Below are 71,923 nucleotides of genomic sequence, written 5' to 3' on the forward strand. Positions count from 1 at the left end.
AGGGCTCCGCTCACAATAGACAAGGGGCAGCTGGAATGGCTAGAATTAAAATTACTATCAAGCTCTGCAGATTTCTCCATCCCTAGCTGTAGCGTGTCTATACTTGGCAGATCCTTTGTGCTCCACAGGCTGAGTCTGTCTCTGCATTGCACACTTGTCCAGTGCCAGGCACAACTGGGTCCTGATTTATTGAGTTCTCCTAGTGCCATAAGCGCTGACTCCATGGGTGCTCCAGGGCTCTGCACCCACTGGCAGCCAAGCTCCCTGCCCCCGCTCTCCGCCTCCTCCCCTGAGCGTGCTGCAGCCCCGCTTTTCCTCCCAGCGATCGCCGCCACAAAACAGGCTCTGGAAGGGTGGGGGGAGGAGCAGGAACATGGCACGCTCCAGGGAGGAGGCAGGGCCGGGGTAGGGAGGGGGTGGGACAGGGTAGAGTCAGGGCGGGCCTGGGGGCTGGTCGAGCACCCACCGGCACCAGCAGAAGCTGGCGCCCATGCCTAGTGCTACCATAATTTACACAGTAACTATCAATAGAAGGCCAGAGCATCCTCCCCTGCTCTGTGAAGGAAGAAATCATGCAAATGGATATTTTGAACCTGACTTTTTCTTTCCCTTCCTCTTAGTATCATCTATTCATTCACATACATGGCTTTTGAGCCAAAAGTACCCAAGCACCTCCCAAATGCTAACACTAACAGTCATGCACACAGCACTTGAGACAGTGCAGAAGTGCTGTCCCCATTTCATGGATGGAAGACTAAGGCCCAGAGTGGTTAGATAAGCAGAGCTGAGTGAATAATAGAATTTTTGGTCCATGGACCAAACCAAAAAAGTAAAAGAAAAACCAGTTAGATTTGAATTGAAAAATTTTTTTTGTTGAGTTGAAAAGTCAAAACTATTTTGTTTTTTCATCGATTGCTGGATTCCCAGATTAGATGGGATCATTGTGATCACCTAGTCTGACCTCCTGTCTGCCAAAGGCCAGAGAATTCCTAGAGCAGATCTACAAAAACATGCAGTCCTGATGTAAAAATTGTCAGTGATGGAGCAGCTGCAATAGTTAATTACTCTCACCCTTGAAATGTGAGCCTTATTTCTAGTCTCAGTTTGTCTAGCTTCCATTTCCAGCCATTGCATCCTTTAATACCTTTCTCTGCTAGACTGAAGAGCCCATTATTAAGTATTTTTTCCTCATTTAGGTATTTATAGGCTGTGACCAATCAGCCCTTCACATTCTTTTTGTTAAACTAAATAGATTGAGCTCCTAGAGTCTGTCACAATGAGGCAGGTTTTCTAATCTTTTAATCATTCTCATGGCTCTTCTCTGAGCTGTTATGGGGCATGGCTTCTCTCTTGCCTTCTTCCCTGCAGAAACTGCACAGACTCCAGTGATTGTGCTTTCCCTGAACCCCTTTTATTTTAAGTTCCTGCCACCATTTCTGCAACAGCCTATTTACAGCACCACTGTGCTTTTTGGCCCTCTCCCCAGGGCCTGAGGGGAACAGAAGTCTGTCTGTCTGTCTGTCTGTCTGTCTGTCTGTCTCTTTCCTGAAGCGTCCATGTAGCCCTAGCCCTAGCCCTAGCCCTAGCCCTAGCCCTAGCCCTAGCCCTAGCCCCCTCTCTCTCTTCCTTTGGGGCTTCCTTCCTGCCTTTTTATCAGCCTTGGGATGATGGGTTAATGGCTCCTAATCCCATCCAGCCCACCTGGCTGATTGTCTAGTTACTCCCACCAGCTTTCTCATGGGGAACTAATTAACATTAACATCTGAGTGATAAGATTGCAGGCTCAGCTGTTCTCACCCTATTCTCTGTTGAATGAACCTCTCCAGTTTATCAATAGCCTTCCTGAACTATGGACACCAGAACTAGACACAGGATTCCAGCAGCCCTAATGCCAGCGCCAAATAGAGAGGCAAAATAACTTCTGTACTTCTACTCAAGATTCCCATTTCTGCATCCTAGGATCGCTTTAGCCTTTTTGGCCACAGTGTTGTACTAGAAGTTCCTGTTCAGCTGATTATCCACCACAATCCCCAAATCATTTTTAGAGTTACTGCTTTCCGGGATAGAGTCCCCTATCTTGTAAATATGGACTGTGTTCTTTGTTCCTAGATATGTACATCTATCCATGTTGAAATGCATCTTGTTTGCTTGCACCCAGTTTACCAAGCGATCCAGATCGCTCTGTGTCAGGAACCTGTCCTACTCGGTATTTACCACTTCCCCAACTTTTGTGTCATCCGCAAATGTTATCCATGAAGCAGGTCATGCCCAATAAAGGCTGAACATGTGTTATACAAGCAGTGACCAACCCCATTAACCTTCACTGGTAAGCAATCCTGCAGCTAATTCACAGGCAGTAATAGACTCCAGCTCACTCTCACATAGCTTTATCAGCCCGGCCATGAAAATAGGAGAAAATCACAGCAGAATAATGTATTTTAGACACTTAAACTACCAGGTCTGTCTCTGGCTATGGACAAGAAGCAGATGTGTGGCGTGCAAAGGTGCTATATTTACACAGGTACTTTTTAGAATAGAATCACCTTCAGTATTTGCTTTCCCAGCTTTTTAAAATTCTTTAGGTGCACAACTTCCATGTAGCTTTTTTTTTTCACTTAATGAATCATAGTTACAAAACTATTGGATGAGAGAACAACCTATTACATGGAAAGCAAACTCTGAAATCAGATCTCTTTTAACGTAAGAACATAAGAACATAATTAAATATTGAACGTCACAAAAATCGTACATACCAAATCCGCGAATATATGTATTAATTAATAAAACATTTAGTGCAATCAGTGATCATTTTAACCGGTTTAATTGTACACATGGGATGTTTCTGAACTTTACAAACCCCCAGTGAGGAGTAGTCTCTTGCCATTTGTAGCAAAGGATCATGTTTTATAGCAGGAATGTTTGTTTCACCTGCATTTGTCAGCCAGGGCCTCCTTCTGCATCTGGGCTATTAGAGAGAAAAAGTCAGGCGTGTCATCTTGCAGAATTTCCTCCTAATTCTTCAGTCAAAGGCAGGGTACGCCCCCTAGGGGGCACATTCAAATTCACACGTCCTCCAAGGTTTGTGCAGATCCAGTTGTACAAATCTTCATGATGGCAGGGCTCCCCAAATCGCAGCCACTCCTATCCTCTCTGAAGGAGTATCCTAGGTCACAGAGTGGGGGGCTGGGCAAATTATTGCAGATTCTGCCTAGCGTCTAGCCTGCTTCCAGTGGCATTGAATTACCCACCAGGCTCACAGCAGGGTTTAAAAAAACCGAGGAGTCCTTATGGCACCTTAGAGTCTAACACATTTATTTGGGCATAAGCTTTCGTGGGCTAGAACCCACTTCATCAGATGTATGAAGTAAAAGATACAGGAGCAGGTATAAATACGTGAAAGGATGGGGGTTGCTTTACCAAGTGTTAGGTCAGTCTAATGAGATAAATTAATTAACAGCAGGATACCAAGGGAGGAGAAATAACTTTTGAAGTGGTAAGAGAGTGGCCCATTACAGACAAAAAGGAAAGGAGTACTTGTGGCACCTTAGAGACTAATAAATTTGTTAGTCTCTAAGGTGCCACAAGTCCTCCTTTTCTTTTTGCGGATACAGACTAACACGGCTGCTACTCTGAAACCTGCCATTACAGACAGTTGACAAGAAGGTGTGAGTAACAGTAGGGAGACATTAGTACTGGGGAAATTAAATTTAGGTTTTGTAATGACCCAACCACTCCCAGTCTTTATTCAGGCCTAATCTGATGGCATCTAGTTTGCAAATTAATTCCAGTTAGACTGACCTAACACTTGGTAAAGCAACCCCCATCCTTTCATGTATTTATACCTGCTCCTTTATCTTTTACTTCATACATCCGATGAAGTGGGCTGTATCCCACGAAAGCTTATGCCCAGATAAATTTGTTAGTCTCTAAGGTGCCACAAGGACTCCTCGGTTTTTTTGCTGATACAGACTAACACGGCTGCCACTGAACTCTGTCAGCAGGGTTTAAGTTTATGGGTTTCCTTTAGATTTTAGGGTGGTTTGGGCGAGTTGGGTTGGGTTTCTGTTTTAGAGTTATCCTTAGTCAGTAGGGCTCAGAGGTGCTTTTAGGGTTAAACATAGAGGTTACCTATGGCAATAAAGGGTTGGCAAAGACCTCCTCTGAACAGGATAGAAATCTATTCGTAGTGGGGGAACGCTGGGGAATTCACTCATTACTTTCTCACTGCTCAAGATTGAAACTTGTGCAGGGAGACTGCTGGGCCACACCCCAGCTGGGCATGAGCAAAGTAGCAAGGCAAAAGGGCAACCTGGGGAAGCTAAGCAGAGAGGGAATAATGAAGGCGAAACAGAGGGAAAGGAGAGGAAGCGAATTGGAAGGGAGAGAGAAAAGAGAAAGGCAGGTGAATGGGGAAGGGAAGGAGGGGAGAGGAGGAAAGGTCTGGAGGAAAGGGGAAGGGAAGGAGGGGAGAGGAGTAAAGAACTGGAGGAAAGGGGAAGTATAATCTAGGAGACACAAACCTGTGAGATGTGTAAAATGTGTTTGTTTCAGAGCAGCATATGCTTAATTTATTCTTAAATGCATCATAGGGTGATGCAAATAGACGCAAGATGTATGTAAATTCATGTAAATATATATGCAACTTAGTAACTGCCCTCAGGGTCCTGGCAAGTTGCCAAAGTGGCCCTTAGCGCTGCAGTGGCTGCATATGACTGTTTGTGACAACCATTCTGCAAACACCACAGTGATCCAGAGCCCTGATCTGACAGCAGCACAGCCACATGGTCCAGGCCTATTACTGGTAACAGGGGAAAGCAGGAATTATTAATCACACCCTCTCTGTGCAACCATCTCAGCTGTCCTCTGTTGTTTTTCCTTCCTATTGATTGCAGGGCCAGATCCTCTGGTAGAGTAAATGGGTAAAGCTCCATTGCCTAGAATGGTGCTGTGCCCAGTACACTAACAGGGGATCGGCCTCATGTGGTTTAATTTTATGGACTACTGCAGCTCCTCTTTCATTTTATTTCATTCTGACTGTATTTATGGAAATTTGATACACTTTTTGTTTATAAAAATATCATTAAGAGCACAAATTAAAAAACACCCCAGTACACACACACCTACACACTGTGCACCCACTGGTGCAACTGCTGCTGGAATACAGTGTCCAGTTCTGATGCCCACAATTCAAGAAGGATGTTGATAAATTGGAGAGCTTCAAAGAAGAGCCACAAGAATGATTAAAGAATTAGAAAACCTGCCTTATAGTGATAAGAAGCTCAATCTATTTAGCTTAACAAAGAGAAGGTGAAGGGGTGACTTGATTACAGTCTATAAATATCCACATGGGGAAGAAATATTTAATAATGGGCTCTTCAGCCTATCAGAGAAAGAAATAACAGGATGCAGTAGCTGGAATTTGAAGCTACACCAATTCAGACTAAAAATAAGATGTAAATTTTTAATGGTGAGGGTAAATAACCATTGCAACAAGTTGCCAAGGGTCTGGTGGATTCTTCATCACTGATATTTTTTAAATCAAGATAGGTTGTTTTTGTAAAAGATCTGCTCTAGGAATTATTTGGGGGCAGGTCTCTGGCCTGTGTTATACAGGAAGTCAGACTAGATGATCACAAGGTCCCTTCTGGCCTTGAAATCTATGAATCCTTGAGACAATCATAGAATCATAGAATCATAGAATATCAGGGTTGGAAGGGACCCCAGAAGGTCATCTAGTCCAACCCCCTGCTCAAAGCAGGACCAAGTCCCAGTTAAATCATCCTAGCCAGGGCTTTGTCAAGCCTGACCTTAAAAACCTCTAAGGAAGGAGATTCTACCACCTCCCTAGGTAACGCATTCCAGTGTTTCACCACCCTCTTAGTGAAAAAGTTTTTCCTAATATCCAATCTAAACCTTCCCCATTGCAACTTGAGACCATTACTCCTCGTTCTGTCATCTGCTACCATTGAGAACAGTCTAGAGCCATCCTCTTTGAAACCCCCTTTCAGGTAGTTGAAAGCAGCTATCAAATCCCCCCTCATTCTTCTCTTCTGCAGACTAAACAATCCCAGCTCCCTCAGCCTCTCCTCATAAGTCATGTGCTCTAGACCCCTAATCATTTTTGTTGCCCTTCGCTGTAATCTTTCCAATTTATCCACATCCTTCTTGTAGTGTGGGGCCCAAAACTGGACACAGTACTCCAGATGAGGCCTCACCAGTGTCGAATAGAGGGGAACGATCACGTCCCTCGATCTGCTCGCTATGCCCCTACTTATACATCCCAAAATGCCATTGGCCTTCTTGGCAACAAGGGCACACTGCTGACTCATATCCAGCTTCTCGTCCACTGTCACCCCTAGGTCCTTTTCCGCAGAACTGCTGCCGAGCCATTCGGTCCCTAGTCTGTAGCGGTGCATTGGATTCTTCCATCCTAAGTGCAGGACCCTGCACTTATCCTTATTGAACCTCATTAGATTTCTTTTGGCCCAATCCTCCAATTTGTCTAGGTCCTTCTGTATCCTATCCCTCCCCTCCAGCGTATCTACCACTCCTCCCAGTTTAGTATCATCCGCAATTTGCTGAGAGTGCAATCCACACCATCCTCCAGATCATTTATGAAGATATTGAACAAAACGGGCCCCAGGACCGACCCCTGGGGCACTCCACTTGACACCGGCTGCCAACTAGACATGGAGCCATTGATCACTACCCGTTGAGCCCGACAATCTAGCCAGCTTTCTACCCACCTTATAGTGCATTCATCCGGCCCATACTTCCTTAACTTGCTGACAAGAATGCTGTGGGAGACCGTGTCAAAAGCTTTGCTAAAGTCAAGAAACAATACATCCACTGCTTTCCCTTCATCCACAGAACCAGTAATCTCATCATAAAGGCGATTAGATTAGTCAGGCATGACCTTCCCTTGGTGAATCCATGCTGACTGTTCCTGATCACTTTCCTCTCCTCTAAGTGCTTCAGGATTGATTCTTTGAGGACCTGCTCCATGATTTTTCCAGGGACTGAGGTGAGGCTGACTGGCCTGTAGTTCCCAGGATCCTCCTTCTTCCCTTTTTTAAAGATGGGCACTACATTAGCCTTTTTCCAGTCATCCGGGACTTCCCCCGTTCGCCACGAGTTTTCAAAGATAATGGCCAAGGGCTCTGCAATCACAGCCGCCAATTCCTTCAGCACTCTCGGATGCAATTCGTCCGGCCCCATGGACTTGTGCACGTCCAGCTTTTCTAAATAGTCCCTAACCACCTCTATCTCTACAGAGGGCTGGCCATCTCTTCCCCATTTTGTGATGCCCAGCACAGCAGTCTGGGAGCTGACCTTGTTAGTGAAAACAGAGGCAAAAAAAGCATTGAGTACATTAGCTTTTTCCACATCCTCTGTCACTAGCTTGCCTCCCTCATTCAGTAAGGGGCCCACACTTTCCTTGGCTTTCTTCTTGTTGCCAACATACCTGAAGAAACCCTTCTTGTTACTCTTGACATCTCTTGCTAGCTGCAGCTCCAGGTGCGATTTGGCCCTCCTGATATCTTTCCTACATGCCCGAGCAATATTTTTATACTCTTCCCTGGTCATATGTCCAACCTTCCACTTCTTATAAGCTTCTTTTTTATGTTTAAGATCCGCTAGGATTTCACCATTAAGCCAAGCTGGTCGCCTGCCATATTTACTATTCTTTCGACTCATCGGGATGGTTTGTCCCTGTAACCTCAACCGGGATTCCTTGAAATACAGCCAGCTCTCCTGGACTCCCTTCCCTTTCATGTTAGTCCCCCAGGGGATCCTGGCCATCTGTTCCCTGAGGGAGTCAAAGTCTGCTTTCCTGAAGTCCAGGGTCCGTATCCTGCTGCTTACCTTTCTTCCCTGCGTCAGGATCCTGAACTCAACCAACTCATGGTCACTGCCCCCAGATTCCCATCCACTTTTGCTTCCCCCACTAATTCTACCCGGTTTGTGAGCAGCAGGTCAAGAAAAGCGCTCCCCCTAGTTGGCTCCCCTAGCACTTGCACCAGGAAATTGTCCCCTACGCTTTCCAAAAACTTCCTGGATTGTCTATGCACCGCTGTATTGCTCTCCCAGCAGATATCAGGAAAATTAAAGTCACCCATGAGAATCAGGGCATGCGATCTAGTAGCTTCCGTGAGTTGCCGGAAGAAAGCCTCATCCACCTCATCCCCCTGGTCCGGTGGTCTATAGCAGACTCCCACCATGACATCACTCTTGTTGCACACACTTCTAAACTTAATCCAGAGACACTCAGGTTTTTCCACAGTTTCGTACCGGAGCTCTGAGCAGTCATACTGCTCCCTTACATACAGTGCTACTCCCCCACCTTTTCTGCCCTGCCTGTCCTTCCTGAACAGTTTATAACCATCCATGACTGTACTCCAGTCATGTGAGTTATCCCACCAAGTCTCTGTTATTCCAATCACGTCATAATTCCTTGACATCACCAGGACCTCCAGTTCTCCCTGCTTGTTTCCAAGGCTTTGTGCATTTGTATATAAGCACTTGAGATAACCTGTTGATCGCCCCTCATTCCCAGTATGAGGCAGGAGCCCTCCCCTCACAGACATTCCTGCCTGTGCTTCCTCCCGGTATCCCGCTTTCCCACTTACCTCAGGGCTTTGGTCTCCTTCCCCCGGTGAACCTAGTTTAAAGCCCTCCTCACTAGGTTAGCCAGCCTGCTGGCAAAGATGTTCTTCCCTCTCTTCGTAAGATGGAGCCCGTCTCTGCCCAGCACTCCTCCTTCATGGAACACCATCCCATGGTCAAAGAATCCAAAGCCTTCTCTCCGACACCACCTGCGTAGCCATTCGTTGACCTCCACGATTCGACGGTCCCTACCCAGGCCTTTTCCTTCCACGGGGAGGATGGACGAGAACACCACTTGCGCCTCCAACTCCTTTATCCTTCTTCCCAGAGCCACGTAGTCCGCAGTGATCCGCTCAAGGTCATTCTGGCAGTATCATTGGTGCCCACGTGGAGAAGCAGGAAGGGGTAGCGATCCGAGGGCTTGATGAGTCTCGGCAGTCTCTCCGTCACATCACGAATCTTAGCTCCTGGCAAGCAGCAGACTTCTCGGTTTTCCCGGTCAGGGCGGCAGATAGATGACTCAGTCCCCCGGAGGAGAGAGTCCCCGACCACCACCACCCGCCTTCTCCTCTTGGGAGTGGTGGTCGTGGAACCCCCAACCTCAGGACATCGCATCTCATGCCTCCCAACCAGCGGAATCTCCTTCTGCTTTCTCCCCCCAGACATATCATCTGGTCCACTCTCCGCAATGGTACCTGTGGAGAGAACATGAAAGCGGTTAGTTACCTGTGTCTGTGTTACTGGAACCCGGACATTCCGCTTACCTCTTCTGGAGGTCACATGTTGCCAAGCTTCTTCACTGGCCTCTTGGCCCCTCTGTGCAACCTGCTCTATATCTTTGGAGCTTTGTGCCCCTAGAAGCCTATCCTGAGTTTGGTCCAGAAAATCCTCAGTCTCTTGTATACAACGCAGGGTCGTTACCTGTTGCTCCAGACCTTCAATCTTCTCTTCCAATATGGAGACCAGCTTGCACTTTGTACAGACAAAGTCGCTTCTGTCCTGTGGAAGAAAGACAAACATGGCACATCCAGTGCAGGTCACAACAGCTGAACCCCCCCTTCCATATCACCTACCTACTATGAGCTTCCTCAGAGACGTTGGCAAGATGTAAGCCTCACTGGGCTCACTCCAGGCGAACTCCCAGGCAAACTCCTGCTGTGAGCTGCTCTGCTGTCCCCGCTGCTCAGCTGGTTCGCTGCCGCTCAGCTGGTTCGCGAGGCTCTGGCTCTGGCTATTTTTAAACAGCCAGGCTTCCCTGACGCAAACACACAGACACCCTAATGCCCGCCCCCTGCAGGCTAGCAGCCAATCAGACACTCACTCAGGCTCTCTCCCTGCCCTCCCAGCAAACACACGCTCGGATACTTCCTCAGCAAGCAAACACACACACTCGGATACTTACCAGTCCCAGGCAAACTCCTGCTGTGAGCTGCTCTGCTGTCCCCGCTGCTCAGCTGGTTCGCTGCCGCTCAGCTGGTTCGCGAGGCTCTGGCTATTTTTAAACAAGATGAGGCACTAGCCCTCAATTGCATGGGAATTTCCAGAAATATCCATGCAAATGACACCAAACAAAACTAGGAAACCCAGATGAAAAGGAGCTACAAGGAGTCCCAGGCCTGGATTTCAGTTGGACATTTGCAATCGTATATGTGCATTTGGGCGTGTGTAACTTATATGTGCAAACACCTGAGGTATGTGTACCTACACAGTACAGTTAGAAGCCTAATTGCCCATACACAAGTTCCTGAGTTGCAAACGTAAGTCAGGCATTTGAGTGCACGTAGATTCAAACTGAGTGGCATGAGGCCAACTTTGAAAATCAGGCCCTTCATTTCTCTCCCACTTGCCAGAGTCTGAGCATTTATCCATCGCAAACTGAGAAAGTGCAGCAGGATGGCCAGCCAGCAGCTCTGGGCTTTGGCAATTCTTCCACAGGAGTCAGAAACAAGTCCAATAAAAGACATTACCTCACCCACCTTGTCTCAGACAGGAAGGAGTTAGCCAATGAAGATGTGTCCAGAGTTGCCCTTTGGTGTATTTACATGGTTCAGATCAGGCATGTTTAGGATGAGGCAGAGGCCATGAACTGCACACATCAGCTCTTTTCAAACTAATTTGAGTGACCCCCATTCTACTTCACTCTCCGCCTCCCGGCAGTCACTGCATTGTCCAAGGTCTCCTTGCTTTCCTTCAGCCTCTTTGCTTCCCTTCCCTCCTCTGGTAACTTGTGGGATGTTTATTACCCTTTATATGAAGCAGTTCTGCTTAACTTCTCCATCTTTTCTCACTCTCTTGGTTTTATCCCCTGCTCACTGAATCCCTCTGATCTGAAAAACACATCCCAGTCAACTTTATTGATTCCGTCATGAGAATAAAGCCAGGGCCATCCCACCAATGAGATGCCAGATGAGGACAGCACAGAGAGTCTGCCTGAAGCCCCTGTTCAGTGCTGTCAGATAAAATTCAAAAGACCAGGCCCCCTTGCTGAAAAAGAATGCCGAACCATTTTGCCACGTCCCCAGCCCTTGGCTGCGTTCTCCTGGTAACATGCCTGTGCTACGCTGCTTTACAATGAATTTTTTATCATACTTCAAATATTAAATATTTTAGAAAGTACATTTCCAGCACCGGGCTGGGCCGCCACGCTGTCATAGAATCATAGAAGATTAGGGTTGGAAGAGACCTCAGGAGGTCATCTAGTCCAAACTCCTGTTCAATGCAGGACCAACCCCAATTAAATCATCCCAGCCAGGGCTTTGTCAAGCCGGGCCTTAAAAACCTCTAAGGATTGAGATTCCACCACATCCCTAGGTAACCCCTTCCAGTGCTTCACCACCCTCCTAGTGAAATAATGTTTCCTGATATCAAACCTAGACCTCCCCCTCTGCAACTTGAGACCATTGCTCCTTGTTCTGTCATCTGCCATCTCTGAAAACAGCCACCATTGTCCCCACTTAAATTTTGGACCCCATCATTCGATGCCTTGAGTTTGTGTCACCATTTGGGGAAAAGAACTTCAAGGTCCCATCTGTGCCCCCCAGTGTCCCCACAGAGTCCCAGACCCCACCAACTCCTCTCTGTCCGGGTATATGTGAATATAAGTAAATCAGAGACATGTTGAAAGTGCAGTGTGCACAGAAATAACAAGTAACTTTATTAACTGGAGGTAGGCGGGAAAGGTGAATAAACTTTCCTATGGGTTTGACAAAACAGATCTCAGGGAAAACAAAGTGAAATAACTGCCATCACATACTGAACAATACTAAAACAGACACCCCTCCCCCAATGACCTCTTTGAACCATGGGGTTATTCACAGTTCACAGACAGCAAGTGTCCTGAACACAATCACAGTCGCCTGAAATCAGTTGTAAAAGCCCATCCCAATTCCTCCACCAACTGCTGTCAGGGTCCTTCAGGCACTGAGTAATCCCTCGAAACTGTGGTCTGGCTAACAGTTGTGAATATTAACACAGAATGAAAGAACAATAAGTGCAATTTTAATGAGCAGACACTCTTGGCAGAACAATCACTAACCAGGTGTAATACCTGTGGAGGCGCCTGCCCCAATTATCCATAACGAGTCATTACATAAATGACTGGCTAATGACTGTCCATAGGAGGGGAACAAAACCGTGTGTTGAAGCACAAGTGAGTGGGAATGTTCCCTGCTGTGTTTTCACAGCAACTGCATGGGGTGTGCTTTGTTTGGGGCCAGGCTGATGTCACCCCCTGCCTACCCACTGTTCCAAGATGTAGACACAAATTGCATCCCGGATTTCCCTGGCCCACAGCAGTCCAGCACCAATATGAATGCCCACTGGATCATGCTGTCTGTAAAGGCTTTGCAAGCCTGTCCTGTCCTGTCCTGTCCTGTCCTGTGTCCACTCTGTCTTAAAGTACTTGTCTTTAGTCTCAGAAATGTTATGAAGTGCACAGTAAGACAGAAGGTGTTGCCATGAATAGAATATGTACCCATGTCCAGCACAGCATATTTGGACACATGTAGTGGGTATGGGGAAAATTGGTGAGCATACACATTTGCGTGGACCCATGGCTAGACATCAGTGTAGACATAGCCTTAGACAGAAACCTACTCCTAGGTCTAAAAGGGAATTAGCTGCATGTGAGAGATCAGCACCAGTTCTCATGAGGCTCATGCAACCGCGGGCATTGAAGTCAGGCTGAGATGTAGAGAACAGGACTGTTCTCTGTGCCCCAGGTGCCAGACACTAGATAGTATGCAGTGTTGTTGTATGCCCCAAGGAGAAAATCTGGGATACACACCTTAACACCCTCCAAACTACCTACACCAAACAAGGAAACTCCACCAGAGAAGTAGATTGCCTCATGGAATGGACTACCCAAATACCTCAAGAAAACCTGTTTCACTACAGACATAAAATCCTCTCTGACCACACACCCCTAATTGTCACCTACCACCTCACACTGGAACCCATATGGTGTATCGTCAAGCAACTGCAACCAATACTGGAGCCCAAGATCTAGGACCTACGAGGTGGGACAGTCCAAGAGATTGGGCTGCAGCCCAAGCCCGAATGTCTACACCGCAGTTAAACAGCCCCTTAGCCTGAGTCAGCTGATAGGGGCCAGCCATGGGTGTCTAACTGCAGTGAGGCCATACCCTAAGACACTCGATAGAGTAAATCTCTCACTGTCAGGCCTCTTCTCCAGCCTGGAGATGAATGGAAAAGCTGGAGAAGAAGGCACTTGGGAACCAGCATATACATTTAGGACAGAAGACTATTCCATTATCCTACCGGTGCAATGACAGAGTGGACTGTGGCTGCCCCCAGTTCTTCCTCAGAGCTGTCTGAAAATGTGCTGGTCCCCCTAGCTTGCAAAGACATCTCAGTAATATCTGTCCCTGTCCAAAGGAAGAAGTACCCTCAGCACTGTAATCAAGTTACCTCTCAAGCTTCTTTTTGATAAGATAAACAGATTGAGCTCTTTAAATCTCTCATGCCAGGCATTTTCTCCAGCCCTCCGGTCATTTTTGAGGCTCTTCTCTTCACTCTCCCAATTTTTCAACATCCTTTTTAAAATGTTGACACCAAAACTGGATCCAGTATCCAGTATTGGTCTCACTAATTCCATCTACAGAGAGGTAAAATCACCTCCCTGCTCCTACTCACTACTTCCCTGTTTATACATCCCAGGATCGCATTAGTCTTTTTGCCGCAGCATCACACCAGGAGCTCACGTTGAGTTGTTTTTATACTATGATCTCCTAGATCCTTTTCAGAGAAACAATCCCCCATTCTGGAGGTGTGGCCTGCTTCACTTGGTCATAACTATGTAACTTTGCCTTAGACTGGAATTTCTACTTCTGGTAGGCTGGGGTAATTTCTCGAGTGGACAAATGCAAGGTCTTCTCTGCTTGTGGTCCAGCCAATATCACTCAATGATATTCTAGGGCAGTTGTGGAATTTTGGGCCACTACAATGGAATTGTACCCAGGTCTTTCCTGGCTGGTAAAATACAGTGGAGAAAATGTGAGTCAGTTGGAGAGGTATGGCACTACTTCCCTTGAGGAAGGGAGGATGTTAGTTCTTAGTGTCTGGCTCTCTAAGCAACCTCCAGACATAGATACAGGTCTAGTTTCTGCTCGCTTTCTTCCTTTCCTCGTGGTGTCAGAGCAGATACCTGGAGTAAGGGCTGAAAAGAGGGGGGAAATAGAGGGACCATTGTACCAGTGTCCTAAGATCAGCCCTCCCACCACCCCAAACATCCATAACTGGGGTGAAATGTGAGGGGGGTGGGCCTCCAGCAAACAAGATGTACTAGAGCCCGAATTTCTCTTGGTGGGCCTGGCTGGAGTCTTCATTTCTTGATCTTGGTCAGCCCCACTGCTGTCCAGGCAACAGCTTGGAGCCTCCCCTGCTTTCGTCAGTCAGCAACCTGCCAGAGGAAGAACAAGTCAAGTCAGTGACCCTGCTGGATTTTTTGGATTAGGAGCTAGCTATTGCTGACACAGCCAGGGACTGCAGCAGGCACAGGTGGAGTCGCTTGAGAGCGGCTCTGTCCTTTCCATGCTGATAGCACCTATGGGTATGTGGTGGAGTGAACCCCCATCATGGGCAAGAAAACATTAAAGGTCAGTTAGGCACATTCACTCTTTGGCTGACAAGTAACATTAGATAGCTACTCATCAGCCGCAGAGATTAGGTGATACTTGGATTTATAAAAATACCTGAGAGAGTTCAGACTGGGGGAGAAGCAACAGTGAGCGGAAAGGCTGGCTCGTTCCCATGAATGGGTGAAGCACCAGAGAGCACTGGAGGCCAGAGACCTCAGGAAGACATAGGGGCAGGACAGTGCTTGACACCGGAGCCGGGGAAAGGCAGTGGAACCCCAGGGAAGGGCTAAGCACAGGGCCCAGCAGATAGGCTGACTCTTTGGGACCTTGGACTATACTCAGACATTTGGTTACCCAGCCATTTGGACTAGTCTCTTCTCAGCCAGGGAGCTAGGTGACATGCAAAGACAGACTGCCTCCAGGTGACATGGGAGACAACCCCCCTGCAATATTACAGCCTGACAGCAGGGCAGTTCTCAATGTGAGGACTCACTGTTCAAGGGTAGCACCAGTTAATGGCATGTCTGCCCACAGGGCTCACTCATGTGAGGCAGTACAGGGACTGTTGTGTTACTCCCTGCTGTTCAAGTGTGTGCCAGGATGCTGGGAGGGAGAATGAGGTGGCTTTGGCTGTAGTATCTCCAGTAAGAAGGTAACTGAGTCCTGTGTCGGCTTCTTGCAAACAGCTGGTGCATTCCCTTTGTGCCTGGTGTTGCCCTGGCTTTCACTTTGTGCCTCAGCTCCACGACCCTGTGTTTGCTCCCTGAACAGGTATATTGTGGCTCAGTGTGGGGCAGGGCTCAGTGTGGGGAAATCTGACCCTCTTGTGCCCATGCTCTGGCTACAGGACTCCTGTGTCCTGGGCTGTTAAAGGAATCCCTTTCCCAGCACTCAGGTCTCTGTGAAGATGGGAATCAGGACCGGCTCTAGGCACCAGCAAAGCAAGCACGTGCTTGGGGCGGTACAATTCCAGCGATGGCATTCCGGCCATCCTTTTTTTTTTTCTTTTGCTTGGGCAGTTGCACTCTCGGAGCTTAGGGCGGCAAATTTTTTGCTTGGGGCGGCAAAAAATCTAGAGCCGGCCCTGATGGGAATGGTGTTACCATGTAACATACACTGCAGGGAACAAGGCCGGGAGACTCTGCTGGGGTTTCTCCGTTCCCTGGTACCACTGCACAAAGTCTGTATTGCTCACCATAAATAACAGAAGGATCTGAACCCAACTGCCCTGCTGAGCTGCTCAGGGTCTGATCTGGGAAAGCTGCCAGTCCACACTTCGCCACCAGTCCCCTGTCCCAAATGGCCTTGCCTGCAGCAATTCAACATTCAGACCAGACCGCCCTTCAGGCTCGCCCTTTCGCACAGGCCCCAGGTACCAGAGTAGGGGGCTTAATTGTTTGCACAGCTTTGGCCTCCAGCAATCCCTGAGAGCTGTCTTTCTCCCTGTTTTCCTGCCATGGCCACACTAACCCAGCCCCATGCTCTGCCCTCTGCCTGGCTATTTGTGACAGTGTGTGGACTGGGCAGTGGTATGCAAAGGCCTGGACTCTAAATTGTCCAAGGTAACGAAAGTCCAGCTCTGACTGTTATAGAAAATTGTTTAGAAAAAGATACAAAGGAAGACAGACTGGAGAATGGAAACCAGTGAACCAGAAACCAGTGAACTAAAATTGTTATGTTGGAAATTAGGCATAATCAGTGGACGAAATATTCTGCCCATCTCTCCCTCTTGGGATCCTTAAAAGATACCCTGGAGAGGTTCAAATTAGGTGGTTGGTGGAAATGAGTGAGACTGAAAGGAGCGAGCTTCACTGTCATGGCTGCCAGTCTCACAATCTTCTGAGCCCACCTTCCGAGATCCACCGAGACACTGCTGGGCTTTGTCATCCGGATCTGGAGAGATGTGCTGACAAGACTGGGCCAGAGAGAGGGACCCAGGTGACTTCGCCATCTCCACTGGCCCCAGCTAAATCCCGAACCCCACTCAGGATGTGAGACTTGGGCTCCCCCTTCTCCCTTGTGTCCTTTTCCCTCCCTGGCCTCATTTTTTCTCTTGCTCCTCTTTTTGCCTCCTGTTGAAGAAGAGTTTGACTCAGCCAGCCAAGTCTGTATATTTTACAACACTGATGTGAGCGGCTGTGATCAGCAAGGCAGTTAAAAACAAGTACTTAAACAGCCCAACAGTGGTACAAGTTTGCCAGGTCTCAGAGGGGCTGATCAGACTTTGCGCTGTGCCTGAGTTCCTCCAGAAGTGAAGCTGGAAGTGAGAGTCAGCCACCAGAGACCAAAGCTGCATTTTCTTTCTTTGCTTTTCTTTCCTTTCCCCTTTTGTGTGTTTGTCTTGGTTTACCTTCAAGAAACAGACTTAACAATCTAGCAGTTCCAGGCCACCTAAAGTAACTCACACCCCTCCCCCCGGACAGTTTTTACCATCTTTAACACCACCTCAAAGGATGTCAAACTGGGGGGAGGCGGGGGGGGGTGTAAGTGTTCCCTATAAAAACCCTAAAGGGAAAAGGAATAAGGGATATGTTAAAATGAAAGTCTTACTTTATGCTTAACATTTCAAATGCTTCAACCCTTTTTCCTGCTTTTTCTGTATCTTTAATAAAACGTTATAAAGGTGTTTAATGATGTGTTTGCCATAGGACTAAGCAGACCAAGGTCTCTGTACTGGAAACTCCCAGCCAGGTTTAACTGTTGAGTGTCGTACAGTGATAGTGTCATGTTAACACCTTTGACTAGGCCCATTTATTCCATCAAAATTAATACAACAGCAGGCACATGGGAGAGGCACAAAAGGGGTTAATAAAAAATGCAGGATTAAGCCATCAAGTCATCACTGCAAAATCCTGCTGTTAGCCACAGGGAAGGGCCCAGACAGCCTCTCCTCGGTCATTAAATGAGGGGTAATTTCATCCAGGCACCTGCTGCTGACCCATTTAAAGAGCCCCGAGGCAAGGCAGTGTGGGCTGCTGTTGCCTCAGTCTTTGGCATCTGGGGCCTGTTGGCAGGGGGAGATGCTTGTAGATATCCCAGTACCTTTCTCTCTGACAAGGGGATGCGTGTTCCCTACCTTCCCCCAAGCCCAGCTGCTGGAAGGGAATAAGCGATGGGTTCCTCCTAGAACAAGGCCCTGCCTCTGACATTCATAGGGCTCTGGGGATGGCCTGGGGGAGTCAGAAGTGCAAAGGTGTCAGGAGTCAGACAGGAGGGGGCCCCTCTGCTGCTCAGGCTGTAACCATTCCCATCTGCAGCAAGGGGCCTTGGCCAGGCAAATTCCCAATTCAAGCTCCAGTGATCTGCCCACAGATGGCAGCACAGCCCTACAGTTTGCCAGACATGGATTGCCAGAGGCTTCCTGGAGCCAGGGAAATGCAGCTCTGAGCTGACTGGGCAGGCAGGGCAGACTCCTCGTGTCAGCTCTTACATCTGTGCAAAGTGGGTGTCACACACTGCCAGCTCAGAGTGCTTCCTGCCCTCCCCTCCCCTGCCACGGCCATCTTTACGCCAGGCTGCATTCACTCTGCCCAGGTGTGAATGGTGACACTGGGTGCAGGGCCAAGGAGCCCCAGGAACTTAGCCTTCCACTTTCACATGACCCAGCACTTTCCTCTTGGATGCAGGTTTTGTTGCCACTCACAGCCAGAAGTGCCCACCCCATATGGATCCAGCACGTGCCACAGGCTCTCCCTCTGCATGCACGTGCCAGGGTCTCCTCTGCTCCATGCAGTTCAGTGGGAGCAGTAAGGCTGACAAAGCCGGGGATCCGGTTTCCATGTGACCCACCACAAGTACCACATAGAAGATGAAGGGTCCAGGGCCCCCAACCCGGACTTGCGCTCCCTTATGGCCAATTATTAAACATACTAGACATGCAATTGTGCCCCTACCTAGTGTGTAGTTATCACAGTCTGGTGTGCAAATCATATACCTTTGCACACAAATGGCCATAGTTAATTCTTCCTCCTTTCAGTGTGTCAATGTGCACAGTCGTGGCAACTGCCTGTATGAGTTAGACACACAATTGTGCTCTTAACTGGCTTGAAAATGTGTCTTTGAGGCATCGAGAAAATGGTTCTGGGGTTCTGGGCATCATGCTGGTGAGCAGGGAAATCTGTCCTATGCTGCCACCACATGGTAACAAGCTGCTGTCACCGGTCCCCTTGCCCCCCACAGCCCATCATCATGTGGGTGAAGAGAGTGCTGACAATGGGGCAATCCAAAAATGCTTCTTTGGACTCACAGAGGAAAAGCGTCTGCCTCTGCATAGGGAAAGGACCCTGGGGGCTTTGGGGCCCTGGTTGTCTGGGGACCCTGTCAATAGGGTAAGGGACACTGGCAATGGAATCCCAATGCATCGATGCCTGACGAGAATGAGCACTGCCAAGGGAAGCCCAGTGCACACACATCTGGAAAGGAACATCTCTGCAGTGTCAGCCCAGAGCGCAGACACCTAACATTGTGTGGTTGCACTGTGCAGAGCCAGTCCATAAATGAAAACAACGAGGGGTCCGGTGGTACCTTAAAAACTAACTGATTTATTTGGGCATAAGCTTTCGAGGGTAAAAACCCCACTTCTTCAGATGCATGGAGGGAAAATTATAGATACAGGCATAAATATACTGGCACATGAAGAGAAGGGAGTTACCTTACAAGTGTCAGAGTAGCAGCCATGTTAGTCTGTACTCGCAAAAAGAAAAGGAGTACTTGTGGCATCTTAGAGACTAACAAATTTATTAATAAAATAAATTATTTATTAATTAAAATAAATTTGTTAGTCTCTAAGGTGCCACAAGTACTCCTTTCCTCACCTTACAAGTGGAGAACCAGAGTTGACAAGGCCAATTCAGTCAGGCTGGATGTGGTCCACTCTCAATAATTGATGACGAGTGTCAATACCAAGAGAGGGAAAATTGCTTTTGTAGTGAGCCAGCCACTCCCAGTCCCTATTCAAGCCCAAATTAATGGTGTTAAGTTTGCAAATTAATTGAAGCTCTGCAGTTTCTCTTTGAAGTCTGTTTTGGAAGTTTTTCTGTTGAAGGATGGCTACTTTTAAATCTGTTATTGAATGTCCAGGGAGATTGAAATGTTCTCCTACTGGCTTTTGTATGTTACCATTCCTGCTGTCTGATTTGTGTCCACTTATTCTTTTATGAAGAGACTGTCCGGTTTGGCCAATGTACATGGCAGAGGGGCATTGCTGGCACATGATGGCATATATCACATTAGGAGATGTGGAGGTGAATGAGCCCCTGATGGTGTGGCTGATGTGGTTGGGTCATCTGATGGTGTTGCTAGAGTAGATATGGGGACAGAGTAGGCAACGGAGTTTGTTACAGGGATTGGTTCCTGGGTTAGTGTTTCTGTGGTGTGATATGTAGTTGCTGGTGAAAATATGCTTCAGGTTGGGGGCCTATCTGTAAGCGAGGACTGGCCTTTCTCCCAAGGTCTGTGAGAGTGAGGGATCGTTTTCCAGGATAGGTTGTAGATCATTGATGATGCGCTGGAGAAGTTTTAGCTGGGGGCTGTATATGATGGCCAGTGGTGTTCTGTTATTTTCCTTGTTGGGCCTGTCCTGTAGTAAGTGACTTCTGGGTACCTGACTCGCTCTGTCAATCTGTTTCCTCACTTCCCCAGGTGGGTATTGTAGTTTTAAGAATGCTTGATAGAGATCTTGTAGGTGTTTGTCTCTGTCTGAGGAATTGAAGCAAATGCGGTTGTATCTTAAGGCTTGGCTGTAGACAATGGATCATGTGATGTGTCCTGGATGGAAGCTGGAGGCATGTAGGTAAGTATAGCGGTCAGTAGATTTCCAGTATAGGGTGGTGTTTATGTGACCATCATTTATTAGCACTGTAGTGTCCAGGAAGTGGATCTCTTGTGTGTACTGGTCCAGTCTGAGGTTGATGGTGGGGTGGAAATTGTTGAAATCCAGGTGGAATTCTTCAAGGGCCTCTTTCCCAAGGGTCTATATCAGGAGTGGGCAAACTTTTTGGCCCGAGGGCCACATCAGGGTGCGAAACTGTACGGAAGGCTGGGTAGGGAAGGCTGTGCCTCCCCATACAGTCTGGCCCCTGCCCCCTATCTGTTCCCTCCCACTTCCCACCCCCATCAGAACCCCCAACCCATCCAACCCCCCCACTCCTTGTCCTCTCACTACCCTCTCCCGGGAACCCCTGCCCCTAACTGTCGCCCCCCGGGACTCCACTGCCTATCCAACCCTCCCTGATTCATGTCCCCTGACTGCCCTGACCCCTATGCACACCCCTGCACCCTGACAGGCGCCCCAGGACTCCCACACCTATCCAACCACCCCCTGCTTCCTGTCCCCTGACCGCCCCCCCCACAGAACCTCCGCCCCATCCAACTGCCCCCTTCTCCCTGTCACCTAAGTGTGTTCTGTACGGCTGAGTTTATGGGCCAAGTGATGCTGTTTGTTCACAATTTCAGCCTGTGCACGTCTGCGGAAGCACTCTCCGTAGAAGTCCAGTCTGTCATTTCGACTGTCAGGAGGAGTCCACGCAGAATTCTTCTTCTTGTAGTGTTGGTAGGAGGGTTCCTGTGGGTCAGTGCACTGTTCAGTGGTGTGCTGAAAATATTCCTTGAGTTGGAGATGGCGGAAGTAGGCTTCCAGATCACCGCAGAACTGTATCATGTGCGTGGGGTGGTGAGGCAGAAAGAGAGTCCCTGAGATAGGACAGACTCTTCAGCCAGGCTAAATGTGTGGTCGGATAGATTAACAATATTGTTGGGTGAGTTAAGGGTACCACTATTGTAGCCCCCTGTGGCAAGCAGGATTTTAGATAGTTTACTGTCCTTTTTCCTCTGTAGAGAAGTAAAGTGTGCATTGTAAATGGCTTGTCTTGTTTTTGTAAAGTCCAGCCACATGGAAGTTTGTGTGGAAGGCTGGTTTTGTATGAGAGTCTCCAGTTTTGAGAAGTTTCAGAGTAGCAGCCGTGTTAATCTGTATCCACAAAAAGAACAAGAGTACTTGTGGCACCTTAGAGACTAACCAATTTATTTGAGCATAAGCTTTTGTGAGCTACAGCTCACTTCATGCTCATTCTTGACCCTTAAATGAGATACTAGACTCTAGCCTCTATCCACTGCTGGTGGATGCACAGCAGGAAGCAAAAAGACCCCATGATTTTATCACAAGTATTGCAATATTTGGTGCCTTCCTTAAAGCCCCAGCTCTTGAAGTCAGTCTAGGACAGGAGAATCTCAGCTTTTATTTTTAAAATGAAGGTTTCTAGACTTCCTAGTCACAGAGAAAAGCTGGAGAATATCAGCCTAGTGTGCCTTGAAGGTGCCCAAACCAGAAGGAAAAATCCCAATAGTTACTTTTTAAAATCCTATGTTTTTAAACCAATCTCATGAATGTTGGGTACTGACTCATAACTTCTGAACACACTCTGTGTGTTCGTGACCCTAGGGTGGACAACATCTGCCACAGTCACTGTACCACCAGTATTCCACATAGAATACAAGGGTTGGAAGGGACCTCAGGAGGTCATCTAGTCTAACCCCCTGCTCAAAGCAGGACCAATCCCCAATTTTTGCCCCAGATCCCTAAACGGCCCCCTCAAGGATTGAACTCACAACCCTAAGTTTAGCAGGCCAATGCTTAAACCACTGAGCTATCCCGCCCTACAGGCTCTGAAACAGCCTGGGTAGCAAAGGGCACTGGCAGTGGGCATCAAAATAGCTGGAGGGGTTGCAGGTAGCAACTTATACCTTTCCATCTACACACACACATATTCATGCATGCATACACATGTGCACACACATGTATGGGCACATATACACATTCACATGCATACACACACACAGGCATACAGATGCACATGAACACACATACACATTCTCCCGCTGACTGTATTCCTCCTGCACTCGGCCCTGCCAACCCAAGTCAACCCCCCACAGCTCAGAACCTCCATGTTCCCCTCAGCTCTCTCCAGTCCAGCCCTTCCTCCCCAGAACCACCTCATGCCCCTCAGCTCCCTCCAATCCAACCCTTCCCCCCCAGAACCACCCCATTCCCCTCAGTTCCCTCCAGTCCAACCCTTCCCCCTCAGTTCATTCTAATCCAACTCCAGCCTACCTCAGAAACACCCCCATGATGGGGTGTCCACCCTACACAAGGCAGAGTGGGTTAATTTAGGACAATCCACCTGATAATCTGCACCTCAATCGAGAGACCGAAAGGCTAATTGTAATTAAGCCTATCTGGGCAGGGGAAGGCTGAGCTTGTAAAAAACCTAGCCTGGGACATGGCGTTGTGGGCCAGTCCAGGTTGCCTTGCCAACTGCTGGGTAAGTGGCATAGGACCTGGCCTTAGACTGTCAGGAAAGGCAAGCGGACTGCAGATCCAGTGGGACAGGGGGTGTGATGTGAACAACTGTCAGAAGGGGAAAAGAAGTACTTGTGGCACCTTAAAGACTAACAAATTTATTAGAGCATAAGCTTTCGTGAGCTACAGCTCACTTCATCGGATGCATTGGCCAAATGCATCCGATGAAGTGAGCTGTAGCTCACGAAAGCTTATGCTCTAATAAATTTGTTAGTCTCTAAGGTGCCACAAGTACTCCTTTTCTTTTTGCGAATACAGACTAACATGGCTGCTACTCTGAAACCTGTCAGAAGGGGGGCATCTGACCTGAAAGGAGCTAATTCCAAGACATGGCCACAAGGAGGCACCCCAACAGTGAGGATATCCCATGACAATCCTGCAAATGTAAGTTGCACCAATAGCATACACATGGAACACCTGCTCCATTTTTAAGTCTCATCATTAGCGATCTACCAAATTCATGGCTGTGAAAAATGTGTCATGGACCATGAAATCTGGTCTCCCCCCTTGAATCTGGTCTTTTGTGTACTTTTACCGTATACTATATAGATTTTATGGGGGAGACCAGCATTTCTCAAATTGGTGTTCCTGACCCAAAAGGGGGTGGGGGGGCATCACAAGGTTATTGTAGAGGTGCAGTATTGCCACCCTTACTTCTGCACTGTGTTCAGAGTTGGGTGTCCAGAAAGCAGCAGCTTCTGGCTGGGTGCCCAGCTCTGAAGGCAATGCCCCGCCAGCAGCAGTCAGAGGAAGGGTGGCAATACTATACCATCCATCCTTCCTTCTCTCCTGCTGCATCAGAGCTGGAGAGTGGTGGCTGCTGGCTGAGGGCCCAGATCTGAAGGCAGCAGCGCAGAAGTCAGGGTGGCAATCCCATACCATGCCATCCTGACTTCTGCGCTGCTGTTGGCAGTGGCACTGCCTTCAGAGCTGAGCTCCTGGCCAGCAGCCACTGCTGTCTGGCCACCAAGCTATGATAAATGAAGGGGGGAGGTAGCTCCCTTTTATGGACCCAGCCAGCCAGTTAGCTATAAAATCCCTCTTCGCAGCTGTTCTCTATTTGCTTTACCTGTAAAGGGTTAAAAGTCACTGCGATGCACAGGTAAAAGGAAGTGAGTGGGCACCTGGCCAAAAGAGCCAATGGGAAGGCTAGAACTTTTAAAAATTGAAACAAGATTCCCCTTTTGTTTGTCTGTTGTTGCTCTCCAGAGAAAGGGAACAGAGCAATGTTGCTGTAAGAAGCTTTGGGCCAGGTATGAAAAATCATCAGATCATACCTAGAAACTACTCATTTGAAACCCCAGATATGTAAGTAGATCAGGGAATGTCTAGGGAGACGTGATTAGGTTTATCTCTTTTTTGTTTATTTATGGCTTGTGGACTCCTCTGTGCTAACCCCAAATGCTTTTGTTTTGCTTGCAACCTTTAAACTGGACTGCAAGAATGTTATTCTTGATGCTTAATCCTTATAAGTGGTGGTTTTTTTAAATCTAGCAATAGCCTGAGTTTCCAGATGTATTTTCTTTCTTTTTGTTTTTACTAAAATTTACCTTTTTTAAGAACAGGATTGGGTTTTTGTGTCCTAAGAGGTTTGTGCACATGTTATTTAATTAGCTGGTGGCAACCTTTAATTTCCTTTGTTTTCTTTCTCAGATTCCCCGGGAGGCAGAGGGTGAAAGGCTTGAGGGTACCCCATGGGAAGGAATTCCCAAATGTGCCTTCCTGGGTTCTCAAAGGGGTTTTTGCACTTCAGTGGTGGTAGCATCTACCCATCCAAGATCAGAGAAAAGCTGTAACCTTGGGAGTTTAATACAAGACTGGAGTGGCCAGTATTAATTTTTAGAATCCTTGTGGGCCCCCACCTTCTGCACTCAAAGTGCCAGAGTGGGGAATGAGCCTTGACACAAGCTCAGAAGGCAGTTCTGCTGCCAGCAGCAGTGCAGAAGTAAGGGTGGCAATACTGCAATCCCCCTTCAATAACCTTCTGACCCCTGCACAACCTCCTTTTGGGTCAGAACCCAAAGAGTTACAACACCGTGAAATTTCTCATTTAAATATCTGAAATCATTAAATTTATTATTTTTTAAATCCTACGACTTTGACCAAAATGGACCGTGAATTTCACAGGGCCCTACTCATCATGTGAACACACAGCCTTGCTTTGCTGCAAACACACAGCCTTGCTTTGCATGGCATTCTTGGGGGTATCCCAGTGTCCTTTGCGTCACCACTAAGCAGGGTGCAGTCGGGGGTTATTTTTGCTGGGAATTTTTCTAAAAAATCCCATATTTACACGGTCTCTGCCCCCTGCCTCCTTTCTGGGTGGGTTCGTGCCATTTTCAAATTGCTGTCTGCCAGCCTGGCCCCAACAGTGCACATCCCACTATGGTGACAAGCGAGAAGATGCAGCAGCTGCTTAGGCTGTATTACAGCCGCCTAAGCCAGACAAATTCGGCATTGGACTTTGGCTGTCGCACCACTAAGCAGAGGATGCGGGAGCAGCGGGATTTTCTTCAGCAGCAGCAGCTTGTCTAGAAGTAGGAGAATACTCTGAAGCGATGGCAGCAGGGCAAGAAGGCAGCCCTATGCACTGGAAGCAGGCCCAGGATAGTTGAGGAAGGGCATTCAGCTCCTCTGTTTTCATTGCTGGAGGGCAGCAAGCCTGGATTCTGAAGTGTATGAAGGGAGTGTCATCTGGGGGCAGTCTACATTAATGGGTGGGGGTGTGAGTCCTCTGCTTATGTACATTGAGTTAGTGGGAGTATAGATATCGGTGTAGCTGTGGTCGCATGGGTAGCAGCAGCAGAATACATACCCACCAGTTTCAGGCTGTGACCATGAGTTGAGAATCACACCCCTAGCTTGTAATGTGGACATGGCCCCAGAATGAGCACAAGGGATGGGGAATCAGGACTCCTGGGTTCAGGTCCTGGCTCTGCCATTTGTTCTGCATGTGGCCTCTGGCAGGTCACTTCCCGCCCCTCTGCCCCACCACCAGGGCTATCTATAAAGAGCTTCCCACGGGTGGACTCTGGGGATTAATGAATGTTTCATTCCTGTGGCATGTTAAAACCAGCCACTCCTGCAACCCCCTCTGTGCCCTGCTGTGCTTGTTGCATCCCAAGAGACTAGCAATGCCACTCTCTTTTTTGGCAGCTTCCCTGGACAGATGTTCCATCCCCTGCGCAAGGGTGAGGCAGAGGGAATAATCTGCACTGAGAGGCTGCCTGTGGGGATTAGTGCTCCAGCCACTCTTAACAACATCTGTGGCAGCAGGAAAGCCCCAAATTCATCAGCACTGGAGCCTGGAGAACAACAGCAGCGAGGCTGGTAGGAGCTTTCCAAGGTTCTTTTACCCACCGCGGAAATCCCTGCTAAAGGGAAGCAAGGAAGGGAGAGGAGAGAAGCTTTGGTGGCTTGAGGGCCAGTGATACTATGGTCCCTTGTGCATTTTGAGCCTGTGACACAGGCCCTGGGCACTGCCCCCAGCCCTGAGAGCACCACAGATCAATGCCTCCATCTTGGCTTCTCTAATCATAGGTAGCTGAGATGGGCTCATGTCTCTTCAGGTTCAGTAAGTGTCCAACAGAGAGAGGCCAGGGAAGGGGAGGGGTTTAACCACCCCTGCAGGGCCTGGGCGGGATGAAGGATCATGTCACACCTCGACCCGTGGGGAAGTTTCAGCCTTGAAGAACTCTGTGCTCTAAGTCTCTAGGGGAGCTGTGGGGAGAAGAGAGGGGGAACTGCTGCCAGCCAGATGACTTTGGGGGCAGGGTCCTGGCAGCAGGAGGGAAAGGGGCCTGGGCAATTTGAAAAGGACTCCGTATTGCTAGCTAGTTCCTTTCGGTCAGTGGTTCTCAGCCAGGGGTACACATACCCCTGGGGGTACCCAGACGTCTTGCAGGGGGACATCAACTCATCTAGAGATTTGCCTAGTTTTACAACAGGCTACATAAAAAGCACTAGCGAAGTCAGTGCAAACTAAAATTTCTTACAGACAATGCCTGTATGACAACCATCCTTAGAGGTTTTTAAGGCCCGGCTTGACAAAGCCCTGGCTGGGATGATTTAGCTGGTGTTGGTCCTGCTTTAAGCAGGGGATTGGACTAGATCAGGGGCAGGCAAACTTTTTGGCCTGAGGGCCACATCAGGTTTCCAGAATTGTATGGAGGGCTGGTTAGGCAAGGCTGTGCCTCCCCAAACAGCCAGGTGTGGCGTGGCCCCAACCCCCATCCGACCCCCCCTGCTTCCCACCCCCTGATGCCCCCCCCCAGGACTCCTACCCCATCCAACCCCCCAGCCCCATTCCCTGTCCCCTGATGGCCCCCCCGGGACTCCTGCCCCATCCACCACTCCCTGTCCCCTGACCGCCCCCCAGACCCCCCACTCCTGACTTCCCCCTGCTGCCCCATCCAACCCCTCCTCTCAATCCTGACTGCCCCCTTGGGACCCCTGCCACCATTCAACCCCCCTCTTCCCCACCCTCTGACCGCCCCAACCCCTATCGACACCCCCGCCCCCTGACCACTCCCCTGAACTCCCCTGCCCTCGATCCAACCCCCCTCCCCCACTCCCTGTCCCCTTACCGCACTGTCTGGAGCACCGGTGGCTGGCAGTGCTACAGCCGAACCGCCCGGCCAGAGCCAGCCACGCACCGCGCAGCACAGGGCACCGGGTCAGGCTGGGCTCTGCAGCTACACTGCCCCAGGAGCTTGCAGCCCCCCCACCCAGAGCACTGTCCTGGCGGAGCAGTGAGCTGAGGTGCGGGGGACGGGGGACAGCGGGGGAGGGGACGGGGGCGAGCCGGATGTGGCCAGTGGGTCGTAGTTTGCCCCCCTCTGCACTAGATGACCTCCTGAGGTCTCTTCCAACCGTAATATTTTATGATTCTATACTGCTCTATATACTATACACTGAATTGTAAATACGATATTAATATTTCAATTCATTTGAGAAAAGAAGCAATTTTTCAGTAACAGCGTGCTGTGACACTTTTGTCTGATTTTGTAAGCAAGTAGTTTTTAAGTGAAGTGAAACTTGGGGGTACGCAAGACAAATCAGATTCCTGAAAGGGGTACAGCAGTCTGGAAAGGTTGAAAGCCACTGCCTTAGGGGGTGGGCTGGTATCACGCAAAACCAGAGAGAAGCAGAGGGTGTGAAACTGCCACCTGTTCTCGCACTCTCTGAGCTTATTTTCTGGAGCCATCCCCTCTTTCCTGCTTCATCCCCTAACGTTGGGCTCTCCTGCCTCATTCTAATAGACAGCTCTGCCCTCACGTTCCATACGCTGGCATCTGGGTTCCCTCTACCCCTTGCTCAGACTTGCCCTGCAATCCCTTTTTTCCCCCTGTTCTAACCCTTTGTTCCCTGCTCCTAGGAGTTTCCAGCCCTGGACTTGCAAAAGCCCCCCCAGCGCTGGTGATGAGAAGCGGCTCCTAATCAGCCATGGAAGGGTTACAGAAACGGGTAAGGCCCAACCTTCCCACCATCCACAGCCGCTTCACGGCTCCCATTCCCTTGGCTGCTGATTGTCAGCATCAGGACCCAGGCCAAGGAAGAGGAAATAATCTGACATCGTTGTATCCAAATAAAGTATGTAGCTCACCAGCAAATGGCTGGGCCTGATTCTCGTCTTGCTTACAGCACTTATAACTCCATTGACTCTAATGGGGTTATTCCTCATTAGCTTTGGTGGGCGTGAGAGTAGGATCTGCCCGCCTGTGTTCCCCCTCTCTGCCCATCTGGGCTTGCTCCTCCCGTGTTTTGTAAATTATTAGCCTGGCGATTCCCCACCAAATGTACGGGGGCTGTGTGAGTGAGCTTTGTGTCACAGACATGGAGGTGCTGTCCATCACAAGGGTTAATCGCCTCCCTGCACAGATGCCAAGAGGAGATGAAGATGCTATAAATAGTTTGCAAAGCCCAGCTGGTTTCAGCCCCAATTCACACACATGGCAGAGAAGCATTAGACAGAATTAATATTCAATCTCACAGGCACTTTCAACCCTGAGAGAGTGAAAAGCAAACTCCCCTCTGGCCCTGTAGCTTTAATGTCCTTGCTGGGGAGAGGACGGGGGGGGGGGGTGAACGACACTTTCTGGAAGCTCTGATTGGGTTAAATGGACAGAGAAACACAGAGACAAAGGAACCGTCAGCTAGAGAGCAAAGCTCACTCCAGATACTGCCAGAGAGGCCAAGCAGCTCCTCCCTGGGATGGGAGGTTGCAGCTTAGAGCATGGCGAGACAGGGTGGCTGACAGATCTCTGCTCTGCTGTTGCCACACTTAAGATCAGCCTGCCAGGATCGGATACATTCAGCATATTTTGAGTTTCCTGGCAGTGGCCTGTGTGACTGAGACATCATCTGAGGATGGTACCGACGGAAGCTGTGAATCATGTTGGGCCTTAATAACTTGTGATAAGGTCTGTCACCAGCTAAGTGGCACACAGAAGTGTGAGTGTTAATTCACTGGGAGGGACACAGGGAAATATTACACTGCGTAGTGGAAGAGAAGGGTTTAAATGAGGGTGACTTATCTGAACCTCTCCCCAAACTTTGGGGACTCAGAGAAAATGGGACATGGATCAAATCACCCTGGAGGTCTCCTCTCCCACTTGGGACAGGAATTGTATGGAATCTCTCTCTGTTGCTGAATAAGAAGAGACAGGTAGAAGAGTGTATTTCCCCACAGACTGAGTTCGGAGTTATTTGTGGGTAATTCGTTTCCTGTAAATCCCATGGAGAATGAATAGCTCTGTGCAGTCAGTCAGATTTAAGCGCTCAGCACCCCAGTGAATGGCGAGAAATGTCCCATTCGTGTTACTATGTAAGTGCCATTTGTCTCTGGGTTGGAGAGCTGGTGCTGCAATGGGACTGGTGTGTGAAGAGATGGGACTGGGGGTGCAGGGCGCTTGCCTGCCAGGGGAGGTGAATGAAGGTGGCATCAGGTGAGAAAGGTTTGGGCGCCCTTCCCTTTTGGATCAATGTCTAGTGGACTGGGAAAGTCCGAAGTGCATGAAGTGAGCAGATTGGGGATTATCTCCTCCCCCAGAGATTAAACCAAGAAAATCCCATTTCACTCTGATGTCAGGGCCATGGGAGTCACCGACAGCAACAGGCTGGCGGAAGAAGCTAGGAGGAGACAGTCTGGGCAGGAGGCATCAGTGAAAAGGCAGTTTTACCATGTGGGAGCTAAAAATGAAAAGTGAGGGCCCTGGTCTGCACTCTCAGCTCCTACAGCAGGAACATGGCATCTCCTTGCATCTCTAAGGAGCAGCTCTCCAGCATGGACTAAGAGACGGGTAAGAGTGAGCTTTGTCACTCAGGATTGCGTGGGAGGGGGCAGTGGGACCCTAGCAATAGACCTGGCTGATAGCAGCTTAGGGTCTGATCAATTCCTTCCACCTATGTGAGCCTTTGCTCCTGTCAGCTAGGGCACAGTATGTTTCTGTGTAGCTCGGGGCTTCACTGTCTCTCTCTGAGCTGAGCAATGTGGCCCTGGCTTCTCTTTTCTCCTTCTTCCATATCTATTTATGCTCTTTCCATCACTGTTTTCTCTTGCTCTTTCAGACCAGGCCATCTGGACTGGATGGGCTTTGTCCTTCCTCTGTATGTCATTCTCCTTCCTCACCCCTTCCTGCCCCCTCTTCCCCCCCCCACCACTGCCTCCATCAGACAGATGACCTGACATCACCCTTCCTGGTGCATGCTGGTTCCCCCTGCCCCCCCTTCCTGTGGGAAACTAGGTCTGTGACAGATCCAGGATGGGGTCCTTTTCTGGTACATGCTGCTTTCCTTTGTGTTGATGGGTGTTCCCTGGCAGGTGAGAGCTGTCCTTGCTCAGGCAGGAGGAGCATGGAGAATGCAAGTGTTCTGGCTGTCAGCTCTTTGGTCCATCCAGCATGCACCAGGATGGGTGATGTCAGGACACATGGCTGATAGATTCAGAGTAGCAGCCGTGTTAGTCTGTATTCGCAAAAAGAAAAGGAGTACTTGTGGCACCTTAGAGACTAACAAATTTATTAGAGCATAAGCTTTCGTGAGCTACAGCTCACTTCATCGGATGCATTTGGCCAATGCATCCGATGAAGTGAGCTGTAGCTCACGAAAGCTTATGCTCTAATAAATTTGTTAGTCTCTAAGGTGCCACAAGTACTCCTTTTCTTATGGCTGATAGAGGCAGCGAGAAGGGACAAGGGCTGTTACATTCCCACTTAGGGATGGAATAGCCCAGAGTACTATGCAACTTCAAAACCTGCAGTGGAAATGTTTGAAATAGACCAAAAGGTTTCACAAAATATTTGTAACAAACATCTGTTCACATTCAGAAAGTGCCCTGTGAGCTTAGGAGGGGGGAAAGGGGCTAAGTGCTGATGGGGTCTGGGTTCCCCTTCAGGATCCTCAGTCACACAGGCCAGAGGGTGAGAAAGGCACCTGCAAGTCTGACCGTGGCTTTCTTAGTTCCCTTGTTACATGAGAAAGAGCCCACGCACCAATGGGTTTGGGAGAAATCCTGAATCAGCCATCCTAGATTCCAGTCCTGGAGAGGAGACCAGGCTACAGTATAGTCCCCGGGGAGTGGCTCAGTCTAACCTGATTAAAGATAAGTGAGAGTGCAGACAATTTAATGCAACTTTTTGTGTGTGTGTACATCTTGCATGTAAACAACATTGCATACGACATGACTCAGACTGAAGGTGTGGTGGGGATGCTGGGAATGAGCCATGATTATTCTGTACCGAATAGGGCATGATTTAATAGCATGAGCTCGCCTACTGAAACCCAAACCAGTTTTTAAGCAACTTCCAGCACCAGCTGCATCAATGGTGGCATAGATTATTCACAGAATTTTGTGGCATTTCAGCTGGACACATTATAAGCTATCTATTAATGCTACAGTAATTGCACCAGAAACTCATGTCCTTGTCTGTAGATAATGTACATACCTAATTTATAAGCATTGGAGGCAATTCCTGTCTCTCTGTGTCCTATAAACAGTACCACTGAAACCCCCATGTCTCTTCTTTGCAGCAGGCCTCCAGAGGGCGGAGTCTCCTTAGGCTCTCGATGATGGAAGTGAAGTGGATCCACGTGGCACTAATCTTCTTTTTCCTGCTCTCTGTGGCCATGATGGGCTGCTTCCTGTGGCAGTACAGCCTCCCCAAGGAGGAGCCTGGTGAGTATCCAGCAATCAGCTTGCACACAGTGGGTCTCAGAACCCAGAGCCCAGTGCCATTGAAATCAAGAGGTGGTTGTCTGAATAAACTCTGCAGGGTTGAGTGCTACAGTTAGTTGGTTGGACCCTGCAGGGGAAGTAGTAGATACAGCTCTCCCTCCCGCCCTGTGCACTCAGAGCCTCTATTTCATTGCACACAACCTAATTATTTGCCCAGTGGCTTCAGTGAGATGGAAGGGTCTGACAGGTGTGAATGAGATTCCAAATGAAAAACAAAAAAAACCTGCCAGTGATGATAAGAAAGGGTTGCCTCAGGAAGTCAGGGGCTACACTTAGAAGCAAAGTCAGGGGTGTTGAGTAAGGTGGGGAATGATAAGCACTCCTAAGCCTAGCTGGATTCCCTTATACCTGCTAAAACCACGCTGGAGTAATTTACATCCTAATGAGGGAGTCAGAAGGCGCATGTTAAAGCTGTGGGTGGCTACTTTAATGTACACCTGCGTACCCCCTCCTGCTAGCAGTGTTGCCTGCCACTCTTCTCTCCTGGCCCCTTGCCATATGGGTCATGCCAGCTTAGACCCCATAGATTCACTTAGACTTCCTTACACTCAGTTATTGCAAACTCAGTGGGACAGATTCAGAGGCAGCATGTGCAGGGATGTAATTCATACACTGGTAAGTGGATGTAAGGCTAAGAGAGCCCAGAGAGTTACAGAGACACTTTGAAGAGGTCAGAAGAAGGCATTACACCAACATAGACTCCTTCTAAACTCACTTGGACTCACCTCTGAGTCTGGATCTCACTTTTTTCTTATGGGGCTGCACTTGTCAGAATCTGCCTGGGGTATCACGGTCATTGGTCCACAATGGTCTCAGCCTGAAGGTTCTGCAGTGACATTTCTCCTCTGCTACACAGCACCACTACATGGCACATACCCACCCCAAAGGGGTAAAAGAAGGGGAAATCACACACATTTTCTTTATAATGTGTAGAGCTGGGGAGTTGTGCTTCAGAAGCTCACTGGAATCAGATGGACAAATATTGGCCCCAGGTAGGAGAGTTCCCATTTTCATTAGGAAATAAGAGTTCTTCATTTGCACCAAAAATTTAAAATGAAGAAGAAAATTATTGGACCCCTGATTTCTCCCTGGCATGGCAGATGGTCAGCTGTTTCTGTGGGTGGTCCCATGTGTCCAGTGTGTTCTGGTTTGGAGCTGGTTTGTTTCCTTAGGTGTCCAGGTCACTTTCAGGCAGTATTCACAATATTTACAGGAAAAGCTTATCTCTGTTTGCTGCTTCTTTCCCTCCCTATAGAGTCACAGTGCCCGATTGATGCTCATGGGGAGACTTTGGGACACAACTTGGTCCTACTGAACTCAACAGCAAAACTCCTACTAACTTCAGTAGGACCAGGATTGAGCCCTGTGTCAACTATGCTCTCTCTGCCAGGCCGCTGTCACTAGTACACTCAGTCAAGGATTTCCCTCATGCACTCCGTACCTCGCTGGGGTAGATTTGAAAGTGCACCAACAACATGTCATGTGCTGAAATTCTGTGTGAGTTGTAGGTCTGTCAGCCCCCTCCTTTGCTTTACACAAGACCTCTTCAGGCTCTGTAAGGTCAGTGGCCTCATCCGCACTTCTGCATTCTGTGTAATCTTCTATGTAAAACATGTCAGCAAACCCATCTACTCAACCAGCCTCCTCTCTGAAACTGTTTCCAGGCCCATCTGCAATGGAGGTGAGATCAGAAGCAATTCAAATGTGTCCCCGCTATCCAGAACCTGTACCACTGGACCACCCAATCCCAATCCTGAAGGATGCGCTGGAGAAGGTCTGTGGGAATGGCATGGATGGGGGTGTATATGTCTTAACCTCAGTGACCTGTAGGTGTAGGAAAGAGAATCTATGAATGTAGGAAGGAAGAGATCTGGGTTCTTCAGTCTCCTTCAGTCTCCAGTGTCATATTAGGACAGGTTACTGTCTCAAGTGTATCCAGGACCAGCTGAACTCTAAGCCCTCCCTCCCATAGTCTTGGTTATCCTCTGGATAACACAGTAACAACAACATCCAGTTTGAGGAGCACAACTCCACACTTCCCTTCCTGGTGCCTGACTCCTTCACAGGAAAATTTGAGTGTCTCTCTGTGACTTCAGTGGGAAGCACTTGTATGTGTGGAAAGGAGAGCAGGGCTCTGGGAAAGAAGAGGCAAACTACCAGAAGCTTCTGGAGATTAGTGTGCCCCTCTGATGTAATTCTTATTCCTAATTACATGGATATATAAACAGAGGAGTTAAATAGTTAAACAGAGAAGTTACACTTCGTGTTCTTAAAATCACCATCCGGCAGGTGTGTTTCCAGTGGGGTCCTGCATGGATCGGTTCTTGGCCCTACACTATTTAACATTTTTATCAATTACCTGGAAGAAAACATAATCATCATTGATAAAGTGTGCAGATGATACAAAAATTGAGGGGAGTGGTAAATAATAAAGAGGACAGGTTACTGATTCAGAGTGATCCAGATTTCTTGGTAAACTGGTTGCAAGCAAACTGTGCAATTTAATATGGGTAAATATAAATGTATGCATCTAGGAACAAAGAATGCAGGCCATACTTATAGGATGGGGGACTCTATCCTGGGAAGAACTGAGAGTTTATATTCACTAAGATATGGGGTTTAGGAAAACATTCCCCCAATGGGATAGATTGTTATAGATTATCTATAATTGCCCATGTGATGATGGCAAATCAGGTGCCAGCTCATTCCAAGGCCAGAGGCCACACTGAACAGTTACAAATTCATAGCTGAGAAACCAGTCTGGTTTATCTGTATGTTAGTATTATCAGAATAGATATTAGATGTTAAGTTGATAAGAATGTGCTTAATGTTTAGACTTTATAAAATGCCTGCAGGATGCTGTGTGTATTGATCTCACTTACAATCTCCATAGCCCATGGTATAAAGGTATATTGAGTGTTTGCATTGTAAACCTCTGTATTTGTATAACTCACCAAACAATAAAAGAAGCATTAATTAAGGTAAAGTGCTGACCCTGCATACAAGATGGCCTATTGAAGGCAAATGAGGTACTATGTAGCATCAAAGGACAGAGACCCTGTTGATGGCATTCCTAATTCCCTCCAGGAAGGAGAGATCTACAATTTATCCCATCATTTGGGACCCTTGAATGGAGGGGTTTAAAGTCCCTGACAAGGAAAAACTGAATCTCTTTCATCCTGTCTGGACTCTGAGAGGCAAAGATTCCTAAACATAAGCAAAGGAGATCCTCATGCTGCTGGCATGGGTTAGCCCTGAAAGATATTTTGAATTGACAAAAAGAAAAGAAATACTTGTGGTACCTGAGAGACTAACAAATTTTTAAATTTTAAATTTGAATTGACAGATTACTACAATGCTGTCACCTTTTGAATCACAGTCTGAAACTCATTTGTGTCTATATGCTTGCTTGCTTTAACCCCTAAATAACTCTCTTATTTCTTTTTCCCAGTTAATACACATTTAGTTAGTTTATTACAGGATTGTCTAAAAGTGTTCTCTTTGATGTAAGAATTAAGATGCAAATTGACCTGGGGTAAGTGACTGGTCTCTTGGGACTGGAAGCAACCTGAATATTTTGTGATTTTTGGTGTAAGTGACCACTTATAGAATCATAGAATATCAGGGTTGGAAGGGACCTCAGGAGGTCATCTAGTCCAACCCCCTGCTCAAAGCAGGACCAACACCAACTAAATTATCCCAGCCAGGGCTTTGTCAAGCCTGACCCTGAAAACCTCTAAGGAAGGAGATTCCACCACCTCCCTAGGTAACAGATTCCAGTGCTTCACCACCCTCCTAGTGAAAAAGTATTTCCTAATATCCAACTGAAACCTCCCCAACTGCAACTTGAGACCATTGGTCCTCATTCTGTCATCTGCTACCACTGAGAACAGTCTAGATCCATCCTCTTTGAAACCCCCTTTCAGGTAGCTGAAAGCACCTATCAAATCCCCCCTCATTCTTCTCTTCCGCAGACTAAACAATCCCAGTTCCCTCAGCCTCTCCTCATAAGTCATGTGTTCCAGTCCCCCATCATTTTTGTAGCCCTCCGCTGGACTCTTTCCAATTTTTCCACCTCCTTCTTGTAGTGTGGGGCCCAAAACTGGACAAATTACTCCAGAGGAGGCCTCACCAATGTCGAATAGAGGAGAACGATCACATCCCTCGATCTGCTGGCAGTGCCCCTACTTATACATCCCAAAATGCCATTGGCCTTCTTGGCAACAAGGGCACACTGTTGACTCATATCCAGCTTCTCGTCCACTGTAACCCCTAGGTCCTTTTCTGCAGAACTGCTGCCTAGCCATTTGGTCCCTAGTCTGTAGCGGTGCATGGGATTCTTCCGTCCTAAGGGCAGGACTCTGCACTTGTCCTTGTTGAACCTCACATAGTCCAACTTTCCTGGCTGGCAAGATACACTGGAGTGTCCAAGGGGAATGTCTGTGACTCCATTGTAAGACTATTTTAGTACTTTGGAAGCTCACATTTGTTACTGGGTCGGTGAAATCTAATTCTAGAACATACCAGCAGTTTGGGATGTCCGCCCTGGTTTTTGACAGTCTGCTCTGAGGTTGGCACTCTTGATCATGAGCCACTCCAGACAGTGTGCCAGCCCATTACTGGAATTTTTGCACCTTCCTCTGTAGAATCTAGTATTGGCCAACATCAGAGAAAGGATATTTTACTGGAGGGCCTACTGGTCTGACTGTGCGTGGCAATTCTTATATTCCCTTGAGCTCTTTTGGACATGGCTACATGGATACCTCTCAGCATTCCTTGCAGAAACTAAATGTAGGGTTGTATTTGGCCAATGGACTTCCACAGGATGCTGATGTGCCAATCAAGGCCATATGGGGCTATCATGGGGTAAAAGTCAGGTATCCAGGGAAGCTGATCTCCCCATTGAAGTTGCACAGCTGCCAAGTGTCAGGCGTTTCATAGGGTTTTTCACCAGCTCTAGTAATGAGTATGGGGGAGGGGTTTGAGTGAGTTCAGGGGGAAGGGTTTGGACTGAGCATGGGAGAGGGGTGTGGGCTGAACACTGTCCTGTGTGATGGGTTTGGGAGTGAGCACTGTCCTGTGTGGTGGAGGCTTTTATCCATAATGATTCCAAGTCCTTTAAAAAGCCATTGTATGCAAGAGTCCATCACTGAGAATCACTTCCCTGAGGAGTGCAGTAGCTTCTAACACTGCTCAGGCATGTGCACAGTGGAGCAGAGAAAATCTGGTCAATCCAATTGATTCTGCAAGTAAAAAAGAGATTCCAGATTGAAATTTGGACAAGACACCGGGACTGATCTGCTTGATGTTGTAAAAGTGCCATGGAATCTTCTAATATCCACAAATGGTCAGGACCTTGGCTTTATGCATCTTCCACCCTAAGATATTAGTGTGAGGACTCACATTTCATAGAATCATAGAACCATAGGGTTAGAAGGGACTGCAAGGCCATCTAGTCTAACCCCCTGCCAAGTTACAGATTTATTTTATCTCAACCATCCAAGACAGATAGCTATCCAGCCTCCTTTTGAAAGCCTCCAGTGAAGGAGCTTCCATGACTTCCTGACTCCCAAGGCAGTCTGTTCCATTGTCATACTGTTCTGACAGTTAGGAAGTTTTTCCCACAGGTATTGAGTTTTATTTTTCCCAGTGGGTGCTCCACCCCTGCTCTGCCCTGAGGCTCCGCCCCTCCCCCAAGGGTCTCTGCCCTCCTGTAAGTGCCTCCCACCAGTGTCCGAACAGCTGATCAGCAGCCCCCGCCGAACTGTTGTGGCTGATGGGTGCTGAGCACCCCTTATTTTTTTCTGAGGAGGCTTGAGCCCCAGATCACCCATGGAGTCTGCACCTCTGGCTTTTCCTGAGGTTTTAATTTAAATCTGCCATGCTATATTTTGAATCCATTGCCTCTTTTTATAGCAGCCTTTTAAGTATTTGAAGACCGCTATCATATCCCCCCATAATCTCCTATTTTCCAAAGTAAACAAACCCAGTTCCTATGGTTTGCATTCCATCCCTTTGATCATCTTTGTCACTTACCTCTGGATCTTTTCCACTTTCTCTACATCCTCTCTATATGTTGGTGACCAAAATTGCATACAGTACTCCATCTGAGGCCTAACCAGCACTGAGTAGAGCGATACTATTACCTCCCATGACTTGCGTGCTATGCCTCTCTTAATACAACTTAAAATTGCATTTGCTTTTTTTTGCAACAGCATCGCATTGCTGACTCATGTTGAGGTTGTGATCCACCACAACTCCCAGATCCTTCTCAGCAGTGCAGCTTCCAAGCCAGTTATCCCCCATTTTGTATTTGTGCATTTGGTTTTTCTTCCCTAAGTGTAGCACCTTACATTTATCTTTGTTGAATTTAATTTTGTTGTCTATAGCCCAGTTCTATAATTTATCAAGATCCCTCTGAATTTTAGCTCTGTCCTCCAAAGTGTTGGCAACCCCCTCAGCTTTTTGTCATTTTCAAATTTGATCAGTATGCTCTGTATACCTACATTCAGGTCATTAACAAAGATGTTAAACAACACCGGACCCAGAACACCCGCTGTGGAACCCCATTTGAGACCTCCCTCCAATCTGATATCTCCATTAATAGTTACTCTTTGTTTGCAGTTCCTTAACCAATTATATATCAATTTAATGGTCATTCTTCTGAGCCCGCATTTCTCCAGCTGGCTTATTAGAATGTCATGTGGGACTGTGTCAAAAGCCTTGCTGAAGTCCAGGTATATTATGTCCACCGCAGTTCCCCCATCCACCAAATCAGTTACCCTGCCAATGAAGTTGATGTGGCATGATTTGTTCTTGGTAAATCCAGGCTGGCTGCTAGTGCTCACCCCTTCGTCCTCCAGGTATTTGCAAATTGAATGTTTGAGACACTGCTCTCGTAGCTTCCCAGGTATCGGAGTCAGGCTGACTGGTCTATAGTTCCTGGCTCCTCCTTTCCCCCTTTTAAAGATGGGCACTATGCTAGCCCTTTGCCGGTCTTCTGGGACCTCTCCTGTCATCCATGAGTTTGTAGATATTATTGCCAGTAGCTCCGAGATTTCTTCAGCTAATTCCTTCAGTACCCTTGGATGAATAGCATCAGACCTCGCTCACTTGAATTCATTCAAATTGGTTAGAAGATCTCTGACATGTTTTTTACTTATCCCAGTCTGCATCCCTTCCCCTTTATTGTCTATGGTATGTGAGAAGACTGCACATCTAGGTTTCGTACATTTCTTATTAAGCGCTTTGAGATGTACTGGTGAAAAGTGCTATATAATAACTAGGTATTATTATGGGAATTTTATCTTTGTTTAAATAACGAGGTTTGCAGATACTCAGATGATGGGAACCAAGTAATAATCAGTAAGCAAGGGTACAGAGTAGAGATGTAGAACAGTAGAAAAACATTAAAGAAATGATGGGACAGTCAAAAGCAAAGATTTTGTGAAAAATACAATTTTCAGAGACAGGTCATTGATTAAAAATGCTTTGTTTTAAATATTTTGACTTGTCTTAGTACAGAGCTGTTTGCTTACCAGTAGATAAAGGTAATTATCCCCGTTCACTGTGAATGCATTGTTGTATTGATTCATTCCTTTGTCCTACTCTGTACTTGCCTTCAAACTCCTCACCACTTTCTAATCTTCTCCTAGGTGGACATGCTTCTGCGCCACAAAATCCATAGCCCAGGCCTCCCTGCCATGTCTGCCATTGTTATCTACAACGACACTGTGCTCTGGACAGGCAACTTTGGGAAGAAGAATGGCTCTGACCCCTTCTCAGCGATGCCCAATGAGTACACCATTTACAGGTGGGGTTTGCAGGTTAATACAGCAGGAATTGGGTATGATTTAGCTATTGGGTTAGTGGAAAATTACTGTCACCATGCCCCAACAGACAGCAAGTGGGAGGGATGTATACACTGCATATCAATTCAATTACATAAATACATTCTGAAATCTTAAAAAAACCCTACTTCTTCCAAATGTGGGGCAATAAAAATGGAACAGCCATCACAGATCCTCCCTTTAATGTGTGACAGGTGCAGTTACAATGCAATGGTCTTGTTTGCAATGTTGTTGTAGGCATGTTGGTCCCAGGACATGAAAGAGACAAGGTAGGTGAGGAAATATCTTTTTTTGGACCAACCTCTGTTGGTGGAAGGGACAACCTTTTGAGAGCCACAGAGCTCTTCCTCAGGTCTGGAAACAGTAATCAGAGTGTCTGAGCTAAATACAGGGTGGGACAGATCGTTAAGCATAAGGGTATCCCACATGTTGTAGGAGACCATTTAAAAGAGCATCTCCTGCTGATGAAGCACTGTCCAAACCAGTGCTTCTCATTATTAAAACTTTTGTCGTTCGGGGGATTTTTTTCCCCCACCCCTGAGCAACAAAAGTTTTAACGATGAAAGTGAAGTGTAGACATAGCCTAAAATGAAGAGATTGTGGGGGAAGGTTGGAGCAAACAGCTAATCAACATAGGGCAGTGGTAGTCCAGCCTAAATTGGAGAAAGTTCTCCAAAAGGCTCCTCTCTGCAGTAAATCCACGTGAAGGGGAGGCACCACCTGGTTCCTAGTACCCCCAGATTGTGAGGGGTCTCCCCTGCACAACTCTGGGTCTAGTGGGTTTTGAGGGGAGGGGTGCCCCCAGCTGGGCCCCATTTTACCACACTACCCCCAGTGTTGCAGACTGTATAGTTAAGGCTAGACAACAACTTCTATTATCTTCCCATCTTAAACATGCTCTCAGCTTACTGCTTTACCATTTGGGATGAAACTTTCAAGGCTTGGTTTCTGCATGCAGGTGGATTTAATTTTATTTTTTAAAGTTTGGGCAACATCAGCTGTTTCTGAGTTCCATCAGAGTGAAAATAAATATCCTTTCCACTGCAGAAAAACCTAATCACCATTTTCTGTACAGCATTAGAGCAAGTTATCTAATGCTTGAAACTGTGCATAATCCATACTGAGGGTTAATGCTTTTGCTGACTTGTGGGGAAATGCAGTTCATTTAGCAAAGTAATGAGTCCTGTATTTGGGAAATGTATCCTGAGCATGCTCAGTAGATGAAGCCAGTATGGACATTCTCCTTCCCCCAGTGAAGTCAATGAAAGTTTAATTGTTCTCTTAAATGTGAGAGAATAGGTCCTAGATGGGATCCTTCAAAAGAGATGCCCTGCACATGTGCATGAAGCAGGGTTTCATATCGTCTTTGCTAAATTTAAATATTTATAACTTTAAATCTATTGAACTGATTTTCCTCAAACTTGATTTTTTGGTTGATCTCATTAAAACTTAAACGTCAAGCTAAGTCTGATGAAAATCCCTAGTAATTTTAAAGTTATGAACATTTAAAATCAGTTTGTTGAAACTTTTGCCTTTGTTTTTTGAGCCATTCAAAGCTGCAGCAATTCAGAGCACTCTGAGACTCTGAAGCACTCCAGTTTTGGATTGAGCTAAACTGAAGTAGGATGGTCCAGAAATCGCTGACTTAAAACAATGATATCATCAAAATGACTAACCTGACTTTCTCAAAATGTGGCTTGTCTGTCAGTCAGTTTAGTGAAGTTATTCACATTTCAATTAATTACATGTCTTAAAATGGGATGATCTAAACTGAAGTCAGCTTGAACCTATTTTGTCTTAAATCCTGTCCATCCTTGCCTGGCTGCTCAGTCTTACCATGAACCTATCTACCCTTACCCCTCCCTGTTTTTTGCAGTTTAAAATGCATTTCTACTCAGAATGTGAAAATAACAACCTCTTACTCAGCAGCTCTGCTCCTGTGGGCCCAGTGGTAGAAGCCCCACTGACCCTGGTGAGCACCCACAATTGCGAGTAACTCTATTGACTTCAATGTGGTTCCGTGCACAATCAGGTGCTCACCAACAAGAATAAACATTGCACATCTAGATCCTATAAGTATCAGGTAATAATATACCCACTGCAGTGACAAAAATATGTTTTTACCTCTCTGTACTCTTTTTTTAGCATCACGACACAGCTCAAGGGCTCGGGTCCCACCAGCTGTGCAAACCCATTGAAGGCAAAGGGATGGGGAGCACAAGGGTCACTGAAGGCAGAATTTTGTCTGCAGAACCAATATCCCTGAGGGTGATGCATGAGAAGGGAAGACTACAACTTAACTCACAGGGGTTATTTGCAGCACTAGAAGTTGGAAAATGCATCCTTTTACATGTAAACTGAGCATACTTGATCCTGAGTTGCTGAGATGTAATAAATAGGAGATCCACAATGCCATTTTTAGACAGTCACTTTTTCGAGTAGAACGATCCTTTAAACTGATCAGTTTAGTACTTTAGATCAATGTATGTCACTTCAAGGCCTTTGATCCCTTCCAATGGCAAACAACACATTTTGGGGAGGGCAGCAATGGAGCTGGAATGTGTGGATGGGTGGGAGAGGCATATGCTTCCTTCAGGATTTTGTAAAATGCACACATACAACACAAGGGCCAAATTTGTATATAGTCCATGCACAGGTATGAAAAGGGTTACTTAACCAGCACTATTTTGGCTTTAATGATAATCTGCCCTGTATTTAAGGGGTGTCTTTGATCTGGCAAAGAGACAGCTAACAAAGAGTAGGTTTCCGAGTAGCATTCGTGTTACTCTGTATCAGCAAAAAGAAAAGGAGGATTTGTGGCACCTTAGAGACTAACACATTTATTTGAGTTAGTCTCTAAGGTGCCACAAGTCCTCCGTTTCTTCTATCAAAGAGTAGAAATGATTAATTTTTAGCACGGGAAAAGATTGACCATGAGGTACAGGAAGGTTCTATTCTGGGACCAGTGGGGTTTCATGTATTTATTAGTGGTCTGGAAAAAAGTGAGTAGTGAGGTGGGAAACTGTCCTGATTATTCAGGTTAAACTAGCCTAGAGAAGACTGTGAGGAGCTTCACAGGGAACTAATCAAGAATCAAGCTAGGTAAATAGGCAATATGCCAGATAAAATTCAATGCTGATAAATACAAAGTTATGCACATTTAAGGGAAAATTTGAATTACTCATACACCTAGAGGCTCTAAATTAACTATCTCAACTCAAGAAGAAGACCTGGGCATAATTATGAAAAGCAGTGTTAAGATGTGTAAGATTAAAGGAAAACAGGTTGGTTTGCCATATTAGAAAATCCTTACAATTGTTTAGTTGAAAAGCCCTAGCGCCTTCATGCTTTGAAACAGAGACTTAACCTTAGGGAGATCTCCCTGCTGTTGCCATTAACATTCCCCCAAATTTGGCCCCAGGTATTAGTCTCCTAAAAATTGCAGTTTGCCCAAGCTCAGTAGAGACTTAGCATTTGGTAGCTAAACTATCCAAAGATTCTGCCTGCACTGAGCATGCTCCAGCCATTCACAGCTCCTACATGTGCCATCCCCACAGAGCAGCTGAACATAGGGGCTGCAAGGGCTGAGCTGGACTTTCCTGCAATTTGTCCTCATGGCTGCCAGGGGCTGCTATGGTGTGGTGTGGTCCCCCGGTGGAACCCAAGCAGCAAGGAGAAAGAGGAAGCCTGACTGTAGTTTAGAGTGAGGAATGGGAGAAGGAGCCAGGGAGAACAGAAGAAAAGGGGATGAGAGTAGGAGCCAGGCGGGGGGTTGGATAGGAGCAGAGGAGGGGCAGATAGGAGTCTGGGTAGGTATATAGGCATGGATGGAGGGAGATACAAGCAGAGAGGAAGTGGCAGCAGCCAGGGGAGGTAGATAGGAGCAAAGGAGGAGGGGGAGCATTGCAGAGGATCACAGGCAGTCAGGCAGGAGCAAGGGTGGGGAGCAGGGCATGTGGGGGGCAGGTACGAACAGATGGGAAAGGGGTGCAGGAGGCTGGATGGGAGCATAGATTGGAGAAGAGGGGGTAAGGGAGAAGAAGCTGAGGGGTGGAGGCAGATAGGAGTAGAGGGGAGGAGGGACAGAAGCCAGGATTGGGGGATAGATAGGAGGACATGGGGGATGGAGACAGGCTGAGGGCACAGGGACAGAAGAGTCTATAATCACTGGAGCCCACTTGTCTCCAGAACCTAGGCACTCAGCTACTATGGTGATGAGTGTGGTGTAGGATCCTGTACAGAATAGATAGGACCTTGGAACTGAACCTAGGTGTTGAGTTTCTACTTTCCTATGCTGTCAATAATTAGCTGTGAAACTCACCAGGAAGGTGTAAAAAGAAAAGGAGTACTTGTGGCACCTTAGAGACTAACAAATTTATTAGAGCATAAGCTTTCGTGAGCTAAGGTGTGTGTCCAAACTCCCTCTAGTGGCACACGTACATTGAGGAAAACAGCCAATTACTGTTAGCTCAAGTAACATATATCTGTGTGGTGGATCTAAAGGTTCCAACCCTTCTGATGATCCAAGCTGGTGGTAATGTGGTTCCCCATGACAGAAATTCTGTTTTTTCAGTTTATTTTCTAAAATCCTAGGAAATTGCATTAAGCTTGCTCTAAAGTCAAGCACTCAAAAGTTAGGAAATACCAGTTACGTTTCCATGCACAACTGTAATTTGACCCCCTTGTGCATATACATTATGATAAAGACTTTAATTATATGATCACATACTATTTCTTCCACAAGACCCCAGCCTATACATTGATATAAAGTTAAGACTGCAAAACTAAGCATTCAAAAATCAGATCTGAATGTTGAACACACAAACGTATTCTCTCCACATGTAGATACACATTATGTTACAGTTTTAATGAAATGAATACAATCTATCTTAAATATACCTGAGTATCTCAAGGGCTGTAGAAAATACTGTAAACATCTATTGTATTATTTGCAAACAATTCTATTATATTATTTCTATTGGATTATTTGATCCCATAAGTGAAAGTTGTATCATAATGCATATGGGCAACCGGGCCAGAGTTATATATGTTCAAGCTTAACTTTAATCTTTCCTGACTTTTGGTCCCTTATTGTTGCATTAATGTAGATTATAAATTTAATAAAGCAACAGATAATCAGTTACTTGAGCAATCTGATGTGCTGAGCATCCCTTAAATGCTGTCCCGTTTGGACTTGTTTAGAATAGCTGAGTTGTTCAGAGAATGTTTGGCATGACGTCGTAGCCTGAAAGGTCTTAGCCTCTAAGTTCCCTCTAAGCTTCGCAGCAGGCTATCAAGAGCTGCACAGACAGGAAGAGGAGCCTCCTCCTCAGCCTTGGGCTGCTGCCGTGAGAGAGGGCTGCGGGGAGTCCTCTCTCCCTGCCGCAGCCCTGGGGAAGCCTGCACCCCAAATCCCTCATCCCTGGCCCCATCACAGAGCCTTCACCCCCAGCCATAGTCCTCACCCCCCGCACCCAACCCTCTGCCACAGCCCTAAGCCCCACCCCGCACTCTGAACCCCTCAATCCGGGCCCCACCCCAGAGCCTTCACTCCCAGCCAGAATCCTCACCCCTGACACCCCAACCCTCTGCCCCGACCCTGAGCCTCCTCCCACACTCTGAACCCCTTGCCCACACCCCTGCCACACATCACCTCCATATTGGTGCACATAACAAAATTCATTCCACACATGGATGTAAAAAATTAGAGGGAACATTGATTGGCCCAAAGACTAGTTAATGCTGGACTAGCAGCTGGTGGTGAAGCCATGTAACCGTTTGTCCCATGACAGGATTGCCAGCATCTCCAAGATCTTCCCCACCATCATGCTCTACAAACTGTGGGAAGAAGGGAAGGTGACATCTCTGGACGATCCTTTGGAACGCTATGCCCAGAGCTTCATTATTAAAAATCCTCTGGGGCGACTCAAGGAATCTGAACAAAGATACACAGCAGATGGGCTGATCTTCCTGGAGAAGGGGTCACTGCCACTCAAGCCATCACCTGTTACACTGCGCAGGATGGCTAGCCAGCTCTCAGGTGAGAGAACCCCACTCCCAGTTCTTCAATCCTCACCAAATTCTCCAGCTTGACTCCGTGCATCAACATACCAGTTAAAACAACAAAACTCCCTGTCCCCAGTGAGAACAGGACACAGCAATGCAAAAACCTCAGTCTGTGTTTGTCAGGCAGTGCAAATAGCCCCCTCCTGGTGTGAATCAGGATTCTCCAGCTGCTCCAACAGGGGAGCCAAAAGAGAGCCTCTCTCCAGCCCAGCTACTAGCAGGTGCACTGAGTTGGTCTGTTGTCTGACTGACCTATGATGAGTAGGTCTTCCCCTGGCTAAGCCAGTAGGAGCTGTTGGATTCCTGGCTGTTTCCTGTCAGAATAATTTTTCTTTGCAATTCAGGCTCCTGCATTGAAATCAGGGATGAAATGTGAGGCAGCTTCTTCTCACCACAGTTCCTCCCCAGCCCAGAGTGCTGTCACGGTCTGTGAGGTGGAGTTTTTTTTTTTCCTTGATCTTGAATTTATTTTAAAAAAACCACAAAGTTGAAAGGGGGAGAGAAATGGCAAAGTCTTTCTCTACCAAGTGCAGAGCAGAGGGAATTCTGTTGATCAGGTTGTTCCCTTGCCTCCAGACTCCGAGGACCTTCCCCCACCTTCTCTCTCTGTGTGGTGGTTTTGCAACTCTGTCTCTGCAGTCCTCTCCGGGAGCAGTTCCAAGGCATCCTCGCCAACCACACTTCTCACTTTCTCCCCTTTGGCTGCTAGGATTTCCTCAATGTTCCTTTTCCCCTCCAAATCTGAAAACCATTCCAGGTTATCTGATATGACATGATGACAGGACACTTTTCTATCATCATGCCATTATGATACGCTAGTTTGGAAATCGTTTTTACTGACCGTGTTTTGCAGATCTGGCAGGTGTACACCAGCCGGTAGTGCATGGCCTCCACCCACCCCACGGCGCCGCCCGACCTGGGGGCTCTGCAGAGCCTGCGAGGCCAGGCGGGCTCCGGGCAGCAGGGGCGCGGCCCTGGGGCTGCCCAAGCCCTGGGACGGGATGGCAGGGCCCATCGCCACACAGACCCCAGCCGGGCCCCAAGCGGCCCCAGCCTCCGCCCGGCCCGCAGCATCCTGGGAGGCAGAGAATTGTTAAGCACTGTTTGTTTTGAAGGGATATAGCTTCTATAATTGAAATGCTAGCAGTGCGGCCTCCTGATCTGGGATAGCCTGGTGTTTGCTGTTAGGGGACGGCTCTTAATCTGCTGTTTTTCTTATAAATGAGTAACTTTGATATTAAAGTAGCTGTAGATGGCAAGGCCTGATGTAATCTGGAAATCCCTCAAAAGGTACAGCTATTAATGCCTGCTGTTAGCTGGTATCAAGTGCCCTGCTTTGACACTCCTTTAGAAGCATGCAAATTCCATTATTAACCCAGAATTAGTGGGCATTGCTATTCTGAGATCTTTTGGAAGCAGGTAATCTTGGCATCAGCAGGCAGGGGTTGTGCCTTTGCCTTCATTGCTCTTCCTGTAAAATGGGGATAATGATGCTAACACATCATTGTAAGGTGCTTAAAACTGAGGGATGAAAAGCACCTTACAGAGTAAATGCAACACACGTTATGCATGTTTTTATTGTCAGCAAGATGTGGTTGGCTGCATACACTGACCCAATGAAGTAGTTAGGGAAGGAAGATTTTAAAAGTGAATCCAATATCAAATGCAATGTTATAGTTGCACAGTTAAACCCACAAAGTCAGGAAATGCAAAAGTTAAGATTTCAATAGCAACATTAATGCTGCTGTGTTGCACATGATACATATCTTAGCGGTGGCTTTTTACAGCATAAACAGTAATATACAATGCAGCCTCACTACCCTGAACTTCTCTGATCTGCGTGCTGTAAAATCCACTCACACCTCTGAGCAGAGATAGTGCTGGAGTGAAGTGCTAGGTTGCTAAGATTTTGTCATATTGAAATGTATTTATGTATTAATTATACTATGAAATGTTGTTATAAATAATGATGACTACACTTGTCGGATCAATTAACGAAGTGTATGCGTAAAGCGATGACCTTGCTTTTTTTTGGTTATGCTTGTTCACTCCCTAATTTGCAGATTTCAGTACCTTGCTATGAACCTCCCAGTCAGTGGTGGTAATTAGGGAAGCTCTACTGTATCAGCACCTGATTCTACAAGGGATTGAGCATTGCCTGCTTGGTGCTAGGGTTGCCAACTTTCTCGTTGAAGAAAACTGAACACCCTTGCCCCGCCTCCTACCCCAACCCTTTTCCGAGGCCATGGCCCCCTTTCACTCCATTGAGCATTGGCTGGCTAAATCCAGGGTTGTGCATTCAATCCTTGAGGGGGCCATTTAGGGATCTGCGGCCAAAAAAAATTGGGGATTGGTCCTGCTTTGAGCAGGGGGTTGGACTAGATGACCTCCTGAGGTCCCTTCCAACCTTGATATTCTATGATTCTATGCAAGTCAGCTATTGTAGCAGGAGCTCCCTGACCTGCATGAGACCCCATCCACAAAGCTTCTGACTGGGTGAGACATCCAGCCCCACCGACTGGCTGGGAAGCTCTACTTAAACCAGAAAAAGGCACAGAAAGTTGTGTGATCAACTAGAGGGATCCTTGCTGGCTGTGAGTATGGTCTCTGCCTCCTTGCCTGATGCCTGAGCCCTTGTTCCTGGTCTCCTTATCCCAGGCCCCTGTCTGTTCCTGGTTCCTGCTTTCCTGCCTCACTCCACATCCCTGCTTCTAAAGCCCACCCTGACTCTGTCTCTACCTCTGACCTTTGGCTTGGCTCCTGACTCTAGCTCTGGTTCCAAGTTCCTGACTCTAACCATTAGGCATGACTGCCTCCACCCTGGTCCCTACAGCCTGCCCAACTCCCCAGGTTAGAATAGATAGGGAACCCATGCATTGATTTCACAAAGAGGGAGGGGCTTCATTACACTCTGAGCACATTTTATGGCCTTTTTTATACAGGTCAGATGAGGATTACAGGGGTCCCTTCTGGATTAACAATCTATGACTCTGGGCAAGTGCTCACTGAGCTTGATGCAAACAAGTAATTTTTCTATTGCTTTTACCCTCTCAGTCACAAGTGCCCCCAAACTATGGCCAGGCCCTAGACCTCTGAGGATTCTGCCCATGACAAGTTCCAGTTCTACACTTCCAGATCCTCAGTTTGTGTAAATTATCTCAATGAAGTCACTGCAGCTATGATGTTTTGCTGAGAATCGGCCTCAGGGGGTTGTTTAATGGAGCCCTGTTCTGAAAAGTGTGGTTAAAATGTATTTTATTTCTAGTGGGAAAAGTGAATTGTTTTCACTCTCCTACAACTCAAAGAAGTCTGGAGGAATTTAGAACAAACTGAAACAAAAAATCACTTTGGAACAGAAACAAGTTTGGAAAATTTCAGCCCCCACAAACGGATGTTCCTGACATTTATAAATATATGACAACTGGGGATGTAATGGAAACTGTTTTGCAGGAGCTACTAAGCTAATGGAACATGTTCACCTGAAAGCTCAGGCTGGGATTTATTGAGCCCTTTCAATCAGCCTTTCCTTCCAAAAGGCTCTTGCATAAGCCTGGATCCAGCTAGGGTTTTATAATTCTTCCAGACATTTTACTAAAAGGAAGCAGAGCAAGTTTGGCAGAAAAGTGTGGGTCAGCTCTTACCTTATTACCCTGAAAAGAAAAGGAGTACTTGTGGCACCTCAGAGACTAACACATTTATTAGAGCATAAAGTGAGCTGTATTTATTAGAGCATAAAGTGAGATGAAGTGAGATGTAGCTCACGAAAGCTTACGCTCTAATAAATTTGTTAGTCTCTAAGGTGCCACAAGTCCTCCTTTTCTTTTTGCGAATACAGACTAACACGGCTGCTACTATGAAACTTATTACCCTGAGTGATTCGCCTGTCCCCAGTATAGTTCTGTGCACTGTACTGTACTGAAGGATTTTTTTCCCTGAGTCAGATATTGGCAGAGATCCTGCGGGGGTGGGGGTTGCCGTCCTCTGCAGCCTGGTGCACGGTTGACTTGCAGGTTTAAACTAGTGTAAATGGTGAATTCTCTGTAATTTGAAGTCTTTAAATCATGATTTGAGGACTCCAGTAACTCAGCCAAAGGTTATAGGTCTATTACAGGAATGGGTGGGCAAAGTTCTATGGCCAGTGATATGCAGGAGGTCAGACTAAATGATCATGATGGTCCTTTCTGGCCGTAAAGTCTATGGGTCTTTGAGTAGTAGCACATTTGCTGTCTTTGGTAGAGAGTGTAATTAATCATTGCTGTTTTCCTTTGTCTTCGACTCTACCATTTTGGATCATTATTAACCAAACTCAGTGAATGAATCTTGATGTTATCCTAACAAAAATCAGTATTTGTCTCTTGCTGTTTTATATCATATTGTTCCCATGGCACAGGGCTGCCCAGGAGATTGCGGTCCACCAGTCTGCTGTGGAGAGGAAGCACACAAGATGCTCTCGCTCTCTTGAAGGATGATGTTTTGGTAGTTGACCCAGGAACCAGGTCAGGTGTATGCATGACTTACACTTCTCTTGGCTAATATCTGGGGACTATAGCAATGCTTAGCTGCTAAGGAGTCAGAACCAGAGCTGCAAATGGTGCAGGCAGCTCCTTCCTGTTACAGTACAGTGCCTGCAATCCTCCCTCTCTTTTAACATGCATCATTCACTCAAGTACCATTAGATATACAGAAAGAAGACAAAGTGAAACAGTTTGGAAATCACCATTAGCAATTAGTGGCAGCACAGTCAGCAGGGATGCAAGGCCATTCTGCCATGTTAACCTCGGGTCCCATGGCTGATCTGTATCTGGTAGAAAAGGACAGGACAGAATTCACATCTGCAGTGGAGAAGGCTCAGGCTGAGGTCTTGGTGATCCATTTCAGAAAAAAATCAAGTTGTCAGATAAAAAAATTATATGAAAATCAACATATTGTCAATAATATCTATAAATGTCCATTGCAATAAAAAACCCTGTTACAAGACCATTACCTGGGTTTGCAAAGTCAAGCACTTAACAGTTAGAAAATGCCAAAATTTTAGTTGCCTGATAATAGAGGCCTCGTCAATCTAGGAGAAAAAAGCAGAACAGAATCCAGTGGCTGGAAGCTGACAGTAGACACATTCAAACTCAAACTTTGCTTATTTTTAGTGAGGGTAATTAATCATTGGAACAACTTGCCTAGGGACATGGCAGATTCTCCATTACACGGAGTCTTTACATGCAGGCTGGAAATCTCTTTCTAAACGATCTGCTCTAGCTCCACCTGAAGTTATGGGTTTGGTTCAGGAAACTCTGGGTAAAATCCTGGCCAGGCAGTCAGACAACATGAGCATAATGGTTCCTTATGGCCTGCAGATCTATTAACCTGTCTCACTCCTCACTGAGGTACATGCGTGCCTCCAGGATCACTTGCTGGTCTCTGAGCACCTTGGTACTTCAGGTGTCAAAATTATTTTGATTTTTTCCCTTGTTCATACACGTCCATAACATTCTGAAAAGATAATCTTTTCACAGGAACATTTCCTGTTTTTGCATCCATGCAATGGTAACATTTTTCTGGGAACACTGAAGAGAATATTTTCAGCCACTTTTGCAATATAAGTGTAGGGAGGAAAAAAATATATTTTCCTGCTGTTTAAAATGATCATCCTGGGTTTTTTTTCAATTAGTTCAAAAATGGCTGAGCTAGGTGTGTATGGAGTGCCCATTGAGAACTATGGCCATGCCTAAGCATGGAAATAAAACCTGATTATAAATAAGGTTGAAAACCCTTCTAGAAAGACAAAGTGTGCCCATGTGGGTTGTTTCTGAAGTGCGAACTTCTCTGTTTTATGTCAATAGATGCCATTCGAACTTAAGACTTTTAAAACAGCTTATGGACTTACAGGACTTAAGCACTTATGCTTCCTTAAGGACTTAACATTGCTGTGATGCTGCCTTGCTGACTCAAAGCAATTTAAGTGCTTTTGCCACCTTAAGGTGGTTTAAATGCTTGTGCCATGTTAAGTATGCAGAGCAGCTTAGCTGGGACTTTTATGGCCTGCTCCTGAGAGACATGGTGCACTTTTGCATCTACAGGCCTTCAGCCCTATCCTTCCTTTTAAAAAAAAACAGTGAAGAGAAATTAAGTGCAGAAAACTTAATGCTCTGTCTGCTGAACAACTAAAAACAACAAGGTAGGAAATGCAGAATTAACAAAAAGAAAAGGAGTACTTGTGGCACCTTAGAGACTAACAAATTTATTTGAGCATAAGCTTTCGTGAGCTACAGCTCACTTCATCGGATGCTTTCCTAACAAATTTATTTGAGCGTAAGCTTTCGTGAGCTACAGCTCACTTCATCGGATGCATTCCTAACAAATTTATTTGAGCGTAAGCTTTTGTGAGCTAATGCATCGGATGCATTCCGAAGAAGTGAGCTGTAGCTCACGAAAGCTTATGCTCAAATAAATTTGTTAGTTTTTAAGGTGCCGCAAGTACTCCTTTTCTTTTTGCGAATACAGACTAACACGGCTGCTACCCTGAAACCTGTCAGAATTAGCAGTTCTTATAGATTCATAGATTCATAGATACTAAGGTCAGAAGGGACCATTCTGATCATCTAGTCCGACCTCCTGCACAGCGCAGGCCACAGAACGTCACCCACCCACTCCTATGAAAAACCTCACCCATGTCTGAGCTATTGAAGTCCTTAAATCATGGTTCAAAACTTCAAGGAGCAGAGAAGCCTCCCTCCAGTCAACCATGCCCCATGCTACAGAGGAAGGCAAAAAAACCTCCAGGGCCTCTCCAATCTGCCCTGGAGGAAAATTCCTTCCCAACCCCAAATATGGCAATCAGTTAAACCTTGAGCACATGGGCAAGATTCACCAGCCAGATACCCAGGAAAGAATTTTCTATAGTAAATCAGATCCCATCCATCTAATATCCCATCTCAGGGGATTTGGCCTATTTACCCTGAATATTTAAAGATCAATTACTTACCAAAATCCCATTATCCCATCATACCATCTCCTCCATAAACTTATCGAGTAGAATCTTAAAACCAGATAGATCTTTTGCCCCCACTGCTTCCCTTGGAAGGTTATTCCAAAACTTCACTCCTCTGATGGTTAAAAACCTTCGTCTGATTTCAAGTCTAAACTTCCTGGTGGCCAGTTTATACCCATTTGTTCTTGTGTCCACATTGGTGCTGAGCTTAAATAATTCCTCTCCCTCTCCTATATTTATCCCTCTGATATATTTATAGAGAGCAATCATATCTCCCCTCAACCTTCTTTTAGTTAGGCTAAACAAGCCAAGCTCCTTAAGTCTCCTTTCATAAGACAAGTTTTCCATTCCTCGGATCATCCTAGTAGCCCTTCTCTGTACCTGCTCCAGTTTGAATTCATCCTTTTTAAACATGGGAGACCAGAACTGCACACAGTATTCTAGGTGAGGTCTCACCAGTGCCTTGTATAACGGTACTAAAACCTCCTTATCCCTACTGGAAATGCCTCTCCTGATGCATCCCAAAACCGCATTAGCTTTTTTCACAGCCATATCACATTGGCAGCTCATAGTCATCCTATGATCAACCAATACTCCAAGGTCCTTCTCCTCTTCCGTTACTTCTAATTGATGCGTCCCCAACTTATAACTAAAATTCTTGTTATTAATCCCTAAATGCATAACCTTACACTTCTCACTATTAAATTTCATCTTATTGCTATTACTCCAGTTTACAAGGTCATCCAGATCCTCCTGTATAATATCCCGATCCTTCTCCAAATTGGCAATACCTCCCAGCTTTGTATCATCTGCAAACTTTATTAGCACACTCCCACTTCTTGTGCCAAGGTCAGTAATAAAAAGATTAAATAAGATTGGTCCCAAAACCGATCCCTGACGAACTCCACTGGTAACCTCCAGTGGAGACAGTTCTTGCGGTGATGTCTTTTGGCATGTATTGGTGTAGTATTTCCAGTCTCTATTGCTAAATGTGGACTGTGATATCTACAGGTTCCACATCAAGATACGATGTTTTTTCTAAAAGACATGATCTAGGAACTTTTGGGGGGACATTCTCTGGCTTGTGTTATACAGGAGGCCAGACTAGATGATCACAGTGCTTCCCTTCTGGCCTTGGAATCTATGACTATTTGAATCAGTGTGGCTAAGTTAATGCTGCTGTTGGAATCCTCCCTTCTACATTTCCTGACTTACCAGCAGTTCAGAATGGCAAAACCTCTGCTCCCCTTTCTTTCTTCTTCCACTCTGCACTCAATCTGCCTGCCCTTCGGCCCTTTGAAAGTTTAAGGTGGTTTCAGGGTACAAGAGAGTAGGGTTTGGAAATATCTTTTCTTAGTTCCCATTAGCACATGATCAGACCACATCACAATCTGTCTGTGGCTTTTATAGAATGCCTAATGCTGTGGAATCTATGGAGGTCAGGGTTGTTGCTGTCACGCTGTCTGGAGTGGCTCTGGACCGTGAGTGCCAACCTTGGGGCAGACTGTCAAAACCAGGGTGGACACCCCAAACTAGTGGTATGTTCTAGAATTAGATTTCACCAACCCAGTAACAAATGTGAACTCCCAAAGTATTACACTAGTCTTACAGTGCAGTCACAGGCATTCCCCTTGGACATTTCAGTCTATCTTGCCAGCCAGGTAAGCTGGACTATGTGATAAATGGTCACTTGCACCAAAAATCACAAAATATTCAGGTTGCTTCCAGTCCCAAGAGACCAGTCACTTACCTCAGGTCAATTTGTACCTTAAATCTTACGTCAAAGACAACACTTTTAGCCAATTCTATAGTAAAATAACTAAAGGTTTGTTAGGTAAAAAAAGGAATAAGAGTTATTGAGAGGTAGGAGAGATGTAGTAGAGGTGGTAGCAGAGATGTATTAATCTGCCAGTTCCCCAAAAGTCTTTAAGGACTACCCAGCATAACTCTGGGGATCTCCATCTTCCCATTCAGTTATTCTGCCCTGTTAGAATCCAAACAGCTCAGAGATGAAGAATTTTTCCTTGTGTCTGTATTTATAGCTTCTTCTCACAGAAACCAAGCTGACCGCAGCAGTTCCCACCGAGGTTCCTTCTTCATAGGACAAGGGGAGAAGGGAATGCAGTTAACAGAGTCTTTGATCCTTGATCTCACACAATGACTCATTTGTGTTTAATGAACAGGATTTAACATCTTCTTGTAAGACACCATCATTTGCATTACACCAGGCTTTTTTCTCATTTGATGGATTACTTAGTTACAGAGGTATATACAATGCAAATGTTTGCTGTTACATTATAACATGAGGCATATTTGAATGAGAACAATACATGCAGCATCCTACACGCATTTTATAAGACACTAAGCACATTTTTATCAACGTAACATCTAATATCTACTTTGGTGATGCTGACACACCGTTAAGCAAGACTGGTTTCCAGCTATGCATATGTGAGAGACCAGTGAGGCCTGGAGCCTTAGCATAAGTGGGTACTTGAACTGCCAGCGTCACAAGTGCAACCCTGTTCTGAAGATGACACTGAATTGCATTTCTTTCTCATTTCAGGTGTCATTACAGTAATTTGGCCTTCTCTCTGATGGCCCATGTGTTAGCAGATCATGCTGCCGAAGGGGAGTACCAGCGGTGGGTCTCAGAGAATATCCTGGACCGCTTGGGCATGGAGGACACTGGCTTTGATATCACACCACCGATCCGGTCCCAAATGGCCGTCGGGTTCTATAGCAGTGGGCAGCCTGCCCCCCTTTATGACTTGGGCTGGTACAGGCCATCTGGCCAGATGTACTCCACAGCCGCTGACCTTGCCAAGCTTGCAATGATCTTCCTGGGCACCTACCACCGGCGCCTTTTGGAGCCTGACACACTGAAGACGATGCTGACACCTCTTTTTAAGTGCTCCAGTGAATACTTTGCCAACAAGACCGGCACACCCTGGGAGATCAATGAGCAGCTGGGCTATGATATTATCAGGAAGGATGGTGACCTCGATGGCTATTCAGCCACCTTCTCCCTTGTCCCCAAGCTCCGCTTAAGCTTCATAGTGCTAATGGCAGGGCCTAGGCCCCAAGGGGGAGATATTGTGACTCAGGCATATGAGTACCTTATCCCTGCCATGGAGACAGCGTTCCGGGAGGCAGAGAAGAGCCTGAGCCCTCCCCCAAATCCCACTCCTTATGTTGGTTATTATACTTACTCCAATCTCACCTTCTATGAGATTAAAGTTGGGCCCATTGGGGTTCTGGTCATGCAACAGTTTGGACCCCATATTGAAGAGCTGATCCCTGAAAACTACCGGACAATCAAGCTCCACCACCTGGAAGACCGAGTCTTCCAGGTGGTTTTTGACAAGGAGTTCCCATGCATTCTGCGGCTGGGCTCAGCCTCAGTCTCACTGGAGACCCAGGATGGGCAGCTCTTTAATTTCTATCCCTTTGACCGCAAAGGTTTGTCTCCCGGCTTTGATGCCCCAGGACTAAACACGTACAATGTGGTGCGCATACATCGCAAACCTGTGTTCTACAGCTAACTGCCCTTGCTCCTGCGTGACCATGTGTGGAAGTTGGCTTCTGTTCTGTGTGTCCCTGACTCTCCTGCCCCCAAGGCTTTGGAGATGCAGCTTAAAAAGGAAAGATGCTGGCAAACTCACCGTTCCATCCAACAAAAATTCTCTCTTCTGAAACGATTGCTGGCAGCTGCGGGAGCCTGTAGAAACTACTTGCTGGATATATTGGATGTCTGGGATATGGACTCCACTGCATACTTCCCAGCACTTAAATCTTCCAGTGCTAAAGCTGCCCATTTGGCCACCATCACAAAGTGTGACTGGCTTCAATGGGCCATTGGGAATCTCCTCTGCTTTTGAGCCAGAGTCTATTCTGGTATCCAAGGATTTTTCAGACAACTATCCTCTTCCCTGCTACTAGGATTCCACTGCCTTGCCCACTCAGGTTTGCCATAATCTGAGATCCTAGACCACATTGTAACATCTAAGAGAGAGTGGGGTCCATCTCTTTCATATGGCTCAGTGGGGTACAGCAAGCAACTGCATTAGTGTGAGTGGTAGGGAGCCATGTAGTTTCACTATGGGCTGTCTGGGTTTCTACTGCCATTGTGGGTGCACAAAGGAAATCATAGATACAGAAGATCAAAGAGGATTAGATTGGTAGGTGCTGAAGTACTACAGTGATGAGCTTTATGAGTACCTAGATAAGTAGATGTTCTCTGAGAGCATGTACATATGGGAGTGTGTGCACTTGTAAAAAGTTGGTTTCAGGGCTGTGTCTCTAGGTAGATGTCTGTGTGTAGGGGTTTTGAGTAGAAATGCATGAATGTCTGTATGTGTTGTGGGCATTGGCGTATGTGCTGTTGCGTGCATGCCTCCCTGTGGGGGTTTGTAGTTATGAGTACTGTATGTTTTGTCCTGTATTGTGGCTCAGATGTGAGCGTAGATCCCTGTGTGTGCATTGTCAGCAGAGACTGAGCTGTGTCAGGACTGTGGCTCCAATGGGCTCTAATCTTTCCCAGTTTCCCATGTGTAGCAGAGAGAAGCTTCAGTGCTGTCTGGACGAAGAATTAGCTAGAACACAGACTGAAGACACATGATAGGGCACTAGCCTGAATCATAGAATCATAGAATATCTGGATTGAAAGGGACCTCAGGAGGTCATCTAGTCCAACCCCCTACTCAAAGCAGGACCAATCCCCAATTTTTGCCCCAGATCACTAAATGACCCCCTCAAGGATTGAATGCACAACCCTGGGTTTAGCAGGCCAATGCTCAAACCATTGAGCTATCTCTCCCCCCCCATAAAAAACTTGATCCCTTTAAATTAGGACCACCTTCAAGTACCTTGTAATGTCACTGATGCATTTGCCTTCTTTCTTGTACCCACCTGACTGCCTAGGTAGGGAGGACAGATGACACACAACAAGTTGCTATGTTCAGTCATTTGCTTCTATGCCCTTCCTGGAGGGAGATGGCAGTGATGGGAAAACATCAGATCAGTGCAAGGGGAGCAGAGGCTGTAGGAACATGAGCATCAGCAGAGGAAGGACTCCAGCTAACAGAGACCTTTGGCTGCATCCACACCCACTTTGTGCTGACGGCAGCATCACTGCTTACAGCCCTGCCTGGAGCTTGAGTTCAAACCCATCAGAGAGCTGGAGCTAGATAAATGTTACCATTGTGATTAATCAACTTCACTGCTGAGTGCTGGCTTAGACTTGGCATGGGCTGTATAGTCCTGAAATCCTTGGCTGTGGTGCAGGGCAGGGGCATGGTAAGAAAATCTTCTCAGTTCAATGACTTTTCGGCAGTGCGGGTTCTCTCGCACCTGCCCTGGTCTCTTGTGGCTGGTTAATTTCCTCCACTTGGTCATAAGCCCTTGTTGGCAGCCAGCAGTGATTGCAAGGTGTTCTGCTGTGGCTCATTCTTGCAGGATTCAGGGCAGCCTGGCTCATCCTCAGGAGTTGACAGAGCTGGAAGACGTGGATCTTGTCCTCTCTGCCTCTCTTCCTGTTCCCCTGTCTCTCTTCTTTCTATTCTTCCCAGCTTCAAGTTCACTGGGAAAAGAGATTATGAACAGAGCCTAGTTTCAGCGTAGCAGCCGTGTTAGTCTGTATTTGCAAAAAGAAAAGGAGTACTTGTGGCACCTTAGAGACTAACAAATTTATTAGAGCATAAGCTTTCGTGAGCTACAGCTCACTTCATCGGATGCATTTGGTGGAAAAAACAGAGGAGAGATTTATATACAAAATAGAAATAGAAAAGGAGTACTTGTGGCACCTTAGAGACTAACAAATATATTAGAGCATAAGCTTTCGTGAGCTACAGCTCACTTCATCGTAATGCATCCGATGAAGTGAGCTGTAGCTCACGAAAGCTTATGCTCTAATATATTTGTTAGTTTCTAAGGTGCCACAAGTACTTTTTGCGAATACAGACTAACACGGCTGCTACTCTGAAACCTGTCATGGGGAAATAGTTTTACTTTGTGTAATGACTCATCCATTCCCAGTCTCTATTCAAGCCTAAGTTAATTGTATCCAGTTTTCAAATTAATTCCAATTCAGCAGTCTCTCGTTGGAGTCTGTTTTTAAAGCTTTTTTGTTGAAGGATAGCCACTCTTAGGTCTGTAATCGAGTGACCAGAGAGATGCCCCTCTGCCATGTACATTGGCCAAACTGGACAGTCTCTACGTAAAAGAATGAATGGACACAAATCAGACATCAAGAATTAGAACATTCAAAAACCAGTTGGAGAACTCTTCAATCTCTCTGGTCACTCGATCACAGACCTAAGAGTGGCTATACTTCAACAAAAAAGCTTCAAAAACAGACTCCAACGAGAGACTGCTGAATTGGAATTAATTTGCAAACTGGATACAATTAACTTAGGCTTGAACAGAGACTGGGAATGGATGAGTCATTACACAAAGTAAAACTATTTCCCCATGGTATTTCTCCCTCCCACCCCACCCCCACTGTTCCTCTGATATTCTTGTTAACTGCTGGAATTAGCCTACCTTGCTTGTCACCATGAAAGGTTTTCCTCCTTTCCCCCCCCTGCTGCTGGTGATGGCTTATCTTAAGTGATCACTCTCCTTACAGTGTGTATGATAAACCCATTGTTTCATGTTCTCTGTGTGTGTGTATATAAATCTCTCCTCTGTTTTTTCCACCAAATGCATCCGATGAAGTGAGCTGTAGCTCACGAAAGCTTATGCTCTAATAAATTTGTTAGTCTCTAAGGTGCCACAAGTACTCCTTTTCTTTGAACAGAGCCTAGAAATCTGTGATTTACCCCCTCTCCATCTCCCTTGTTCTCCTCCATCTAAGCTCACCATTAAACATAGGATATGATGTAAGGACTGCCCCGCTGCTCCATCCAGTCCCTGGAGTCATAGCTGTTGCTGCAGTGCAGTCTGGGTCCCAGTGTTGTTCTCTGTGGGTGATCACAGCTCACACCTTATGCATCTTCCAATGTTCAGATAGTTACACTGTGCAATAACAATCATATTAAACCCTGTCTAAATTCTGACTGCTTCTGTGACTGATGGTGCCCGGAACACATGGCTGCGGACAGTGTGACGACTGGACTGCGATTGTGTGTGTGTATACACCTGACTGCAATGCTCCTTCTGCACTTTTTGCAAAATGCAGCTTTCAGGATTTTGAGGTCTTGACAACTCCTCTTATGCTGACCTTAAACCACAGAACCAGCTGTTTGGTTCTGTGGCTGGGACTTCTCTGGTCCTAGAGTACAAGGGGTTAATCCTCACTCACCTTCCATTTCTCCTAGCACTGGGGGAAGGGCACAGTGTACTTGGGTTGCTTAGGAGACGGGTAGGATGCCTTTGGGAAAATTGGGCTCTGCATCCAGAGAGCAAAGGTCAGGGCTGAGCCCCCTGAGCTGGCCACTGTCTGTTACGTCAGAATGTTTCACTTTCCTGTTACCATTGACCCGCAAGGACAAGCCCTTGCTGACTGGGAGCGTTTCTGTTTCCTACTGAGTCACTCCTGTAGCTTATGCACTAGCCTGAACTAATACTCCTGTTGGCACCTTGGTACCCGCACCTGCTATGGAAGCCTGTCCTATGTATTCTACAGCTTTATTTACTAAATATAAATGAGAGACAATATTCATGATCTATTTTTAATGGAGAATTCACTCAATAACCTGAATTTTAAATTAACAGAGCTTTTCTTGAGTGTGTGTGGATGGGGGGATGGGACTATCAAAGGATCTGGATAGATGGGACCTGATTTGCTCTCATTCCCACTAGTATAAATAGTGACTAGCTTCATTGATGTCAGTGGAGTAACACTGGCAAAAAAAAAATTGATGGAAGTGAGAGTAAGAGGAAACCTATCATTTCTAGCTCAGGCCATTTTTTATTAGAGGAGTGAAATGTCCATGGGAGTATGGCAGAATACCCTGTGACTAACCCCTTCCAAAAGGGACATGGACCGGCTCCCTTATGACTTCCCTCAGACATGCTGTCCGCATCTCACTGATGTTAGCACACTACTAAAAGTAGAAATGCAAAATCCACCATCTCTGGGAAATTACAGGCTCCCTAGCTTTTATTTCTCTTTCCCACAGAATTCCAGCAGCACATTTATCCGATTGCACAGAGATCAATGTGTCTAGATCAAAGCTGGCAAACCACGTATTGCAGATCCCAGCTCTGAATAAATCAGAAATGAGGGAGGATAGTCAGTAGTCCCTGTAGTCCATGTTTGCCGTGTGCTAATTAGTACTGTTACAAAGGTCATTAACACAAGCGTGAAACTTTGGTACCAGCTGGGCATAATCCCTAGGGATGTATTTTGCCTTATGTTCAGTGACTCTTGACTTTTTGACAAAATGTAAAATCATCCGTCAATTACCTACGTCCCCAGTGGATTTACTCCTATGTAATCATGAGAGATTATAAAACGACCATAGGCTAGACGCTAGACCATATTTTTAAACATTGTCATAAGTCAGTTTGGCCTCATCCTCACTAGATAACCAAACAACTTTGAAAACCAGTTGAAATGCGAGAGGGAGGGCATTTGTTAGAATGTAATTCCTCAAGTGAGCTTGAGCCCTAGGACCTGATCCAACTTCCATTGATATCAACTGAAAGACTTTCTCTGACTCTAATGGGAGCCGAATAGGCCCCTAGTGACCTCTGCTTCCATCAGTGGAAAGGCAGGTGAGCAGGCATATGCCACAATTTTTAAGATCCCTCCACAAACATTGCTGTTTGCTGCAGAATCTCAGCTTTCATTTTAAATAAAATTCTAGCCTTCTTATTAGCCACATTGGAAACTGACTCCAGACAAAAAACAACAGTGAATTCTACTAAACCCCACACACCTTAATAAGGTATGAATTTCAAAGCTTGGTTGGGACCATTTATTATGGGTTTTTTAAAAAAACATTTCATTTATAAACATCTGTGATAGTGACACAGAAACATCATGAGAGAAATCAGATATTTTACTCCTGGGGGGATTCTGCGCCAAAAAATTAAAAATTCTGTGTCAAAAAATTAAAAATTCTGCAAAATTCAGCATATTTTATTTGTCAAAATAATGCAATATAATCACACCAGTTTCAATTGTTTTTGTAATTTATTTAAACTACAATACAGAAAAATGTCACAATAACTATTCAGCATTTTCTATATACATGAAAGTTAAATTACAAACACATGGTAACTAATACCCTGCATTCCAGTTATAATCCTGGATTTTCATTTAAATTACATTACATAACACAAACAGCCAAAAAAAAAGTAGAATGTCATTTTAAATTGCTTAGACTTTCACACATGAAAGTCACACAGTTTTGCTAATCATTGTCCTGGACCTGGCTGGGTACTTTGAGAAGTGCTTGCTTCTGATTGTCCTGACATTTTATTAACTGCTTGGTCTGTTTTATTTGCCCTCAAAAATTTTTTTAATGGGTAAATAAAATAAATACTGAGCTGTAATCTAACTCCATTGTGCCACTTTGGCTCAGGAGAAAAGTGAGAGAGCACATAGATCTTCCTAGCTGATTCCCTTACTGTCATTTTTAAGGCTTTACATCACTCTGGCAATCTAGGGGTCTTAAAACTTTTATAGGTTTTATGCTCCTGGGGGAATTAACTGAGAATGGGAACAGTTAACTAACAATAGGAACATTAACAATGTTACTATGCAGGCAGGCTGCTACCTTCTGCCTCAGAGAATGAGATCAATTAACTAGCAGGCAGGCTGCTACATTTCTGCCTCGGGGACAGAGCCTTCCTCATGCACAATAAAAAGACTTACCCCTCCATGCCCCGCAAGCCACAGTAGCAAGCAAGAGGGATAGAGTCTCTCTTGCTTGTTGGCAGGCAGGCAGGCACGCATGCCCAGTACCACCCCTGATGGTGATCAACATCTCCCCCGCAGGCAAACATGCTCAGCCTCCCTCCCCCTGCAGTGATTTGCGTCTTTCAGGCTGCTCCAGGCACGCTGGAACAGACGCGCTGGCTGGGCTGCCAGGGAAGAGGCACATTTCACCCCACAGATTTCTTTTGCATTTTTCTGCATGGGGAGCACAGAAATATGCAGACCGTGGGTGCAGAATTCTGTAAAGAGTAATAATATTTAAACAGAACAACCTTCAATTTTAAGGAGAGATACGAACAAAAAGGACATCTTATACAAATTATGTCAGTGGGCCACATTCTGCTCTCAGTTGCATGGGTATAACTGCCAAGTAATTACACTAGATTTACACCCTTGCACCTGAGAGCAGAATTTGACCAGTGAGTTTTAATGTTTTTCATTCACTGAATATCTCAAGTAGTTTACTATGTCGAGAGAAACTAATGCTCTAATTGACTGAATTAACCACAGGGAAAGGGGCAGATCTTCAGCTGGGGTAAATCAGCAAAGCTCTGCTCCCCTGAAGAGCCACTGATAAAACATGAAGGCACCATAACCGTGTGGCATCAGCCATCTAGGAACAGCTTGTTAATCTAACATATACAGCTCTGGAAAAATTCAAGTGACAGTAAAATCACGGTTGAGCACTGACGTCACAAGTTTTAGCAAGCAACTACTTACCCAATAAGCATTTAGCTTCATCCTAAGTCATATGTTTCCTCAACCAAAACAATATGGGCTCAATTGTTGATGTGATTGGGGTGCAAGGGGGAGTGCAAATCCCATGCTGTCCCTGTGAAGCCTCACTGGTGCTTGGGTCTGGGACCACAGCAGTAAGGAAATGCCACATGCCTGCAACTTCCCCCCAAGCAAGTGGGTGGGGAATGGATGAAGCCAGCACAGCTGACTCAAGGACTTGGTGTCAGAAGAGTCCTTCTCTCTCCCCATCAGAGATGAGCAGCTGTAAGATGAAGTGGCACAGCTGGGAAGCAGCCAGTTAGCTATTTGAATGCTGCCTTTATTAAACAATTGTATCAGAAAACTGCCCTCCTGGATCATTCTGTCGCTGTTCTCTCCTCCCCTGTACTCAAGATGGGCTCTTTGCTCACTCATTCTCCAAATCATTCTCTCACTTCAGAGGCTGGGAGGAGACTGGGTTTTGTGCTGACCGGTCATCCTGGCAACTCTCCCAATCTCTTCCCTCTGTCAGAGGATGGGCAGACGGCTGCTTTTTTAAACTGCTGTGGCTAGTTCCTTGCATATCAGCTGACAAAAGGGGGCACTGTAGAGTCAAAAGGGCCGGGGAGACTTGGCTTTGTTACACTAGGACAGTGCAGGAGCCATCCAATGTACAGATTACGCACTTTCTACGGCCGCTTCATCTTTGAGTCACCAGAGAGTGGCATGCACTCATCATTAGTAACAGTGTCTGATCATCCTGCAGCTTTTTCTAGTTAAGAGGGGGACCGCATATGCCTTGCTGAGTCCTGGAGAGCTGTGTGGAAGCCCTGCACGAAGCATAGCAGCAGACCATTTCCTGGAAACAGCTGCAGAACATGGTGGAGAGGAGGTTGTAGATAATGGGGTTGATGGCAACGCTCAGGCAGAAGACCCTGGAGTTGTAGTGGAAGATGGACAGATCTGATGTACGCCCCTGGGTGGTGGAACTTCACACCAGCCTTTTGATGTGGACTGGAGCCCAGCAGACGGTGAACACCACTACCATGACATGTGTGGAGAGAGGAAGCCAGGCAGAGAGCTTGAGACACAAACAGCAGAGCAAAAACAAAGTTTAGTGAGGAATGGCTGATAAACATAGGTGGGGGCCCTGGCTGACAAACATATGCTGCCAGTAGCTGTAGGGTACCTGATCAAATAGCTATTAGCTAGCCATTAACAAACTATCGGAGGTTCCAGAGATTCCCTGGCATTATAACTGGTTAGATGGTTGTAACCATAATCCCAGAACGTTTCAGAAATGACAGCCACCAGAAGAAGATACATGAGAGGAAGGTGGGTCATGAGTTGAATACTGCAGCTGCAATAATCCTCGATTAAGGGGTTATTATGAAGGCACTGGATAATTTTATGGCCAATGGCTTCTCTGATCACTGATGCTATGGAAAGTTTAGCGAAACCTCATGCTTTAGGGCATATGCTGAGTGCTACAGGAATCAGGAAGGAATCTCCCTTCCCCATGTGCATCACTGCACAACTGACAAGATGCATTATGGAGAGATGGAATTTTCTGCAGAAGCATCGGGGACTAGTCGCTATGTAGGATTCTAGACTAGATGAGCCCACAGTTTGATGTGATATGATAAACCCTATTCTCCAGCAAGCATCTCTGAGAACAGAAATTGACAAGGTGAACATTGACTCGTACTGTTTGGGATTAGAGAGAGTTGCCATCGAAGGAGATGCTGCCCATGAGCATCATAACAGGTCAGTTCACTGATAAATAGAAGGAACTGGCCAGTTCCTACAATGATAGCTCTGTACAATGTGTTTTCTGTGTAGTGTCTAGGTATAATTCACTCTGTGTGTAGCACACAATCAAGGTGGTTTCCTCTTTGATGAAGTTGTCCTTAATGCTGCCCTTCTTCTCTGTGGTAAGAGAGTGAAATGCAGGAGTACTGGTAAATCCGGTCTTCATTTTCCAACGCCAGTCTCTTGACGTGCCTCAGGACTAATGTTGTGTCTTTTGCACTTTACACAACAAATGTAATATGAAGAAAACACGGGGGCACTGTGTGGTCCAAGGAACCATGTTTACTAACTATAAACAATATGCATAACCTAGCAGGGTAGGTGCACTGCTGCTCTGGCAAAGTTCTACCTGTAAAACACAGTGAGGTTCACAAATTATTTAAATGAACACTACCCAATTCCTGTGCACTACAGTAAGAAAAGTCTGATATTGCTGTTATGTGACAAGATTCACTACCCACTGATTCCAATATGCATAATCTGCAATGGGGAGACCCTGCAATGCAAATGCCGAGATACCTAAGTTAACCCACAGATCAAGTATGAAATTAGTACTCTTGAGAGAACCTTTTTTACACCTTGATGACAATGTATCACTGATTTTTTCCAAAGTCCATGGACATTAGAGCTAGAAGAGAAGTGGAAAGATGGGTGAAGTATGAGAAGACAGGTGGCAGAGATGTGATGTAAAGCCATGGGACACAGAGAGTGATGCTAACGAAAGCAGAGACTGTGCAGATGAATGCTGAAACTCGGATGGGGTCAGCTTTCAGGGGTGCTATGAGGTTTGTAAAGCACCTTGAAGTCTTTAGATGAAAGCTCCTGTGTACAGACAGTGCAAAAAGCTGTAGAACCCTGTTTCCTGAAGTGTGTTCTCGTTCCTGGGAGAGGGATTTTGTGACTTTTTTTTAATTCAAAAGGACAGTTGATTTGGAGAAAACTGTGTCACTGAAAATTCTCTTTCTATTAGTGCCTTTGCTCCTGCAGTACTTGTTTCTAATACACGTTCTAAAACCTCACAGAGTCCTTGGGGTAGAATAATTTATAAGGGAAAAAGCAAAGTCTGCCCATCCTTCATCCGGCCGGAATGCAGGAATATACTCCCTCCATGGTGCAGCCATCCCAGAGTCTCTCTGCTGCAGTCTCCTCTGGAATTCAACCCAGGGCTCGTCCTTTCTCCCTCTCCCCAGCAATTATTTGGTGAGGCAGCCTCCTGATAGGCTGCTTTTTAAATTTAGGATGTTTCAAGCCCTGCTAGGGCTGCATTTCTGCTGGTGATAACTCCGTTTATACCACACCATGGTGCAGAGCACCAGTGTGTCCTGAGACGTTCCCTGGGAAAGCGAAATGCTGCGTGTGTCACACACCAATCGGTCTCAACCACTGGACTCCTTTTCACGTTCATGCCTGTTAAGTCTTCCAAAGACAGAAGTGACTCTGCAATGGCAGACCACATACGGAGATGGGTAAGGAGGATATCTGCGCACCTTGGAGTATTGTTCACTTGCCATCAATAGCCAAATATATTAGTTCTCAAAGACCCATGCTCATGGCAATTGCTAAGAGAAGTAATACGTACCATTGTCATTAACCTAAAGGGACCACCTGGCCCAAGAGGGACTGCACAGAGTGGAAGGGAGGCCACAGGGGCTTACGCTAAGTTATGGTGTTGCACACACTCTAGGTCAGAGGGGCTTCTGTTTCACACCTCCCCGCCTTACTTTGGCTTAAACAAATGCTATTTTTATGTCAGGTTTCCTTGCAAATCCAGCAGTGACCTTGGAAGAAAGAGCCACTCTGTCTACAGTCTGACAAAACTCATGTAATGTTCAGGGAGCAGTCAGGAGGCAGGTTTGTCATGGGACTGGGCCCAGCACTTTCATGAACTGACCCAAGCATTCAGCACAGCCTGAGCCTGCTCAGACTTCTGGAAACATCTAGTTCACACTGGACATGCTCAGAGATTTAAGGTTTCTCCATACAAGAAAGTTGCATTGATTTAACAGTGCATTTTAAACTGATTTAACTAAACTGGTGCAAACCCATGTGTGGACACTCCGATTTTGGTTTAAACTGGCTGATTTAGCTTTAGTTTAAGTAATTTAGGAATCAGTTTAAGCTAAACTGAAATAAATCACTCTTAAACCAAACTGAGAGTGTCCACACAGCCTTTTACCCAGGTTTAACTAAATCAGATTTTTAAAAATCTCATGTAGCAAGACCTTAACATAACCTTTCTCTTGCAACACTTCAACATCTCATTGGCTTTACTGCCCCCCTCCACCCCACCCCCGGTGCGGTAGGGAGGTGATGTATTACTTGTAGAGTACTGGGAGAGGGACACTGGTCAGTAGTTTTGCCCTTTGCTTCCTCTCTGTCTTAGCACCAGTGAGTCTTTGGTGACACAGTTAGTTGGATGTATAAATCATGAAACGAGGTCGATTCTTAGAGGCCCGCTATCTGCAGAGAAACACTTCATCCTTCCCTGAGGAAAGCATGTACTAAATCCCTTGAAAAATGTACTAAAGTTGAACAGACTTAGTGATATGGAGCAAATCTGGGATTCCTCTCCAGGAGGCTAAGCATACTAGGCACATGGGGCATTAAAGATGACCCATTCCACTGATTTAGAGACTGTTTCCCAGCTCCTTTTCTGGACATATTCACTTGCGGCTGCAGATGGTTTTCCTAGTTTTATACTTTTTCTTTCTCTATCCCTTCCCTCTTGCTACCCTTCTTGCATAAAGGACTCCCTGGATGGGAATTGTTAGAGGGAAGAGCACAGAACCTGTAAGGGAGAAGCCCCAGGGGGTATTATGAACAGGGCTGTCAGCAGTACAAGCAGTGCTTGGATTACCCAACACAGTGTTCCAAATCCAGCTTTCTCTGGGGTGATTTGCACTGCCTTCTGCTGCCCTGCTTGGATGCTTCTGTCTCTCTAATGATTTCTGGAGACATCTGTGGCCATGACTGGTCAGATCAGAACATAATCCCCACTAGACACAGAGTCACAGTGACCACACCCTTTCCCCCTCCATTTCTAATTTTGTATTGCCACTGCATTTCTTCCTGTCTGTAGCTCTCTGCCTTTAAACTCCTCTAATGTTCTGAGTGCTAACAGTGACATGCTGCCTTGCTTTTTGCCTATTATTTCCATTTCCTTGTCCAAAAGATGCACACACAGATCAAGGTCATGATGTTTTTCAATGTAGCCTGAACAAAATGTTGTAAAAGCTAGCCCCATTTCCATGGAATTTGGGCTGGGGAGAGCTAACTTAGTCTGCTTGGGTTAGCCAAGGCAACTCTTCATAAAGCGAAGGCGCCCCCATCCCCAGGAATGATATTAAATACCATTTTACAGGACCATAGAGAGCTGATGACATGCACGGGACAGTGCAATGAAGTTGCAAGATGCTGCAGAAGGTAGAGCACTATTGAGATGTAGCACAATTCCTTTCCCTGTAGGACTCAGGGTCACCCACAGGCTTTGGCTGTTGCTTTTCCTGACAGGGTGTTATAATTTCTAAAGTACAAGAGGAGTGAGGATACAGAAAACTCTAAAGGAGCTGGGACTCAGAGAGAGGAAACAGGGCATGCTAGTGCCAACTGGGATGGGATGCTTGCAGGCTACCTGCCCGAGAGCTGCATGGTTGATATCTTACTATTGCCCTGTCTCTGTTCTCAATGGGGAGCCAGAGCCAGCTGCCCTGGGTGCAGGATCTCAGTCCGGGTTCTAGGAGCAAAGATCTAAAACCCAAACAAAATCAAGAAAGGCAGCACACAGGTGTGATGCCAGTAGTGGGGGAGCCACTCTGGGGTGAGTACTTCTCGGGCTTCCTGGGGCAAACAACAGGAAATGTGGGCTACTAATTGGATATCTTTTCCTGGATATTTCTGTTGGTACAGACATAATCCCTGACAAAGCTACAGTGACCATATTTCAGGTTCCCCAAAAGAGGACACTGCCGGAGCGGGGAAGCTGGGGGGAGAGAAGGAGGGGGAGCAGGAGGAGGGGTGCAGTTGGGGGAGCTGAAGGAGTTGGGTAAGTACTTGCAGCAGGGGCACTCTCTGGAGGTGGGGGGCAGTGTCGCTCCCTGTCATCGTGGCAAGGTAACTGGCGCAAGCCCGGGATGACCTGCCCAGGGCTGGGAGCTGGGTCCTGGCTGGGCTGGATCCAGCAGCTGTGGCTTGCAGGGGATTGGACCAATCAGCTGCAGATGCAGGGGCGGGACCAATCAGGAAGCAGACCAATCGGGGCGTTTTCTGAGCTGCAACTTGTCTGTTCCGCAAAACCCCTGGATGGTTCCTGGTTTTTTTTAAATCCCTCTGGACAGAGAAAGGAGGCTCAAAGAAGAGGCTATGCCCGGGAAAACCCAGACGTACGGTAACTAGGCATAGCAGAAAGCAGTGGCTCTGCCTCTTAAAACTGCTTGCACATGGACCATTGTCAGTTACAATCTGGCCTGGCTCTGGCTCTGATGGGCAGAGCTCCAGGTAACCTGCATGGCACAGGTGGGAAAAAGACTGGCTCAGGGTCAGGTGCTGGCAGGATTTTTACGACTAACTTGTTGTTATCTTTTCTCCTAGAAGGCAAGTGATTGAACAGCAGCTGTAACGCACAAGCTGCACTGCTCAGATCCACGCCAGGAGAAACAGAATCATCAGTCCCAGCAAAGCACAAATTGCACAGCAAACATGTTGGAGGATTGTGGCTAATAGGGGTGGGTCCGAGGGTTGGAGAAGGGGGACTGTATTCTGGGACTCCTACCTTATAGGTGGGTGCCCAGACCACGAGCCTACAGAGCCATGCACTCTCTTGCTTTCTCTTTGTGGCCCAATGGTTCTTTAATTATGTCATATAGAGAAGAACAGCTTCAACGAGAGGGACTGTGGGAGCCCTGAATCGGGAGGAAGCACAATTTGGCGAGTGGTGTGTTTGGTCTGTCTGTGGGTTGGCGGTTTGCTCTCTCTGTACAGTTTGTGAGCTGTGCCACAGGCAGTGTTCCCTCTGATTTTTTCTATCCATGTGTGAATGAATTTTATGTGCACCACTATCGAGCTAACGTGTGGATGTGCGCCACCACTAGAAACAAAAAAACCTAGATATAATATATTTTTTTAAAAGTTACCATAGGGATAATTACTCAGCCAGGACAAGTTAGGCATTTTAGAACTCACGACTCAAAGAATTAAATTTAAGCATAGGAGAGAAATAAAATTATGAAATGAACAGACCAGTCAAAAAACTAAATTAACACACTTTGAAAGAATAACATTACAGAGACTATATGTGCATTCCAGGAAGTACCAAGAAGTAACAACAACAACAACCCAAGTATGTGTTGGGAGTGAGTGTGAAAGAGACAAAGTATGTGTGTGTACGTGTGTCAGAGACAGTGTGTGTGTGTATGTATGAGACACAGAGACTGTGTATGTGTGTGTGTGAGAGAGAGACACACACACACACACACACAGAAAGTGTGTGTGTGTGTGCTGGCTGCTGTCGATGTCCATGAGAGACCGTGCACTGTCTCTTTAAGGAGCTCACCAGAAAACCTGTTGTTCAGACTGCAGCAATCCTGCTCTGTGGAGATGGGGTACATGGGCATCGGGAAAGGCGGGGGAGAAAAACACCCTGATATCAGTGCCCTCTTCCCCTCCCCCACACTCTGCACAGCAAGTAGGAGGGTCCCGGGAGCAGCTGGTCAGGGGCTGCAAGGCAGAGGGCAGGAGCAGCGTGGCTGCAAAGCAGAGTGGGGAGGGGCACGTGAACACACGCCGCCCGATGTGAGCGGCTCTGCTAATCAAGTGTGCAGCACTTGGTTCACTCCTGGGCGGCCGTGCAACCACACAGCTTAGAGGGAACACAGGCCACAGACCCATGAGTAAGCAGCTGAGGCAGGTCTGTTTGGTGCCTTCATAAAGGCCGCGAGGCTCCAACCCTTGGAGCTTTGATCAGCTCCGCTCTTTGAAGTCTCTGAGTGGTTGTTCACCTCCTGGTGGTGAGGGGCAGAGCTGAGCTGTGCTAAACAGTGAGACTTGGCAAAAAAGTCACTAGCTAAATGTCACAAGAGCCAAGAAAAGAGGTGGCTAACAGGAGAGCTTTGGAGGGAGTTTAGAGAGGGAGTGTGAGAGGCTTTTCTTTCAGGTTCAGCTCTATGTACAATTTCAGTATGGCCAGCAATGGAATAATGATGGTGACCTACAAAGGATGTGCCATGGTGGGGTTTTTTCTTGCCTGAAGCCAAAAAGGACGTGTGTGAAATGAAAGTTGGTATCTGTGCTGGACACAAACATTCCCCTCGGAG

At 46.6% G+C, this 71,923-nt stretch overlaps 2 protein-coding genes across 2 annotated transcripts; one reads left to right on the forward strand and one right to left on the reverse strand.

Moving 5' to 3' along the window:
• The first annotated feature begins 29,275 nt into the window (after nucleotides 1–29,275).
• On the forward strand, nucleotides 29,276–57,948 carry LACTBL1 (lactamase beta like 1). Its single transcript, XM_038377194.2, has 7 exons — nucleotides 29,276–29,483; nucleotides 32,092–32,236; nucleotides 33,961–34,070; nucleotides 39,952–40,109; nucleotides 45,939–46,186; nucleotides 50,603–50,708; nucleotides 55,764–57,948. Exons 2-7 carry the CDS (start codon nucleotides 32,128–32,130, stop codon nucleotides 56,740–56,742), a joined length of 1,710 nt encoding a protein of 569 aa, XP_038233122.2. The 5' UTR covers nucleotides 29,276–29,483; nucleotides 32,092–32,127; the 3' UTR covers nucleotides 56,743–57,948.
• Nucleotides 46,663–47,286, reverse strand: LOC119845180 (DNL-type zinc finger protein-like). The gene is given in 2 exon segments (XM_038377107.2): nucleotides 46,663–46,992; nucleotides 46,995–47,286. Coding segments are annotated over 2 exon segments (519 nt in total). The 3' UTR covers nucleotides 46,663–46,765.
• Nucleotides 57,949–71,923: the final 13,975 nt, after the last annotated feature.

The sequence above is a fragment of the Dermochelys coriacea genome, chromosome 18 (assembly GCF_009764565.3).
Source record: "Dermochelys coriacea isolate rDerCor1 chromosome 18, rDerCor1.pri.v4, whole genome shotgun sequence".
Taxonomy (NCBI): domain Eukaryota; kingdom Metazoa; phylum Chordata; order Testudines; family Dermochelyidae; genus Dermochelys; species Dermochelys coriacea.

Coding starts and splice junctions, on each gene's coding strand:
- LACTBL1 (XM_038377194.2), top strand. CDS start 32,128: ATGATGGAAGTGAAGTGGATCCACGTGGCACTAATCTTCTTTTTCCTG. Junction 34,071..39,951: donor TGAAGGATGCGCTGGAGAAG/GTCTGTGGGAAT, acceptor ATCTTCTCCTAG/GTGGACATGCTTCTGCGCCA. Junction 46,187..50,602: donor GATGGCTAGCCAGCTCTCAG/GTGAGAGAACCC, acceptor CCCATGGCACAG/GGCTGCCCAGGAGATTGCGG.